Raw genomic sequence first — 72,089 nt, forward strand, 5'->3', positions numbered from 1 at the left:
TGTATTTTTTCATTAATAGGTGCAAAGTATATGATGCAAGAGCTTAAACATGAGCACAACAATTGCCAAGTATCACATTATCCAAGACATTTTACCAATTACTACATGTAGCATTTCCCTATTCCAACCATATAACAATTAATGAAGTAGTTTCAACTTTCGCCATGAAAATTAAAAGCTAAGAACACATGTGTTTATACAAACCAGCGGAGCGTGTCTCTCTCCCACACAAGCATTTATTCAAACAAAAACAAAAACAAAAACATACAGACGCTCCAAGTAAAGTACATATGATGTGACCGAATAAAAATATAGTTTCAAGAGAAGGAACCTGATAATTTGTCGATGAAGAAGGGGATGCCTTGGGCATCCCCAAGCTTAGATGCTTGAGTCTTCTTGAAATATGCAGGGATGAACCACCGGGGCATCCCCAAGCTTAGACTTATCACTCTTCTTGATCGTAGTATATCATCCTCCTCTCTTGACCCTTGAAAACTTCCTCCACACCAAACTCGAAACAAACTCATTAGAGGGTTAGTGCATAATCAAAAATTCGCATGTTCAGAGGTGAAACAATCATTCTTAACACTTCTGGACATTGCACAAAGCTACTGGAAGTCAATGGAACAAAGAAATCCATCCCACATAGCAAAAGAAACAATGCGAAATAAAAGGCAGAATCTGTCAAAACAGAACAGTCCGTAAAGACGAATTTTATTGAGGCACCAGACTTGCTCAAATAAAAATGCTCAAATTGAATGAAAGTTGCGTACATATCTGAGGATCACTCACGTAAATTGGCATAATTTTCTGAGTTACCTACAGAGAATTTTGCCCAGATTCGTGACAACAAAGAAATCTGTTTCTGCGCAGTAATCCAAATCTAGTATGAACCTTACTATCAACGACTTTACTTGGCACAACTATGCAACAAAACTAAGATAAGGAGAGATTGCTACAGTAGTAACAACTTCCAAGACACAAATATAAAACAAAATTACTGTAGCAAAATAAACACATGGGTTATCTCCCAAGAAGTTCTTTCTTTATAGCCATTAAGATGGGCTCAGCAGTTTTAATGATGCTCACATAAGAACGAGAGTTGAAGCAAAAGAGAGCATCAAGAAGCAAATTAGAAACACCTTTAAGTCTAACATGCTTCCTATGCATAGGAATCTTGTAAATAAACAAGTTCATGAAGAGCAAAGTAACAAGCATAGGAAGATAGAACAAGTGTAGCTTCAAAAATTTCGGCACATAGAGAGGTGTTTTAGTAACATGAAAATTTCTACAACCATATTTTCCTCTCTCATAATAACTTTCAGTAGCAACATGAACAAACTCAACAATATAACTATCACATAAAGCATTCTTATCATGAGTCTCATGCATAAAATTATTACTCTCCACATAAGCATAGTCAATTTTATTAGTAATAGTGGGAGCAAATTTAACAAAGTAGCTATCATTATTATTCTCATCATCAAATATAGGAGGCACATTGTAATCATAATCAAATTTACTCTCCATAGTAGGTGGCACCAAAAGGCTACTATCATTATAATCATCATAAATAGGAGGCAAAGTATCATCAAAGAAAATTTTCTCCTCAATGCTTGGTGGACTAAAAAGATAATGCTCATCAAAACCAGCTTCCCCAAGCTTAGAATTTTCCATAGCATTAGCAACAATAGTGTTCAAAGCATTCATATTAATAACATTCCCATTAGCATGCATATAAAGTTCCATGGGTTTTTTTAATTCTCTCTTCAAACACATCATGTCCTAATTCAAGATAAAGTTCATAAAGATCTCTCATATTTTTGTTGTTTTCCATTATGCCTAACTAGTGTAAACAAGAAACAAAAAGTTGCAATGGCAGGATCTAAAGGAAATAGCTTCGAGCACAAACACAATGGCGCCAGAAAAGTACTTTACCTGGGACCGAAGTATGAGTGCCTTTTACCTTTCCTCCCCGGCAACGGCGCCAGAAAAGTGGCTAGTTGCCGGGGTCCAGTGTGTGTGTGCCGTTCACCTTTCCTCCCTGGCAACGGCGCCAGAAAAGTGCTTGATGTCTACGGGAGCTTCTATTCTTGTAGACAGTGTTGGGCCTCCAAGAGCAGAGGTTTGTAGAACAGCAGCAAGTTTCCCTTAAGTGGATCACCCAAGGTTTATCGATCTCAGGGAGGAAGAGGTCAAAGATATCCCTCTCATGCAACCCTGCAACCACAAAGCAAGAAGTCTCTTGTGTCCCCAACACACCTAATAGGTGCACTAGTTCGGCGAAGAGATAGTGAAATACAGGTGGTATAAATAAGTAGTAGCAACGGCACCAGAAAAGTGCTTTGCCCAGGACAGTAAACAAGCAGTAGTAACGCAGTAGTAGTAACGCAGTAAAACAGTAAACAAGCAGCGATAGCAGTATTTAGGAACAAGGCCTAGGGATTAGACTTTCACTAGTGGACACTCTCAACTTTGATCACATAACAGAATAGATAAATGCATACTCTACACCCTCTTGTTGGATGATGAACACCACTAACCGTGTAGGATTACACGAACCCTCAATGCCAGAGTTAACAAGCTCCACAATATTCAATGTTCATATTTAAATAACCTTAGAGTGCACGACAGATCAACACAACTAAACCAAGTACTAACGTAGCATGCACACTGTCACCTTCACGCTACGAAAGGAGGCATAGATCACATCAATACTATCATAGCAATAGTTAACTTCATAATCTACAAGAGATCACAATCATAGCCTACGCCAAGTACTAACACGGATGCACACACTGTCACCATTACACCGTGCAGGAGGAATAAACTACTTTAATAACATCACTAGAGTAGCACATAGATAAATTGTGATACAAAACACATTGCAATCATAAAGAGATATAAATAAGCACTTCACTATGCCATTCATAACAGTGAATAAGTATTCTGTGAAATATAGCCTAAGAGACCCACACGGTTGATACGTCCAAAACGTATCTACTTTCCCGAACACTTTTGCTATTGTTTTGCCTCTAATTTGTGTATTTTGGATGCAACTAACACGGACTAACGCTGTTTTCAGCAGAACTGTTCTGGTGTCTCGTTTTTGTGCAGAAATCCAACTTTCGGGAAAATCCTCGGAATTTATGCAGAAGGCCCTATTTTCCCAGAAAACTGACGGAGCCAGAAGGACAACTCAGGTGGAGGCCCGAGGGCCCCACACCATAGGGCGGCGCGGCCCAGGGGGGGCCCGCGCGGCCATGTGGTGTGGCCCCCTCGGCCAGCCTCCGACGCCCTCCTTCGGACTATTTATCGGCCTCGACCTAAAAACGCACGGAGAGAAGTCGAAGTCGCCAGAAACCCTCCAGAACGCCGCCACATCGCGAAACTCCGTCGCGGGAGCCAGAAGTCTCCGTTCTGGCACTCCGCCGGGACGGGGAATTGGAGGAGATCATCGCCATCATCACCGCCAACGCCTCTACATCAACCAGCCATGTTTCCCCCATCCATGTGTGAGTAATTCCCCCGCTGTAGGCCGAAGGGGATGGTAGGGATTGGATGAGATTGGTCATGTAATAGCATAAGATTGTTAGGGCATAGTGCCTAGTGTCCATAATTGGTACTTTGATGATATTGTTGCAACTTGTTATGCTTAATGCTTGTCACTAGGGCCCGAGTGCCATGATCTCAGATCTGAACATGTTATTGTTTCATCATGATATTCATTGTTTATTGATCTTACCTGCAAGTTGTATACACATGTCGCTGTCCGGAACCGATGGCCCCGAAGTGACAGAAATCGGGACAACCAGAGGGAATAGTAGCGATGTGAGGATCACATGTGTTCACGGAGTGTTAATGCTTTGCTCCGGTACTCTATTAAAAGGAGTACCTTAATATCCAGTAGTTTCCCTCGAGGCCCGGCTGCCACCGGCTGGTAGGACAAAAGATGTTGTGCAAGTTTCTCATTGCGAGCACGCACGACTATATATGGAACACATGCCTATTGATTGCTTTGTACTAGGACACCATTTTATTATTATCTGCAAATGCAATGCTATGATTGTTACATGAGTTTCTCTCATCCATGCAACGCCCGTTCATCCGTCCCCGTGCCTACAGTATTTTAATCCTGCTATTTACTAAAATCACTACTGCTGTCTTTGTTACTCTGCTGCTGTTATTTCACTACTGCTACTGCTATAAAGCATTACCTCTTGATAAACTCTTGCGAGCAAGTCTGTTTCCAGGTGCAGCTGAATTGACAACTCCGCTGTTAAGGCTTCCAAGTGTTCTTTGTCTCCCCTTGTGTCGAATCAATAAATTGGGTTTTACTTCCCTCGAAGACTATTGCGATCCCCTATACTTGTGGGTCATCAAGACTATTTTCTGGCGCCGTTGCCGGGGAGCATAGCTTTATTTGGAAGTTCACTTGGATTAATATTGTTCGCTGCAAATTCTCCATCATGGGTAAACCTCGCGATACTAAGATCGCCATATTACCATCCACTACAAGAAAAGGTACAATTCTGAGTACCTCCGCTACACTTGATTCACCATCTGTGATTGATAAACTTGTTTCACCGCCACATGCTTCACATGCGGGTACTTCTGCTGAATCTGAAAACTCTCATAATATTGATAATATTTCTGATGTGCTTGATGATAGTGGTTCATTGGGATCTTTTCTAGATGCTACAATTGCTAGGTCTAGACAAATTGAAAATACTGAAACTCCTAATGCTACTACACCTGTTAATTCACCTGAACTTGATTATTTTAGTGATGATCCTGATGAAGATTATGTGGAGCTTAATGATGATTTTATTGAAAAATGCAATGCTACTACTGATGCAAGAAAAATTAAAAAGTTGCTTGCAGAACATGCTGTTAGATATAAACTGTCTCCTGATCCTAAGTTTGCCACATCTCCTATAAACATTAAGGATAAAGATTATGATTTTTCTCTTGATCTATCTCATATAGCTATTGTTGAGAAAACACCCTTTTGTGGTACTGAAAAAGAAAGTGCTGTTGAACACATGACTGAGTTATCTACTCTAAGTAGCTTGTTTTCTGATGATGTCAAGATGCGTACTTACTTTGTTGCTAAAATCTTTCCATTCTCATTAAAGGATGACGCTAAAACTTGGTATAATAGTTTGCCACCTAATTCTATTAAAAGTCCAAAAGAATTGCTTGATGTTTTCTTCCGTAAATACTTTCCTGCTAGTGCTCAACATATAGCTTTGCAGAGAATTTATAATTTCAACCAGGAAGATGGAGAGAAATTGCCTGAGGCTTGGGCGAGATTTTGCTCTCTTATTAGAGCTCGGCCTGATCATGATTTGGAAAAGCATGATTTACTTGATATATTTTATAGCGGACTAACCATTGAGTCTAGGGCATACCTGGATAGTTGTGCTGGTTGTGTTTTCAGGAAAGAACTCAGTGACGATTTGAAGAATTATTGGCTAAAATAGGCCGGAATCATGATGATTGGACTACGCCTGAACCAACTCCAACGCCAATATTGAAGAAGAGGGGTTTAATTAAATTGAATGATGAAGATATGAGGGAAGCCAAGAAGTCTCTCAAGGAGAAAGGTATTAAATCTGAAGATGTGAAGAATCTTCCTCCCATAGAAGATATATGTGAGATAATTCCCCCTTCATCCATGATTGAGGTAAACTCCCTTCAACGCTTTACTAGGGAAGATATTCCGTATTCGAAACCTCCTGCACAATGCTTAGATGAGTTTGATAATTATATTGTTAAGCAAGAAAATTTTAATATGAGAGTAGAGAATCATTTAATGGAAAATTCTCGAGCTATTAGTGAATTGCATGATATTGTGGAGAGAACCTCCAATGATGTTAAGATGCTTGTTAAACATTTTCATATGATTCAAACTCAAATTGATCAACTCACTAAAGTGCAAAATGACTTGTTGGGGAATAATTCTAAAAAGAAACATGCTTATGAAGTAATAACTAGAGGTGGTGTCTCTACCCAGGATCCTCTATATCCTGAAGGGCATCCCAAAAGAATTGAACAAGATTCTCAACACATTGAACCTAGTGCTCATTCTAAGAAGAAAAAGAAGAAGAAGCATAAAAATGTTGTAGAATCCTCTGAACCTGCTAATGATCCTAATAGTATTTCTATTTCTGATGCTGAAACTGAAAGTGGTAATGAACATGATAAAGATAATGATAAGAATGATACTCCTGATAAAGAAGAGGTTGAAGAAGAACCTGAAAAGCATGCTAAAAATAAAAAGTACACTAAAGAAGATTTTATTGCTGAGAAACATGGTAATGAAAGAGAACCTTGGGTTCAAAAGCAAATGCCTTTTCCTGCTAAGAAATTAAAATCAAAGGAAGAAGAACACTATAATAAATTTTGCGATTGGATGAAACCTTTATTCTTGCAAATCCCTTTGACTGATGCTATTAAATTGCCTCCTTATTCAAAGTATATGAAAGATATTGTTACTAACAAAAGGAAAATCCCCAATGAGGAAATTTCCACTATGCTTGCTAATTACTCTTTCAATGGCAAAGTTCCAAAGAAGTTGGGCGACCCAGGTATACCTACTATTCCTTGTTCTATTAAGAATAATTATGTTAAAACTGCTTTATGTGACTTGGGAGCCGGTGTTAGTGTTATGCCTTTTTCTCTTTATAAGAGACTTTACTTAGATAAATTGATACCTACTGATATATCTTTGCAAATGGCTGATAAATCTACTGCTATTCCTGTTGGTATATGTGAGGATGTTCCTGTTCAAGTTACTACTAACTGCTTAATATTAACTGATTTTGTTGTGTTGGAAATGCCTGAAGATGATAATATGTCTATTATTCTTGGGAGACCTTTTCTTAACACCGCAGGGGCTGTTATTGATTGCAATAAAGGAAAGGTTACTTTCAATGTTGATGATAGGGAGCATACCGTCTATTTCCCCAAGAAGATTGATAAAGTATGTGGAGTCAATACTATTTTTAATGTGAGAACTATCAAAGTGGGAACTATTGATTGTCCTATATATGAGCCTAAAGAAGAATATCAAACTCTCGTGATTGGATCCATATCAATACAATTCAAGGTAACATGATTGATTTGAGGTTTATTTCTTCTTATGCTATGTAAAATTTATTTGGTGGCAAGACCTGATCAACCTTGTTAACAAATACTTTTTATATGCATAGAGGAGGTAAACAACATCTCTTTCTTCCTCCACTTGCTCTAGTTGTTGTAGCACTTTTAATTTGCAAAGTTCCTTAGTTAATTGGAGATTTCAAAATTTTCCTGGCCAGTAATAATAAACTAAATACCCAGAAATGTGCATTTTTCAAAGTTTTCAAAAATTCACAAAAATTATACCGTTGGTCCTATTTTTCGACGAGGCACCTGGGAGCACCAGAGGATGACCTGTGGGGCACCAGAGGGTGCCACACCACAGGCCGGCGCGGCCAAGGAGGTGGGCGCGCCACCCTATGGTGTGGGCCCCTCCTTGCCCCACTTTGCCATCTCTTTCTCCTAGCACCTTCTCTCTCCCGAAAAAACTCGTACCAGGTTCCTCTCACTCGCGTTTTTGCTCAAGAGCTCCAGATTTTTCGATCTCTTTGCTCAGCCCAGATTTCTGTCTGAAATTTGGCACATTTGCTCTTCGGTATGTGACTCCTCCGCCTATCCAAGTAGAATTTTATTTGGTTGAGTATATCTTGAATATTTTGCTGCTGTAGGTAACATATTTAGTGAGCTTGCATGCTTGTTCTAAGTGGTAGAAACTAGTTTTGATGCATGATTAGTACTCTAGCAAGTTCCTATGGTAGTTTCCCTCAATTATATGTCACCAAATCAAATTTTTATATTGTTTGTTGAAAATTTCAGAGAAGAGATGAAGAAGTTCAACTTTGGAGAGTTGTTCAAGAAAGGAACAACCAGCACCGGGAGGCCTTCTAGGACCGCCACCCGGCTTAGGCGATCGTACAACGAGGATATCATCGCGCCTAGCTTCGCGCCCGAAGAGGACAACGGGGCTCCTAATGCTTCGTCTTTTCCATGCTATGATTTTCTGAGGAATGCAGGGATATTGGAGGATTTCTTCACCCTTGTCAACAGGGCGGGCTTAACCACCTATGTGGGAGATGAAAGGGAGCAATACTACATGCTCACCAAAATCTTCGTCGAGAGCTTCAAGTTCCACAACAAGCAATATGAGCCGACAGTTGCATTCAAGATCTATGGTAATCCTGTTACTATGGGATTGGAAGATTTTTGTCGTGCATTGGATATTGCCCCTGTAGGTACAGCAAGTAGGATTGATGACAACCCCCGGGACTTGTTGGAACTCTATCGAGGGATTACCGATGATGATTGTCGCACCATTCAGCATGGCAAGATAAGGAACATTCAACTCCCCGCCATTAAGTATTTTGCATATTACATTGCTACTAGCATTCTTGGTAGGGAGAACACTAGCAATATTTCTAGTTACCATCTTGCTTTCTTGAATATTGCACTTACTGGTCGGACATCTTATCACCTTGGTTCTCTTATTGCTCGCCGCCTGTCTAATAAAGGGCCTATTTTTGGAGGAACTATTGCACTGCGTGTTTTAACTTATCTAAGGCTTCCTCTTGATCCTAATGATGTGCCATTGGCCCCTAGGAAACTTGATATAGCTGCTATGAAGAGTCATCATTTTGTTACCGCTGATTCTACTGTAGATAATATGGTCTATAGAATGTTGTTTTCTGACGGGGATGAGAAGGAAATCCCTCTTCCCCAACCAGGTTTGTTCAGTATTGACAGGCAATCATGGTCGTGCACTAAGGAGGAGGTGGATGAACATATGAAGATACAAGACTTGCACCAGCAGCATGACTCCGAGGACGCCGAGGCCTCCCATGACTACACCGTCATGTATCCGGGTGCTTCTTCTAGCACATACCCGGAATACGATCCATCTTCGTCATACTACGGAGATATTACCTCATGGGATCGATGGGATTGAACTCCACTTAGGCCAAAAGCCTAAGCTTGGGGGGAGGTATACCGGCATCACTCATTCTTTGCATATTATGGTTGCTGGATACTTGTACATATTTGTTTTGTTCGTTTGAGTGGTTTTCTAATGAGAGGAAGATGATATTTGGGGAAGTGCTGCCTGAAAACAGATTCTGGACTGTCACTAGAAAAATTCGTGCGCACAGCCAGAGCATTATTTTGAGCTGCCAATTTTTGTGCAGGTTCCCCAGGTTGTTATCTAACTTTCATTAGTTGAACACTTTTCGAGCTGAGCAACGTAAGATTTTTGTAAAAATCGATTTCTGTACTGCTGTCAGGTTTTGGCAGATTTCTGCTATCTGGCTTTTCTGTGTTTCTTTTAGTTTGCTATTTCTTGTTCTTGCTTTGTTTCTTTCCCAAAACATGAAAAGATCAAAAATATTACTGTTGTTTCTCTTCACCATTTGTTTGCTTTGGTTTCTTGCGTTTGTTTCGCTTTATTTGCTGTTGCTAGTTTGCTATAAGAAAACCCAAAAAGATTTTGCTTTGTTTGTTTGTTTCCTCTTGTTCTTGTTCTCAAATTCGAAAACACCAAAAATATTTGCTGTTCTTCTTTGATTTTGTAAAGTTCTTTATGAGTTCAATGGTCTTCGGTGGCTGGAGCGTGGTTTTCATTTCATATTATCCAAGCTACACAAGTGAAAAGGCAATAATGACAATCTACGACAATTGGATTGTGGTGAGAGGCTGGTATGAACTCTATTTGTTTTCATTTTTGTACATATACTCATCCATGTGAGCATGCTTAGTTGGTTCATGTGAAGTATATGTTATTTGAGAAAGTCTAGTAGTTTATGATCTCTCATGTTAAGCTCCAATTTATTAATATGAGTAGCATGTCATGGATGTTTGTTGCATTGTTTTATTCATAAGTAAGTATGGCATTGTGGTATCCTCCTCTGAATAATTCATTTATATCGACTTGGCACATGCTCACGCATGCATATGACTGAACAAAAAGTCAATTAAGCCTCGATGATCTATATTGCTTCAGAGTTCTTGTATCACTTTTATGCCTCCGTTAATTTATTTTGCCGCAAGCATGATTATGACGATTCTTGCTCTCTTGATTTGTCGCTCCCTAGTCTATTGCTAGCCTTCACTTGTACTGAGCGGGAACGCTGCTCGTGCTTCCAAACACATGAAAACCAAGTTATTCCAGAGTGTCCACCATAAATACCTATGCATGGCATTTCAAACCATTCCAAGTAAATTCTCATGCGCTACCTTTAAAACCTTCAAAATGCTTCTCAATTTGTGTTTATGTTTCATAGCTCATGAGGAAGTATGTGGTGTTTAGCTTTCAACCTTGTCATTTACTTGTGACGGAATCTCATATGGACTAGTGGCACATCCGCTTATCCAATAATTTTGCAAAAAGAGCTGGCAATGGGATTCCCAGTCCCGAATTAATTAACTTAAATAGACACTCCTCCATGGTTTGTGATTGTTGGACGGCACCCGAAGGATTCGGTTAGCCATGGCTTGTGTAAGCAAAGGTTGGGGGGAGTGTCATCATCATAATAAAAATAAAATAAAAAGGCACTCCTTCATGGTATGTGATTGTTGGCAGGCACCCGAAGGATTCGGTTAGCCATGGTTTGTGAAAGAAAGGTTGGAAGGAGTGCCAAATAAATATGCAATAATTCATGGGAGCCGCTCTTGAAAGTCCGGTTGGCGAGGTAGTTAGTGTACCCATTACCATTCGTTGACAACAACAAACACCTCTCAAAATGATTTTACTCCTGATTTCAAAAATGAAAAGCTCTAGCGCATGTTAATCCCTGCTTCCCTCTGCGAAGGGTCAATCTTTTACTTTTATGTTGTGTCTCCATTATTTCTTTGAGCACTATCTTGAGAGCACAACTGTCATTCTTAGTATAATATGCTTGTCTCAAAATATGATTGATTGTGGTATAACTTTGATGCTTTTATCTTTGACAATCACTACTTCTAGTCTTTCTATGAACTCCAGAGGTGCCCGGGCATTTATGTTTTGCCAATCAAATACAAGCAAGCGAGATACCACTTTATCATACTCTCTTATGAACATTGCAATCCTGCTTACATACATGATTCATGATGCTTATTATTAATTGTTGGTACCTCTCCATGATTGACATAGCTGTTAGATGATCTTATTTGCATGTATCTCATTATGAACTGCTTAAGTATTAGCCATAGCATGAGAATATATACATCATATGAGTAAATGCGTTCGTGAAAGTTCTTTTATCGCTCAGTTGTTAACTGAATTGCTTGAGGACAAGCAATAAGCTAAGCTTGGGGGGAGTTGATACGTCCAAAACGTATCTACTTTCCCGAACACTTTTGCTATTGTTTTGCCTCTAATTTGTGTATTTTGGATGCAACTAACACGGACTAACGCTGTTTTCAGCAGAACTGTTCTGGTGTCTCGTTTTTGTGCAGAAATCCAACTTTCGGGAAAATCCTCGGAATTTATGCAGAAGGCCCTATTTTCCCAGAAAACTGACGGAGCCAGAAGGACAACTCAGGTGGAGGCCCGAGGGCCCCACACCATAGGGCGGCGCGGCCCAGGGGGGCCCGCGCGGCCATGTGGTGTGGCCCCCTCGGCCGGCCTCCGACGCCCTCCTTCGGACTATTTATCGGCCTCGACCTAAAAACGCACGGAGAGAAGTCGAAGTCGCCAGAAACCCTCCAGAACGCCGCCACATCGCGAAACTCCGTCGCGGGAGCCAGAAGTCTCCGTTCTGGCACTCCGCCGGGACGGGGAATTGGAGGAGATCATCGCCATCATCACCGCCAACGCCTCTACATCAACCAGCCATGTTTCCCCCATCCATGTGTGAGTAATTCCCCCGCTGTAGGCCGAAGGGGATGGTAGGGATTGGATGAGATTGGTCATGTAATAGCATAAGATTGTTAGGGCATAGTGCCTAGTGTCCGTAATTGGTACTTTGATGATATTGTTGCAACTTGTTATGCTTAATGCTTGTCACTAGGGCTCGAGTGCCATGATCTCAGATCTGAACATGTTATTGTTTCATCATGATATTCATTGTTTATTGATCTTACCTGCAAGTTGTATACACATGTCGCTGTCCGGAACCGATGGCCCCGAAGTGACAGAAATCGGGACAACCGGAGGGAATGGTAGCGATGTGAGGATCACATGTGTTCACAGAGTGTTAATGCTTTGCTCCGGTACTCTATTAAAAGGAGTACCTTAATATCCAGTAGTTTCCCTCGAGGCCCGGCTGCCACCGGCTGGTAGGACAAAAGATGTTGTGCAAGTTTCTCATTGCGAGCACGCACGACTATATATGGAACACATGCCTATTGATTGCTTTGTACTAGGACACCGTTTTATTATTATCTGCAAATGCCCTGCTATGATTGTTACATGAGTTTCTCTCATCCATGCAACGCCCGTTCATCCGTCCCCATGCCTACAGTATTTTAATCCTGCTGTTTACTAAAATCACTACTGCTGTCTTTGTTACTCTGCTGCTGTTATTTCACTACTGCTACTGCTATAAAACTGTTACTACTGATAAACTCTTGCGAGCAAGTCTGTTTTCAGGTGCAGCTGAATTGACAACTCCGCTGTTAAGGCTTCCAAGTGTTCTTTGTCTCCCCTTGTGTCGAATCAATAAATTGGGTTTTACTTCCCTCGAAGACTGTTGCGATCCCCTATACTTGTGGGTCATCAACGGTGCACACACTGTCACCTTTACACACGTGGGACAAGGAGTCTCCGGAGATCACATAAGTAAAATTCACTTGACTAGCATAACGACATCTAGATTACAAGCATCATCATATGAATCTCAATCATGTAAGGCAGCTCATGAGATTATTGTATTGAAGTACATAGGAGAGAGATGAACCACATAGCTACCGGTACAGCCCCGAGCCTCGATGGAGAACTACTCCCTCCTCATGGGAGACAGCAGCGTTGATGGAGATGGCGGTGGTGTCGATGGAGGAGCCTTCCGGGGGCACTTCCCCGTCCCGGCGGCGTGCCGGAACAGAGACTCCTGTCCCCCAGATCTTGGCTTCGCGATGGCGGCGGCTCTGGATGGTTTCTCGTACCGTGGCTTTTTTCGTATCGAGGTTTTAGGTCGAGGGGGCTTAAATAGGCGAAGAGGCGGCGTCAGAAGGTCAACGAGGCGACGACACCATAAGGCGGCGCGGCCAGGGCCTGGGCCGCGCCGGCCTATCATCTGGGGCCCCTGTGGCCCCCCTCTGGCGGCTCTCGGGTGTTCTGGATGCTTCCGGGGATTCTAAGATCTTCGGCGTTGATTTCGTCCGATTCCGAGAATATTTCCTTACTAGGATTTCTGAAACCAAAAACAGCAGAAAACAGCAACTGGCCCTTCGGCATCTCGTCAATAGGTTAGTTCCGGAATATGCATAAATATGACATAAAGTATGCATAAAACATGTAGATATCATCAATAATGTGGCATGGAACATAAGAAATTATCGATACGTCGGAGACGTATCAGATATCATACTTCAAACCATTGAGGTAACGCTGCATTGTCATCTCAAGAGACTCACGGACACGGCCACGCTGCATAAGCATCTCCATCTCCATGTAGTATTCATCCACAGTCTTCACACCTTGTCTCAATAGAGTCAGCTTATCATATATATTCCGCAAGTAATTTATAGGCACAAAGCGAGAAGTCATCGCTTCCTTCATGGCACTCTTCGCGGTTACGAACAAAAGCATCCCACCAACGCAAAGCATAGCCATCAAACTCGGAAGAAGCAAGCTTGATCTTCTGATCTTCAGTATAATGTGGATGTAAGCTCCACAACTTCTCAATCTTGAGTTCCCAAGTGAGGTATTCTTCAACATCAGCTCCTCCTTCAAACTTGGGTATAGAAAACTTGGGCTTACCCAAACCATCTTCCTCATCTTGTCCACGACCATTGCGGCCAAGTGGAACCAAACCGCGAGGACGATTACCACGTGGCGCATCACGAGCATTGTGTGCGTCATCTTGAAGCTCAGGATCATCGTCATCTTCTTGATGTTGTTGCGCGGTCAAATTCTCAACAGCTAAGCGCAAATCAGCAAGATTGCGTTGTACATCCGTCATTTGATCTTGCATTGTAGTGACGGTCACATGAGTAGCATCCAGCTTTTGAGAAATCTCATCAATCTTCCCATTAAGCACCTCGTCCTGAGCGCGGAATTCACGTCGCATCTCATTACGAAGAGCCTCATACTCCCTCCATGTGATGATATCTGCAGCACTCTTGTTTTCCTGGTTAACAATTCTATGATCACTAGCAGACATCGTTAGTAGATTAGTGCACTAAATCAAAAATATATGGTGGTACTCTCACAACTCACTCAAAACTGATAAGAAAAGGAAATCTTACCGTTCCAAAGTAAATTAGTGTTGCTTACCACTTGTAGTAACAACTAGTGCACGGGTGTAGCGGAGCAAATATCAAGGGTATAAGAACAAATCACACGACAAAGCATGGTATATGTGGGGCTGTAGGTAGGCTACCTATTTGCACCAATAACAAGCTCTAGCGCTGACCGTATACAACCAATGATACTCACACAAGGCGATATAATTGGGCAATGCAACTATATGTGGGAAAGGTTGCAATGCACACGAGAGACGCTAGCACAGCTCAACGAGACAGGCACAAGATTGCTCAACTACGGGTGCAGGAAAGGAAACTTAGGCCTTCACTTGAATCAACTAGCACTTCACTTTTATTTTTGGATTTTCTATTTGTATAACACACGCAGCGATGTAGCTCTTTTTGCTTCTTTTCAATTTTCTCGTTTTGTTTTTTTTTTTTTTGATTTTCTGATACAACTCCTTGATAACACGACCAACAGAAATATGCAAAGCACCGAAAACCTAACGAGCAGCCTGTCGAGCGGTAAAACTAGTCTCTTCTGGGGGAAGTTCCTAGTCACTTTATATCAAAAGGCTGTGTCTATGGTTTGGAACAAGCACACTGTACGCTATGTGGACTCGGAGTAACAAAAACTGACACTAGACGACAAAGAGGATAGAGTAAACTCAAACCCTAAAAGACTAGATGGAAAGAAAAGATACGGAAAAACAACTACGAAAAGCAACTAAAACTTGAAATTAGTGCAATCTAAGGCTATGGCAAACCCTAACCCTAACTTTTTATGGCTTTTTCTGGATAGGAAAACACTCACAACTCAACTATGGGGTGGATTGTGGATGGCTTACCGAGGAAAACTGGAAATCTGATACCAAGATGATAAGGGGTGTCCCGATCTTCTCAGTAAGCAACGGTGGTGATGATGATCACGGGGTGATAGCAGCGGAGAAACACGACGATGTAATGGAAGATAACTTGTATGACGCAACGAGATCTCTCGATTGGTCCCTGTCGCCAATGCAACAGCTCTCAACCCTGCAAGATATTCGCAACTCCACACACTTGCGCACGTAGCCGCCGACCACGAAGCGGTAAGTTGCAACCGTCTAATTCCCAATGGAACAGCAGATCACACAAGACTTTTTCAGGATCTACACAATATCAAGCAATATGGTGTAGGGATTCAATAGTTTTGCTAGAGCAAACAACTAGGAACTAGGGTTTATCTTAAACGTGGTCTAAAGCAGCTAGGGGGGCGTCCTGGGCACTTATATAGGCGTCCGGGACGACTCCTGGTCGAAAAGATACAAAAATAACCGACCCAGAATAGATCTGGTCGAGACAGACTCGGACGAATCCGGTCTGGAATCCGGTCAACCGGGCCAGGGACCGGATCGGCCGGTCTGGCGTCCGGTCAACCGGGCGGCAACCAGAAAGTTGCGAGGTTTTCCGGTTTTGATCCGGTACGATCATCGCATCCGGTTGGCGCCCGGTCAACCGGGCCGAGGGCTGGCCGGTGCGGAGGCCGGTCTAGTCTAACCGGGTGCTGGACCGGCCTGGACGTCTTCTTCTCCTCTCGCGCATGCCTCCCGCTCCTCCCTCGCGCGTCCATGAGATATCTTCATGTCCAGCTCCATGTCCAGCTTCACGTCCATCTTGACGTCCGTCTTCATGTCTAGCTGCTCCTCTCCTCCTCGTGCGATGCTCGTCTCCTCTTGATACCTGATGATACATAAGTAATATGACTTAGGCAGTATAAAGTTCTCATCAATCAAAGTACCGTTTAGAAACAAGTTCACCTGTTGTTTAAGTAGCTTCGCACGAGCCCTTGTAATTGGTCCAATCCGAACTTCATTGGACTTGAGCTTCACAGCAGGTTCATCTTCATTTATCAGTGACGGAGGTAATGGTGTAGTAGGGATGTCCTCATCAATCGAGGAGCTCCTCTCTAGCCGATCACCGTCGATTCTTCGCCGTCGTCCCTCCGCTCGAATTGCCGCAGGTGCCGCCGCTGTCGCGAGAGCGAGAGGGATGCACACACGCCTCGCTCGGGATGGATTCCACGGGTCAAGATTCGTGTTTCTAAAAAACGGTCAGACGGAGGGGTTATATATGGACAAAACCGGGCGGATTAGAAAATCGACGTGATTTAACCAAACACATTTTCGGCGCGAGCCGCTATTTAACCTCGAAGGGCATTACCGGTGTATCCACACGATACTGGGCGGGTTGGGGTAACCGAACGAGGCCCGATGCATGTTTTAAGGGCCCGTTTTTTACAATGAAAGATGTTCGAAAGTAGACTACACGCAGGGTGTTTCTACATCCGGGTGCATATGCACCCTTAATTTGAAATTTATATTAAACATATTTACAAATGTCAAAAAACATACATATAAAAATGCATTGTGTATATCTTGACATGTTACATGCTTACAAAGTTGTTTCAGCAAAAATCGATATGTTTTGTGCCCTACGCAAAAAAGAAAAAATTTTGGTGATAAAATAGTCTATTTTACGAGGCATTATTTGTCTTTTTTACGCAGGGTACAAAAATTATCGGTTTTATGAAAACTGTGCACACATAGAACATGTCTCTCTATATGCTAATTTTTTTCCTAATTTTTTTTTATGTTTTTGAAATATGGTTTGTACATACCGGGTGTAATGCGCATGGCTTGGCTCTTGTTCTACAGCAACATAGATGTTCAAATATCTATGTTTTCAAACATAGATGAAATATAAGACGTCAGGGGGAATTTCCGACCAGGTGAAAAGTGCTAGAAAGACGTCTCTACCCTTGATTCGAAATTACAATCAGATCGCTATCTCTTCCTCGCCGAGGTCCTCCTCCCACCCGCATCTCGACGACGGTCCTTCGCCTGGGAGCCGCTTCTCCTCCACCCTAGCGACCATGAGGTGCTCCACCTCCGGCCTTCACCTCAGCCCAGCGACTCCACCTCTGGCCTCCAGCTACTTCTCCTCCGCCCAGCGAGTCCCGGGTCCGATCGATCCGGGAAGCCGGCCACCGTCCCCTTAGCCAGAAGCTCATCGCCCCTCGTCCAGGGCTTCGCCAGGCAGCAAGGCCAGCCAGGGATCGGAGCACGCACTGCCTCCTCCCGCGCCTCCTCCTCCACCGACGATTTGGTTGAGTTGCCCAGCTCACGTGGCCCAGCTCGCCGGCAGCTCTAGCTCAAACAGCTGCACTCCCCGGAAGCCGGCCACACCTCCAAAACCACACGCGCTCAGCACAACACCTTCTTCCTCGCTCGGCAGAACAATAGATCACCATGGTTCTTCCAGATCTCAGCTTCTCTCCACCTGAAGAGGAAGGAAACATCCCTGAAGAGGAAGGCAATATATCAGATCAAAATCACATTATTGTCAAATTCAGTATCTACTGAGTTTGCTCAACATATCATGCATGTTTTGCTATAGCAATGTGACAACTACTGTATTTACTCCACATTAAATTCCTAGCTTAATATCCACAGAAATCAAAATATGTAAGGGAGAATTTTTGTAGCATCTGCAAATATTATTATAACACTAAGATTTTTTATTAATTCATTTTACCAGAATTTTTCGGGAGAATCATATGCTTTGTCGGATGACTTTACTACTGTAATTGGGATCCAGTGGAGTCTTCACTACATCAACTTGTAGTACAACAAGCAGTCGAGTAAGATAGCACTGGGATTTGAACTTACTCGAGGAAAGCACTTCTGGTCTTCTTCTCCTCGACATCAGTGATGATGCTCTTCAGCTTGTTAGTCCATGTGCCAAGAAATTTTATGAGGGTCGACATGTGGTACCTCCCATCATGGGGCTGGAGGACATACTGAACCGGTGCCACTGCAAGAACGACAGCTCGCGCGCTTGAACAAAGATGAAGCTGAGAGCACTGTACCGGAGACCTGCACAAACCAACAGACACCTGTGCCCTGTGAAAAACTGACAACAAAAGACAAAGCCCAAAGTAGATAACATGTTTGTGAAATAATAGAGTTAACAATAGAAAGTTAATGAACAAAGCCCAGCGTTTGACATACTTCTCAGAAAAGGAGTATAACTTGCACAGTAAGGATATTGCTGTGATGGTTGCATAACCAGTAGGGGGCTTGATGAATACTGTAGACGATAGATCTGCAAAAGATAAATGTCAAACTACCTTTTACATGTGAGAAACTGAGAGACAACTTCACATAGCAGTAGAGCGTGGATTGCAGCAATGCAAGTAGCAGAAGTAGGCGATGGCCGACGCGAACAGAAATTAACCGTAGAATTTTTCTTCATAATTCAACCACAGAAATTATGCAATGACTAAGTTTAACAAATGGAACATCATTATCCCAGAAGGTGTGCCTTGACATACCTAAGATGGAGTACTTGAGTTAATGGATGCTTATATACCCTTCAGTACATGAGTTGGAGCAAATAATAGCATCTTGGTTGAGTGGTTCGGACGACAAACAAACAACCTGTACAGGGCAAACAATTCAAGGATTATGTGCCTGTTAAATCCTCTTTACATACGGATGTAACATCAACAACTTCTTTGAGGCAAACTAAGTTCAGCTAACGTTCAGCTAACTACCAGGTCTCAGCTAAATAGCAAACTAAGAAGCTTTGGTACAACAGCAAGCGTTCTTGTAGTAACAGAGTTCAGCTAACTACCAGGTCTCAGCTAAATAGCAGTACAAAGAGGGCCAAAAGGACCCGAGCAGATGATGGTAAGATGGATAGCTTGCTAAGGATCACCTGTAGTATTGAAGGCAAGTTATTGTTGAATAAATTACCTTGTTTGGTGGGACAAGTTCAATTGGAAATGCATGTGCTTCTTACTTCTGTCTTGTGGTAAGCACGCTCCTAGGTTCTGAAACAGCAGCCAGACAAAAATGAGTTCCATGAGATAGATGGCATGTTGAGGATATGCATAATTCCTCAAACCTTAATTTATCACTGAGTAGCAAAGTACTCCGAAGACAGGCAGAGATGTAGCAACAAGCAGCAGTTTACATGAAGAGCATATAGGCTTAGAAATACAGGAAAGGCAGGAAGGAAATACAGGCTGACCTGTAGTGCTCCGAGAACTCGTCCGACACATCCACTCCTCCGTCTGCTCAAGAAAGAATGCATCTGAATCAAAACAAATATTCGGTTTAAGCAATGATGCAACACACTTGAAAAAATATACAGTACTCTGGATGACTAGGAGTCAACAGGAAACAGTTAACTGTGTACTTTGTGATGTGTGAAACAGAAAAATACATGTGGGAGTAAAATGCTCATGGGAGTAAAATGGAACAAAATGTCAAGAAAGATCATTTTTGCGGGATGTTCGCATGTAATGTTCGCTAACTTCTACACCATGTTTGCGACTTTTTCTCATGGGAGCATGCTCATTCAGAATCAGATACGCGATCTTTGGTTGTCTTTACAACTCTGAAATCCATTAGTCCATTACCTCTTCATCTACCATTAATGTGTAATGCTGCAATAACTGACACCTCACATCACTAACTAGCATCGCTGTGTCCTACCCTTGAACACACTCTAGCACACTCTGTAGCAAAATTGGTTTCAATTTTTGGAACGGCCAAAAGGTGCCAAAATAAATTGACATCTTGCAATTACTGATGCTACCAAAATAAGGAATAGAAACAGAGGCCCTGCCACCGCAACCATGGCATCCAAGAGGAACTGCATGTAGGTTTCTCTGGCACCGGTGCAGAGAAGTGACCGTGTAGAATGTCACATTGCCCAATCGCCGTCATCATCCGAGCGATGGTAGAATGGAATTGAGGAGACGGACAGACCGGCGCGTGAGACGTGGTAGCGGAGGAGGACCTCGTGGAGCTTGACCTGGCAGAGGGCGGAAGGGGGATCCCGCGGACGGCGGCTCTAGCGACCTGCCTCTAGCTGTCGCCAGTGGCACCCACCTCTCGCCCTCCTCCGCCATCTCTCTGTGAGAAGGGGGATGAAGAGTGTGTTAGGAACTGGGGCGGGGATCTGCAAGGTTCTACAGGGGAGAGTGGTTTGGCGACTCACGCGGGCGAGGTGGACGTCGGAGATGAGGGCAAGGAGCTGCAGTTGCAACAGCGCCGCCTTCATCGCGCAGGGACGGAGCTACTCCCGCGGCTGGCTATGGCGCCCGCACAGCAGCCAGCTCTCCCGTAGCCGGCGATAGCACCCGCCGGATCTCTCCTTCCCTCCTCGTCTCGCAAGAGGGGATAGACGCGGGTCAGCACGAGTTGCACGGCGGTCACCCGCTTCGCCTCCACCCTTGGCAAACAGGGAGCGAGAGGAGTGAGGAGGAAGACGGAAAGGGAGCAGCCACCGATCCTCTTCGCGGTTACGAACATCCCACCAACGCAAAGCATAGCCATCAAACTCGGAAGAAGCAAGCTTGATCTTCCGATCTTCAGTATAATGTGGATGTAAGCTCCACAACTTCTCAATCTTGAGTTCCCAAGTGAGGTATTCTTCAACATCAGCTCCTCCTTCAAACTTGGGTATAGAAAACTTGGGCTTACCCAAACCATCTTCCTCATCTTGTCCACGACCATTGCGGCCAAGTGGAACCAAACCGCGAGGACGATTACCACGTGGCGCATCACGAGCATTGTGTGCGTCATCTTGAAGCTCAGGATCATCATCATCTTCTTGATGTTGTTGCGCGGTCAAATTCTCAACAGCTAAGCGCAAATCAGCAAGATTGCGTTGTACATCCGTCATTTGATCTTGCATTGTAGTGACGGTCACATGAGTAGCATCCAGCTTTTGAGAAATCTCATCAATCTTCCCATTAAGCACCTCGTCCTGAGCGCGGAATTCACGTCGCATCTCATTACGAAGAGGCTCATACTCCCTCCATGTGATGATATCTGCAGCACTCTTGTTTTCCTGGTTAACAATTCTATGATCACTAGCAGACATCGTTAGTAGATTAGTGCACTAAATCAAAAATATATGGTGGTACTCTCACAACTCACTCAAAACTGATAAGAAAAGGAAATCTTACCGTTCCAAAGTAAATTAGTGTTGCTTACCACTTGTAGTAACAACTAGTGCACGGGTGTAGCGGAGCAAATATCAAGGGTATAAGAACAAATCACACGACAAAGCATGGTATATGTGGGGCTGTAGGTAGGCTACCTATTTGCACCAATAACAAGCTCTAGCGCTGACCGTATACAACCAATGATACTCACACAAGGCGATATAATGGGGCAATGCAACTATATGTGGGAAAGGTTGCAATGCACACGAGAGACGCTAGCACAGCTCAACGAGACAGGCACAAGATTGCTCAACTACGGGTGCAGGAAAGGAAACTTAGGCCTTCACTTGAATCAACTAGCACTTCACTTTTATTTTTGGATTTTCTATTTGTATAACACACGCAGCGATGTAGCTCTTTTTGCTTCTTTTCAATTTTCTCGTTTTGTTTTTTTTTTTTTTTTTTGATTTTCTGATACAACTCCTTGATAACACGACCAACAGAAATATGCAAAGCACCGAAAACCTAACGAGCAGCCTGTCGAGCGGTAAAACTAGTCTCTTCTGGGGGAAGTTCCTAGTCACTTTATATCAAAAGGTTGTGTCTATGGTTTGGAACAAGCACACTGTACGCTATGTGGACTCGGAGTAACAAAAACTGACACTAGACGACAAAGAGGATAGAGTAAACTCAAACCCTAAAAGACTAGATGGAAAGAAAAGATACGGAAAAACAACTACGAAAAGCAACTAAAACTTGAAATTAGTGCAATCTAAGGCTATGGCAAACCCTAACCCTAACTTTTTATGGCTTTTTCTGGATAGGAAAACACTCACAACTCAACTATGGGGTGGATTGTGGATGGCTTACCGAGGAAAACTGGAAATCTGATATCAAGATGATAAGGGGTGTCCCGATCTTCTCAGTAAGCAACGGTGGTGATGATGATCACGGGGTGATAGCAGCGGAGAAACACGACGATGTAATGGAAGATAACTTGTATGACGCAACGAGATCTCTCGATTGGTCCCTGTCGCCAATGCAAATGTACTCTCTCAACCCTGCAAGATATTCGCAACTCCACACACTTGCGCACGTAGCCGCCGACCACGAAGCGGTAAGTTGCAACCGTCTAATTCCCAATGGAACAGCAGATCACACAAGACTTTTTCAGGATCTACACAATATCAAGCAATATGGTGTAGGGATTCAATAGTTTTGCTAGAGCAAACAACTAGGAACTAGGGTTTATCTTAAACGTGGTCTAAAGCAGCTAGGGGGGCGTCCTGGGCACTTATATAGGTGTCCGGGACGACTCCTGGTCGAAAAGATACAAAAATAACCGACCCAGAATAGATCTGGTCGAGACAGACTCGGACGAATCCGGTCTGGAATCCGGTCAACCGGGCCAGGGACCGGGTCGGCCGGTCTGGCGTCCGGTCAACCGGGCGGCAACCAGAAAGTTACGAGGTTTTCCGGTTTTGATCCGGTACGATCATCGCATCCGGTTGGCGCCCGGTCAACCGGGCCAGGGACCGGGCTGGCCGGTCTGGAGGCCGGTCTAACCGGGTGCTGGACCGGCCTGGACGTCTTCTTCTCCTCTCGCGCATGCCTCCCGCTCCTCCCTCGCGCGTCCATGAGATATCTTCATGTCCAGCTCCATGTCCAGCTTCACGTCCATCTTGACGTCCGTCTTCATGTCTAGCTGCTCCTCTCCTCCTCGTGCGATGCTCGTCTCCTCTTGATACCTGATGATACATAAGTAATATGACTTAGGCAGTATAAAGTTCTCATCAATCAAAGTACCGTTTAGAAACAAGTTCACCTGTTGTTTAAGTAGCTTCGCACGAGCCCTTGTAATTGGTCCAATCCGAACTTCATTGGACTTGAGCTTCACAGCAGGTTCATCTTCATTTATCAGTGACGGAGGTAATGGTGTAGTAGGGATGTCCTCATCAGTCGAGGAGCTCCTCTCTAGCCGATCACCGTCGATTCTTCGCCGTCGTCCCTCCGCTCGAATTGCCGCAGGTGCCGCCGCTGTCGCGAGAGCGAGAGGGATGCACACACGCCTCGCTCGGGATGGATTCCACGGGTCAAGAGTCGTGTTTCTAAAAAACGGTCAGACCGAGGGGTTATATATGGACAAAACCGGGCGGATTAGAAAATCGACGTGATTTAACCAAACACATTTTCGGCGTGAGCCGCTATTTAACCTCGAAGGGCATTACCGGTGTATCCACACAATACTGGGCGGGTTGGGGTAACCGAACGAGGCCCGATGCATGTTTTAAGGGCCCGTTTTTTACAATGAAAGATGTTCGAAAGTAGACTACACGCAGGGTGTTTCTACATCCGGGGGTGCATATGCACCCTTAATTTGAAATTTATATTAAACATATTTACAAATGTCAAAAAACATACATATAAAAATGCATTGTGTATATCTTGACATGTTACATGCTTACAAAGTTGTTTCAGCAAAAATCGATATGTTTTGTGCCCTACGCAAAAAAGAAAAAATTTTGGTGATAAAATAGTCTATTTTACGAGGCATTATTTGTCTTTTTTACGCAGGGTACAAAAATTATCGGTTTTATGAAAACTGTGCACACATAGAACATGTCTCTCTATATGCTAATTTTTTTCCTAATTTTTTTTTATGTTTTTGAAATATGGTTTGTACATACCGGGTGTAATGCGCATGGCTTGGCTCTTGTTCTACAGCAACATAGATGTTCAAATATCTATGTTTTCAAACATAGATGAAATATAAGACGTCAGGGGGAATTTCCGACCAGGTGAAAAGTGCTAGAAAGACGTCTCTACCCTTGATTCGAAATTACAATCAGATCGCTATCTCTTCCTCGCCGAGGTCCTCCTCCCACCCGCATCTCGACGACGGTCCTTCGCCTGGGAGCCGCTTCTCCTCCACCCTAGCGACCATGAGGTGCTCCACCTCCGGCCTTCACCTCAGCCCAGCGACTCCACCTCTGGCCTCCAGCTACTTCTCCTCCGCCCAGCGAGTCCCGGGTCCGATCGATCCGGGAAGCCGGCCACCGTCCCCTTAGCCAGAAGCTCATCGCCCCTCGTCCAGGGCTTCGCCAGGCAGCAAGGCCAGCCAGGGATCGGAGCACGCACTGCCTCCTCCCGCGCCTCCTCCTCCACCGACGATTTGGTTGAGTTGCCCAGCTCACGTGGCCCAGCTCGCCGGCAGCTCTAGCTCACACAGCTGCACTCCCCGGAAGCCGGCCACACCTCCAAAACCACAGGCGCTCAGCACAACACCTTCTTCCTCGCTCGGCAGAACAACAGATCACCATGGTTCTTCCAGATCTCAGCTTCTCTCCACCTGAAGAGGAAGGAAACATCCCTGAAGAGGAAGGCAATATATCAGATCAAAATCACATTATTGTCAAATTCAGTATCTACTGAGTTTGCTCAACATATCATGCATGTTTTGCTATAGCAATGTGACAACTACTGTATTTACTCCACATTAAATTCCTAGCTTAATATCCACAGAAATCAAAATATGTAAGGGAGAATTTTTGTAGCATCTGCAAATATTATTATAACACTAAGATTTTTTATTAATTCATTTTACCAGAATTTTTCGGGAGAATCATATGCTTTGTCGGATGACTTTACTACTGTAATTGGGATCCAGTGGAGTCTTCACTACATCAACTTGTAGTACAACAAGCAGTCGAGTAAGATAGCACTGGGATTTGAACTTACTCGAGGAAAGCACTTCTGGTCTTCTTCTCCTCGACATCAGTGATGATGCTCTTCAGCTTGTTAGTCCATGTGCCAAGAAATTTTATGAGGGTCGACATGTGGTACCTCCCATCATGGGGCTGGAGGACATACTGAACCGGTGCCACTGCAAGAACGACAGCTCGCGCGCTTGAACAAAGATGAAGCTGAGAGCACTGTACCGGAGACCTGCACAAACCAACAGACACCTGTGCCCTGTGAAAAACTGACAACAAAAGACAAAGCCCAAAGTAGATAACATGTTTGTGAAATAATAGAGTTAACAATAGAAAGTTAATGAACAAAGCCCAGCGTTTGACATACTTCTCAGAAAAGGAGTATAACTTGCACAGTAAGGATATTGCTGTGATGGTTGCATAACCAGTAGGGGGCTTGATGAATACTGTAGACGATAGATCTGCAAAAGATAAATGTCAAACTACCTTTTACATGTGAGAAACTGAGAGACAACTTCACATAGCAGTAGAGCGTGGATTGCAGCAATGCAAGTAGCAGAAGTAGGCGATGGCCGACGCGAACAGAAATTAACCGTAGAATTTTTCTTCATAATTCAACCACAGAAATTATGCAATGACTAAGTTTAACAAATGGAACATCATTATCCCAGAAGGTGTGCCTTGACATACCTAAGATGGAGTACTTGAGTTAATGGATGCTTATATACCCTTCAGTACATGAGTTGGAGCAAATAATAGCATCTTGGTTGAGTGGTTCGGACGACAAACAAACAACCTGTACAGGGCAAACAATTCAAGGATTATGTGCCTGTTAAATCCTCTTTACATACGGATGTAACATCAACAACTTCTTTGAGGCAAACTAAGTTCAGCTAACGTTCAGCTAACTACCAGGTCTCAGCTAAATAGCAAACTAAGAAGCTTTGGTACAACAGCAAGCGTTCTTGTAGTAACAGAGTTCAGCTAACTACCAGGTCTCAGCTAAATAGCAGTACAAAGAGGGCCAAAAGGACCCGAGCAGATGATGGTAAGATGGATAGCTTGCTAAGGATCACCTGTAGTATTGAAGGCAAGTTATTGTTGAATAAATTACCTTGTTTGGTGGGACAAGTTCAATTGGAAATGCATGTGCTTCTTACTTCTGTCTTGTGGTAAGCACGCTCCTAGGTTCTGAAACAGCAGCCAGACAAAAATGAGTTCCATGAGATAGATGGCATGTTGAGGATATGCATAATTCCTCAAACCTTAATTTATCACTGAGTAGCAAAGTACTCCGAAGACAGGCAGAGATGTAGCAACAAGCAGCAGTTTACATGAAGAGCATATAGGCTTAGAAATACAGGAAAGGCAGGAAGGAAATACAGGCTGACCTGTAGTGCTCCGAGAACTTGTCCGACACATCCACTCCTCCGTCTGCTCAAGAAAGAATGCATCTGAATCAAAACAAATATTCGGTTTAAGCAATGATGCAACACACTTGAAAAAATATACAGTACTCTGGATGACTAGGAGTCAACAGGAAACAGTTAACTGTGTACTTTGTGATGTGTGAAACAGAAAAATACATGTGGGAGTAAAATGCTCATGGGAGTAAAATGGAACAAAATGTCAAGAAAGATCATTTTTGCGGGATGTTCGCATGTAATGTTCGCTAACTTCTACACCATGTTTGCGACTTTTTCTCATGGGAGCATGCTCATTCAGAATCAGATACGCGATCTTTGGTTGTCTTTACAACTCTGAAATCCATTAGTCCATTACCTCTTCATCTACCATTAATGTGTAATGCTGCAATAACTGACACCTCACATCACTAACTAGCATCGCTGTGTCCTACCCTTGAACACACTCTAGCACACTCTGTAGCAAAATTGGTTTCAATTTTTGGAACGGCCAAAAGGTGCCAAAATAAATTGACATCTTGCAATTACTGATGCTACCAAAATAAGGAATAGAAACAGAGGCCCTGCCACCGCAACCATGGCATCCAAGAGGAACTGCATGTAGGTTTCTCTGGCACCGGTGCAGAGAAGTGACCGTGTAGAATGTCACATTGCCCAATCGCCGTCATCATCCGAGCGATGGTAGAATGGAATTGAGGAGACGGACAGACCGGCGCGTGAGACGTGGTAGCGGAGGAGGACCTCGTGGAGCTTGACCTGGCAGAGGGCGGAAGGGGGATCCCGCGGACGGCGGCTCTAGCGACCTGCCTCTAGCTGTCGCCAGTGGCACCCACCTCTCGCCCTCCTCCGCCATCTCTCTGTGAGAAGGGGGATGAAGAGTGTGTTAGGAACTGGGGCGGGGATCTGCAAGGTTCTACAGGGGAGAGTGGTTTGGCGACTCACGCGGGCGAGGTGGACGTCGGAGATGAGGGCAAGGAGCTGCAGTTGCAACAGCGCCGCCTTCATCGCGCAGGGACGGAGCTACTCCCGCGGCTGGCTATGGCGCCCGCACAGCAGCCAGCTCTCCCGTAGCCGGCGATAGCACCCGCCGGATCTCTCCTTCCCTCCTCGTCTCGCAAGAGGGGATAGACGCGGGTCAGCACGAGTTGCACGGCGGTCACCCGCTTCGCCTCCACCCTTGGCAAACAGGGAGCGAGAGGAGTGAGGAGGAAGACGGAAAGGGAGCAGCCACCGATGCGGGGGTAAAATGGGAAACCCGGAATTTTCTGTAACGCAACGGAATTTGAACTAAGATTCTTTTTTTTGAGTAAAAAACGGAGGGAGTACTTATCTACTGAAAATTTTGCTGCCATTCGTATTGGAGCTAGCATTTCATATTATCGCCTAAGAAAACACAAAGAGATATCCATTCCAGATCTGACACTAGATTAATTCAACGCGACGAGAAAACCCAAAATATAGACATGACTACTTCACTGGTTGCTACGTTCGTCAGTATTGACAGTGCGAATACTCTAGCTGAGCAAGTGAATGCACACCCGACATCTCCAAATTTCTGAATTTCAGTATCATGAAACGTAGTGGCATCCACTGTACAGGTACCAATGCATCATTATGGCAATTTATCCTAGCACACATGGTAACAACAACACATACAACAGATAGTAAAAGTGAAAGTTCCCTGATTGTACTGGTATCAATCATTCTGAAGACTGTAACACAACTATTTTGGTCAGAAGAACCTATAACCAATGTCAGCGTGCAAGATAGTAACCATTCTACCCTGACAAAACAATGAAACTTGGTTTCTGCAGTTCTACAGCATGGAAAACTCGATTTCCGCATGACCGAAAACATCGGTCCTAGCTAACTCACACAACCACTGAAACTAGTATATATTGGAGTTCACTCAACGTACAAGGGGTCCACAAGAGAAAAAGGAATCATCAGCCCTTATAAATCCCCACAGGCTATAAAATCTGGGATGAAGTTCGATGGTTTCGAAGAGGCCCGTCTGCTTCTGCCCCTGCAACTGCCTTCACATCTGGGTATATGGACCGATCCTTCGCTGCAGCCATAGATGGAAAGCAAGACGCAGTTAGGCTCGCCCTGCTACAATACCAAGTAACACTGAAAAACCCCTATAAAAAGCAGGAAGTAGACAAGAATACAGAACAATTTGAAAAGATGAAGCTGCCACCCTCACCGACAGCAGAAGACTATCTGGAACATGTTTCATTGCATACATATATATACATAGTACAAGTTTTGAAGTAGCTTCGGACCATCTACTGCTTTCTGAATACATCAATAGTTTCAGGTCATCCACAATATTCTCCAGACCACTAAACCTCAAGTAACTCTCAAACAAATGTAGGCATAAAGTCTAAAATATCACAGTGCCAATCTGAAACTAAGACAACAAAATTAAGCTACTAAATGATACTACTAGGCATATATAATCCCTACAGTTTGTTCAGAGTAGTCCAGAGAAGTATCACATCCAGTTACTTCTGCTTATCTATAAGATTCCTCAATGAAATGTAGTAGTGCATTTTACACTACCTTTTTGTTCTTTTATGTAATTTTAAAAAAATCACTCGGATTAAGCAGGGTAGTAAAAATTTGTAAAATAGCAGGCAGTAGAGAAGATTGCAGAACAGTATAGAAGACTTAAGCTCATTCCCTGATCCGGTAGGAGGTTACCTGGAACAAGTTGCATTGCATATGTACATACTACATGTTTTGAACTAGTTTCAGACCATATACTGATTTCTTCACTAGTTTCCGGTTATCCGCAACATTCTTCAGAATGTTAAACCCCAATTCTCAAATAAATGTAGGCATGCAGTCTCAAATATCACAGTGCCAACCTTTAACTAAGCCAAAAAAATGAAATAACAAATGATACTACTATGCATATAATCTCTACAGTTTCTGTATAGCATTCTTCAAAGAAACATACTTGTGTTTTTTTTCATTGTTTTTTAGGGCAAAAGACAACATTATCAACAATTTAAAAATTCAGAACTGCAAAAGGCATTAGCAGCCAGAGACCACATAGATTACAAGTACAGAAACAAGGCAGGCATCTATGAAGAAACATACCTTAATTATATGCTGGAATCCATTAATCCTTGTTTATACATAGATTCTTGAAACTCATAGAATAGTGTCGGAAAGGTATATGATATGATCCCAGCCATCTGGTCATAGTCAAAATTCTTTTTGCCATGTTTATTGAGGGAATGTTTCATCAGATGTTGGGTACAGTTTCTGCCAAATTCAACCAACTTCTTTGCCCCACCTTCTCCCTCATAATCATCGCGTCGGTGCGCAAATATCTTGTATAAATACTCATTATCAAGAACCTTCGGTCGCCAATCATCGTTGGTGTCAGTGTTTCCACACCGGACACCTTTGCGGATTGCTTCTAGCGTGGCTCTCAGTTCTGCCTCCTTTGCCGCAAGTTCCTTGTACTCTTCAGTTCCTGTTTTGTATTCTATTTCCAACGACTTCATTCTTTCCAGTATAACCGTTCTGTGACTCTTGACTTGCTCACGAAGTCCAAACAAAAATATGACGTGATGAAGCTTATCATTTGACGACATCAAAGTCATATGATTCTTAACCAAGTACTCTCTTGAGTAGGGCACATCCCTGAGCAGGGATAGCCAATGCTTTAGTTCTGATGGCAGAGCATATCCGTCAAGCATTCTCTCAACACAATCAGCAATGGCCTCACAGTCTTTTTCACCGCGCTCTGTCCTGAATTTTACAAAGTCTTCATCATCAATTTTTCTGAACTTGATCTGCTTACTTCCCGGAACCCACACAAGGTTCTTTAAAGAGAACTCCCCTTTCAATGAAACTTTTTTGTGCTTCATGGTGAAAATGAGATTCTTCAGTCCATTCATGATTTGAATTCCTTTTTTGGTGAATTCCTGATACTTGTGCTTGGCCACTACCTTCTGGCCAGGAACGTCCAATTTGGACATAATCTTAGATCTTTCCATCTCAACAAGTGGCTGAGCTTCACTCTTCTCACCCTTTTGTAGGGTGAGGTGGAAATATTTACCTACAGAGAAGTATCACATCCAGTTACTTCTGCTTATCTATTAGATTCCTAAATGAAATGTAGTACAGTGCATTTCACATTACTTTTTTTATTTTATTACGCAATTTTAAATAATTCACTCAGACTAAGCAGGGTAGTAAAAATCAGTAAAATAGCAGGCAGTAGAGAAGATTGGAAAACTTAAGCTCACTCCCTGATCAACGGTACAAGGTATTTGGAACAAGTTGCATTGTATATGTACATTCTACATGTTTTGTACTAGTTTCAAACCATATACTGCTTTCTTAATTCACCTCACTAGTTACCGGTTATCCGCAGCATTCTTCAGAATATTAAACCCCAACTCTCAAAAAAATGTAGGCATGCAGTCTGAAATATCACAGTGCCAATCTTAAACTAAGCCAACAAAATCAAGATAATAGATGATATTACTATGTCTATTCTCTCTACAGTTTCTTCGTTTACTTCTGGATGCCTATAGCATTCTTCAAAGAAACATACTAGTGCATTCTGCATTGTTTTATACTATTGCGCACAACTAAAAACTTCACTCGGATAAACAGACACGAACAAGCAGAAAAGGGACAAAATTAAAATATTTACCTTCAGAGTTTCTTCTCTTTTTCCTAACAGACCTTCTTTCGTCAGAGGATGTTGAAGATGATGAGGATCCTTTACATGATGAAGATGAGAGATCTGACACAGAAGTCCTGGGAGTACAGGAGTGATGATTGGACTTGTATGGTCTCTTTTGTGTTGACGATTGACTGCTGGAGCTAGGTCTTCCCTTGCTGTTAATTAAGTGTACATAGTAGCCTGATCAGTATAAAATTCTCTACTTTCCAATAATATTTGGGAGGCTCCAAATAAAAAATTAACAGCAAAGATAAGTAAATAGAGCAGCACAGAACAATTTAATTGCTCAAGGACTTACTGGCCGCCTCGCAAGCGAAGTGCCAGTTGAAGGGTGGATTCCTTCTGGATATTATAGTCCGCTAAGGTGCGGCCATCCTCAAGCTGCTTGCCCCAAAATATCAGACGCTGGAAGTCCGGGGGGGTACCCTCCTTGTCCTGGATCTTCGACTTCAGAATTTCAATGGAATCGGAAATTTTCACCATGATGGTGATGGTTTTGCCAGTGAGGGTCTTGACAAAGATCTGTATTTCAGTCAAGATGAGGCGCTCCTGGTTCAGGGGGATGCCCTCGTCAGCTGCTTCCCCTGCAACTGCTTTCACATCTGGGTATATGAACCGATCCACCGCTGCAGCCATAGATGCAAAGCAAGACGCAGTTAGGCACGCCCTGTTACAATACCAAGTAACAACACTGCAGCCATGGCAGGGTAGTAAAAAACCTATAAAAAGATGGTAGTAGACAAGAATACAGAACAATATAGAAAGCTGAAGCTCCCACCCTCATCGAGAGTAGAAGACTATCTGGAACATGTTACATTGCACACACACACACACACACACACACACACACACACATATATATATACATATTACAAGTTTTCAAGTAGCTTCAGACCATCTACTACTTTCTGAATACATCAATAGTTTCAGGTGATCCACAATATTCTCTGGACCATTAAACCTCAAGTAACTCTCAAACAAATGTAGGCATAAAGTCTGAAATATCACAGTGCCAATCTTAAACTAAGCCAACAAAATGAAGCTGCTAGGTGATACTATACTAGGCATATATATTCTTTACAGTTTCTTCAGAGTAGTCCAGAGCAGTATCACATCCAGTTACTTCTGCTTATCTGTTAGATTCCTAAATGAAATGTAGTACAGTGTTTCACATTACCTTTTTGTTCTTTTATGCAATTTTAAATAATTTACTCAGACTAAGCAGGGTATTAAAAAAATGGGCAAAATAGCAGGCACAAGAGAAGATTGGAAAACTTAAGTTCACTCCGTGATCAACGGTACGAGGTTATGTGGAACAAGTGGCATTGCATATGTACATACTTCATGTTTTGAACTAGTTTCAGACCATATACTGCTTTCTGAATGCACATCACTAGTTTCCGCTTATCCGGAACATTCTTCAGAATATTAAACCCCAACTCTCAAAGAAATGTAGGCATGAAGTCTGAAATATCACAGTGCCAATCTTATACTAAGCCAACAAAATCAAGATAACAAATGTTGGTTGTCTCTATAGTATTCTTCAAAGAAACATACTAGTGCATTCTGCATTGTTTTATACTATTACGCACAATTAAAAACTTCATTTGGACTAGACAGACACGAACAAGCAGAAAAGGGGCAAAAGACACCATTAGCAACAAGTTGAAAATTCAGAACTGCAAAGAGGCATTAGCAGCCGGAGACCACACAGAATTTAGAAGTGCAGAAAGAACATCAGCTTAGCAAACTAACCTGTTAGGGTGTACCAGAAAAGAAGGGCGTCCAGCGGCTCCTGGCTGCGAGGCAGGTTGATGGGCAGAGGGCTCAGCTGCTCATGTGATGCGGGGTGGCCTTCGGTCACCTCCACACCAAGACCAACAAGTCCCCCAAGTGGACCGATGACACGAGCCCGAGTCAAGGCTCTCCATGATGAGGTGAACTCGCTCCTCACCACCCTTGATCTTGGTACCCTTTTGGATGGATTGCTACCTCATGCCGACGTGTTATGTGTCATTAGGTACAAGGAGCATCAAGAGCACGAAGAGGAGGACACACCATGGTCAAGAGGAGGAGAGGAGCAGCTGGACGCGAAGATGGACCTGGAGCTGGACCGGAAGTCGCCCGAAGAGCGCAAGGAAGAGAAGATGGACGGCCGGTCCAGAACCCGGTCAGACCGGCCTGACCGGATCACCCGGTCCACAGCCCGGTCTGACCGGCCTCCTGACCGGGCCGCCCGGTCAGAAACCGGGATTTGCGCTCGTGACATCCGGGCGCCATCCAGGGAACTTGGAGCCTCGTCCGGTCGCCGCCGCCACACGGGCCCGATGCGAAACCGGCCAGCCCGGTCACAGGCCCGGTCTGACCGGCCCCCTGACCGGCCTGCACAACTTAAGTCACTTATTTCGGCCCGAACCGTTTCACTTGTACCTTTTCGGCCCATGACGCCTTGTAAGACTATAAATACCCCCAGGACGCCCCTTTAGCTCTTTAGACTTGTTTTGAACTCAAACCTACCTTTGAGCTTAGTCTCCCTTGGGTATCATCCCTCTGTAATCAAGGCACCTTAGTTGTTGACTTTGAACTTGTTGAGTGAGATTCTAGTACAAGCTACTCTCTCTCCCTCACCAAGTTCTTCCTCTCCAACTCCAATCTCTCCCCGGGGAATTCTACCGCGTGTCTCTTCCTCGGAGATTCTATTGGCGTGGTCCATCGAGCCACGGAGGTAAGCATCGGGTGTATCGGGTTGTGTGTGTGCGTGAGTCTCGGAGTTCCTCGTGTTCGTCGCGTTCTTCGTGTTCCTCGCGTTTTCCCATCTTCCCCCTTGGTTTCGAAGTCAATCCGCGAGATCGGGCCACACACGGGGTCTTAGACCTCATCATATGGTATCAGCAGCTCTTGGTTACCGCGGATTTGACCTTCCACCCACTCGATTTCGTTCCTAGAAAATTTTCCAAAAAAATCCCCAAAAATAGCCCCAAATTGCCTCTTGACCGATCTGTGATTTGGTTGCGTTTTGAGTGGTTTTGGTCCGTGGATCTGGTGTTGTTGTGCTTGATCTACTATTTCCCCAACTTTTAGCCTCCAATTCCATCGTTTCCCTTCGTTTTGGTCGATTTGGCTTGGTTTTCGTGAAGAACAGGAGAGAGAAACCTTCATCCCGCGAAATCCGGTTGAGCAGCCGGTCGGCAAGACTCTGAGACCGGCGGGCCGATCCGAGAATCCGGTCAACCGGCCTTACAACCGGCCAGGCCGGTCAGAGCCGGTCCAACCGGGCCCAGGAGCCGGGCGCGACAACGCCCTCCTTCGACCTCGTCTTCCGGCGATCTCTACCACCACCACCACCACCACCACCACCATCGCAGGTATAACTTGCAGCTTTCACCTTGTAACCCCTCTTCCTTTTGCGATCTATCCCATCGAGCATTGCTTGTCTAGTGTTGCGAGACATTGCACGTGGCCCCGCATTGTGAGGTGTGTGTGTCGCGTTGAGTAAGGCACCCAAGCAAACACTCGTGTGGCAAGATAGCAAAAGCGAGGCTAACACTAACATAGTGTGTGAAAAAGCCCCAAAAACACAAAAAGAGTGCGAGTAGCACCATACATCCATACATCCATACATCCATACGCCCATACATACAAAAGTGTCCACGTGCCACCAAAGATACAAACGAGTGCAAGTGCCACCATATACAAAAGAGAAAAAGCTTTTAAGCAAAGAGAGATAGGAGAAGAGAGGCCGTGTGAATCTTGTTGTCTCTTCCTTTGCAACCAAAGCTTTGGCTCTCCTTGTGTTAGTGTGACACCGAGCACTTATACATACACTTTTCCGCTCACTTTTGGTTGCACTAACCCCGCTTATCTCGTGTGTGTGTTCCACAACTTTTTCCGTGTTTATAGTGATCTTCACATTGACATTTGGATTTTTGGACTTTACCCACTTTTAACAACATACTCGATCTTGGATTTGTCTTTTGGCTTTCCACAACACTCGCCTAACACCATATTTGCTAGCTTTTGCGTGTGGTTTTGCGTGTGTTCCCGATACACTTGATCTTGCTTTCGGTTTGGTGGATTGCCTCAATACTATCTTACCTTGGTAAGAGTGCGAGGTAGTCTCCTTCCACTAACATACACAACATAGTTCTTGTCTTTCCATCATGGATAGGAACGGAGATACCACAAGGGATGAAGAGATCCTCCGCAACACCGAGAGGTTGGCTACTCAACACAACCTATGGACGCAACGACAAGAGTTCAAGGAGCAACTCTCCCTCTTCGAGACGCGCATCGACGAGCAATACGATGAGGTGGCTCACAACTTCTCCACCGTGAACCAAGACTTGGCCCTTCTTCGCGAAGCTACGGACAACTTGAATGGCCAAATGGCGGCCAATGACGCCAACATGGAGCGGCGCATGGATAGCCTCGAGCGCGCCATCACCAACTTGGGTCGTCATCGTCGACACCGCTCTACTTCCTCTTCATCAAGCTCGTCACAAGACTATTACTCTCATGGTGGCCTTTCGTCCCCAAGCTCTTCCTCAAGGCATGAAGACCATCATCGACATCATCGCCCACATGCTCGTCATGAAGACTCCCGCTCCAACTCTAGGCGTGGAGAAATACATCGCCATGCTCGTCCACATGAGCGTCCTCCACAAGACCAAGTCCTTCACCAAAATCGTCACCAAGCGGATCGCCATGCCCACCATGGGCGTGATGGCCATCCCCAAGACCAAGATCCTCAAGATCCACCTCGGCGAGATCTCCGTCGCCACCCTCGCCATGATCAACGTGGACGAGGAGAACTACACCATGATCAAGATGAGAGACCCAACATTGAGCTTCGTCCTCAACCGCGACAAGATCTTCAACCACATCCTCACCGTGAACCAAGTGAAGCAAGCGTTCATCTTCAACGCCAACCCAATGCTATGGTTGGTCGTAGAAGACCTCCTATTCCACCTCTAGCCGCAAGAGATGACGGCGCCCCTCCTCGTAGAAGAAACTTGGAGGATGAAGAGAACATGTATGGCAAACTCAAGTTCAACATGCCCAAGTTCAAAGGTGAAGACGACGCCGAAGCCTACCTCTCATGGGCACTCAAGGTGGACAAGATCTTCCGCATCCACAACTACTCCGGTGCCAAGAAAGTGGCTATGGCATCACTCGAGTTTGAAGACTACGCCAACACTTGGTGGGAGCAAGTCCTCACTCTTCGAGAAGAGAAGGGTGAACCTCCTATTGACACTTGGGAAGATATGAAGAAGGAGATGCATGCTCGCTTTGTCCCCGCACACTACATGACCAACCTCTTCAACAAGCTCCAAAAGTTGAAGCAAGGCACCAAGACCGTTGAGGAGTTCTACAAGGAGATGGAGCTCACTATGATGCGAGCCAACATCCAAGAGTCCGAGGAACAAACAATTGCTCGTTTCTTCAATGGCCTTACTTATCCTATCAAGAGGATTGTCGAGTTCCAACCCTACTCCAACATGGTTGAGTTAGTCCACCAAGCATCGAAGGCCGAGCGCCAAGTGATTGAGGACATCAAGTACTCCAAGGCCAAGTCCTATTTCTCCTCCAAGCTCGCTACATCGACTCCTACTACTACATCAACTCCTTATGCTACAAGTGCCAAGGCCGACGCATCCTCTACACCTTCCAAGAAACCGACTATCCAAAGTCGCTTGAAGCAAACGGTCTCCTCCACCGCCTCCTCTAAGGCATCCACGGGACCCTCTAGTGTCACTTGCTTCAAGTGTGGCACCCAAGGTCACAAATCGTTTGAGTGCAAGAACACCAAGGTTATGATCACTATGGAGAATGGTGACATCGAGACTCTTGATGAGGATGAATATGAAGCCCTTGTGCAAGCCGCCGTGGAAAGTGAAGAAGCTTATGAGCAAGAAAGTGGAGAAGATCCTCTCTTATGTGAGCATGACCCAAGTCCCTCACTTGTGGTCACAAGGGTGCTAACCACACAACCTCATGCTACGGAAGAACAACGGTGCAACATCTTCCAAACCCGTGCCGGAATTGGTGGCAAGTCGATCAAGGTCATCATAGATGGTGGAAGTTGCCATAACCTTGCAAGCACCGAGTTGTGTGAGAAGCTCCACCTCACTCTCCGCAAGCATCCTCACCCTTACCATATCCAATGGTTGAGTGACAAGGGCAACGTCAAGATACAACATACCGTCACCGTCAACTTCAAGATCGGCCCTTATGAGGACACCATCGAGTGTGACGTGGTACCCATGACGGTGTGCCACATGTTGCTTGGCCGCCCTTGGCAATATGACAAGAAGGCTATACATGATGGACTCTCCAACACATACACCTTCAAGGTCAACGACAAGAAGTTCGAGTTGCGCCCGATGACTCCTAGCCAAATCATCGCGGATAATGCGAAGGCTTTAGCGAGGGCACAACTCCGCACCCACCATAGTGAGATGAGAGGAGAGGGAGCGACCCACCACAAAGATAGTGAGCGCCACAAGCCATATATGAGTGAGTCCAAGAGTGTCCTTCTAGCCACCAAGAGTGAGTGGAGAGAGCTCCAAGAGAACCCATCCACCATATTGCACTATGTGCTCATATGCAAGGGACCCTCGTCGGAGACTAACGACTTAACCAACATTCCTCCGTCTTTGTTATCTCTTTTGCAGGAATTTCAAGACGTCTTCCCCGACGAGCTCCCTCATGGACTATCACCACTCCGCGGCATAGAACACCGCATCGACCTCATACCCGGCGCTCCGCTCCCAAACCGTGCCGCCTACCGCACCAATCCCGAAGAGACCAAGGAGATCAACCGCCAAATTCAAGATCTCCTCGCCAAAGGGTATGTCCGTGAAAGCCTTAGCCCTTGTGCGGTTCCCGTGATCCTTGTGCCTAAACCGGATGAGACGCAACGGATGTGTATGGATTGTCGCCCCATCAATGCCATTACCGTCCGTTACCGCCATCCCATTCCGCGTTTAGATGACATGCTAGATGAACTTAGTGGTGCCACGATTTTCTCTAAAGTCGATTTGCGTAGTGGTTACCATCAAATCCGCATGGCTATTGGTGATGAATGGAAAACGGCATTCAAGACCAAACTTGGTCTCTATGAATGGCTCGTTATGCCTTTTGGTCTTTCCAATGCACCATCTACTTTCATGCGCCTCATGAATCACATCTTGCGTCCTCTCATTGGCAAGAGCGTGGTTGTCTACTTCGATGATATTCTTATTTATAGCAAAAACCTCGAGGACCATGTGCAACATGTGAGAGAAGTCTTATGCATCTTGCGCCATGAAAAGCTTTATGCTAACCTCCCCAAATGCACATTTGCTCAAAACAAATTGGTGTTTCTTGGTTTTGTGGTTTCCGCTAATGGGATTGAAGTTGATTCTTCCAAGGTGGAGGCCATCCATAATTGGCCTACCCTACAAATGTTGGCCAAGTCCGAAGCTTCCATGGACTTGCCGGGTTTTACCGCCGCTTTGTGAAAGACTTTAGCACCATCGCTTGCCCTTTGAATGAGCTTACCAAGAAGAATGTTCCGTTTGTTTGGGGCAAGGCCCAACAAAATGCTTTTGATGAGTTGAAGAAACGCCTTACCGAAGCTCCCCTTCTTGTTCTTCCAAATTTTGCAAAAACTTTTGAGATTGAGTGTGATGCAAGTGGGCTTGGTATTGGTGGTGTTCTTATGCAAGAGGGCAAACCCGTGGCATACTATAGTGAGAAGTTAGATGGCGCACGCCTCAACTATCCTATATATGACAAGGAGCTCTACGCTTTGGTTCGTGTTCTTGAAGTTTGGCAACACTATCTTTGGCCAAAAGAGTTTATCATTCATTCCGACCATGAGTCCTTGAAATATTTGAAAAGCCAACACAACTTGAACAAACGACATGCAAAATGGGTCGAGTTCATTGAGTCCTTCCCATATGTGATCAAATACAAGAAGGGCAAGGATGCTCTTTCCCGCAAAAACAACCTTTTGCTAACTCGTTTGGATTTTCATGTTTTGGGACTTGAAGAGATCAAAGAACTCTATCCTTCCGATTCTTTCTTTGCTCCAATTTTTGAGAAGTGCTCCGTTGAGCGAGGAGTGGATGACTTCTATTTGCATGATGGCTATTTGTTTAAAGCTAACAAGATTTGCATTCCCGAGTCTTCGCTTCGAAAATTGCTTTTGCAAGAGTCTCATGGAGGAGGTCTTATGGGTCACTTTGGTCGAGAGAAGACATATGCCATGCTCTCAACCCACTACTATTGGCCAAGAATGTACCGCGACGTCGAACGCCTTTGCCGCCGGTGCACCACATGCTTACAAGCTAAGTCTACCTCCAATCCCTATGGTCTTTATACCCCATTGCCTATTCCATATGCACCATGGACCGATATTAGCATGGATTTTGTTCTAGGATTGCCTCGCACTAAGCATGGTCATGATTCTATATTCGTGGTAGTGGATAGATTCTCTAAGATGGCTCATTTCATACCTTGCCATAAGAGCGACGATGCTTCACACATTGCTTCATTGTTTTTCAGGGAAATCGTTCGCCTACATGGAGTACCGCAAAGCATTGTGTCGGATCGAGACGTCAAGTTCATGAGTTATCTTTGGAAGACGCTCATGGCAAAGTTTGGAGTGAAGCTCTTATTTTCATCATCCTCGCACCCGCAAACGGACGGCCAAACGGAAGTGGTCAATCGAAGCCTCTCCACCCTCCTATGCATCCTCGTGAAGAAGAACTTGAAGTCACGGGAGGAATGCATTCCACACGCGGAGTTCGCCTACAACCGCGCCAAGCACTCGACTACATCAAGGAGTCCCTTCATGGTCGTCTATGGGTTTGAGCCGCTCACGGCACTCGACATACTACCACTTCCCCTTCATGAGCGGACGAACATGGACTTCGCCAAGCGCGCCGCCGACGTGAAGAAACTACATGAAGAGACAAGGGCAACCATACAAGAACATGTGCTTCGTCAAGCTACCCGCCTCAACGCCAAGAAGAAGGAAAGGATATTTCAAGAAGGAGATCTCGTTTGGATCCACCTCCGGAAGGAACGGTTCCCTCGTGAGCGCAACTCCAAGCTCAAGCCAAGAGGAGATGGCCCCTTCAAGGTCCTCAAACGCATCAACAACAACGCTTACGTCATCGACATCCCCACCTCCAAGTACTTGGTGAGCAACACCTTCAACGTTGCGGACTTGTCGCCATATCATGAAGATGAAGAGGAACAAGAGTCGAGGACGACTCTTTCCCAAGGGGGGGGAGATGATGCGGGGTGGCCTTCGGTCACCTCCACACCAAGACCAACAAGTCCCCCAAGTGGACCGATGACACGAGCCCGAGTCAAGGCTCTCCATGATGAGGTGAACTCGCTCCTCACCACCCTTGATCTTGGTACCCCTTTGGATGGATTGCTACCTCATGCCGACGTGTTATGTGTCATTAGGTACAAGGAGCATCAAGAGCACGAAGAGGAGGACACACCATGGTCAAGAGGAGGAGAGGAGCAGCTGGACGCGAAGATGGACTGGAGCCGGACCGGAAGTCGCCCGAAGAGCGCAAGGAAGAGAAGATGGACGGCCAGGTCCGTAACCCAGTCGGGCCGCCCGACCGGATCACCGGTCCACGGCCGTCGACCGGCCTCTGACCGGCCGCCTGGCTGGGAAACCGGATTTGCGCTCGTGACATCCGGCGCCATCCAGGGAACTTGGAGCCTCGTCCGGTCGCCGCCGGTCACAGCCGATGCGAAACCGCCAGCCCGGCCACAGGCCGGTCTGACTGCCTCGACCGGCTGCACAACTTAAGTCACTTATTTCGGCCCGAACCGTTTCACTTGTACCTTTTCGGCCCATGACGCCTTGTAAGACTATAAATACCCCCAGGACGCCCCTTTAGCTCTTTAGACTTGTTTTGAACTCAAACCTACCTTTGAGCTTAGTCTCCCTTGGGTATCATCCCTCTGTAATCAAGGCACCTTAGTTGTTGACTTTGAACTTGTTGAGTGAGATTCTAGTACAAGCTACTCTCTCTCCCTCACCAAGTTCTTCCTCTCCAACTCCAATCTCTCCCCGGGGAATTCTACCGCGTGTCTCTTCCTCGGAGATTCTATTGGCGTGGTCCATCGAGCCACGGAGGTAAGCATCGGGTGTATCGGGTTGTGTGTGTGCGTGAGTCTCGGAGTTCCTCGTGTTCGTCGCGTTCTTCGTGTTCCTCGCGTTTTCCCATCTTCCCCCTTGGTTTCGAAGTCAATCCGCGAGATCGGGCCACACACGGGGTCTTAGACCTCATCATCATGCCTACCGGCGCGGCTGCCCATGCCTACCGACCTCGCAGTGTACAGTGTTGAGGCCCAGTTGTCTTGGGTGAAGAGGCGTGATTCCTCAGCGCGTATCCACCGGATGTGCCGCTCCGAGAACCACAACAACTGCAAAGTCAAGCAATACACTATTGTCAACTGGGAATCGAATTCAGTAGGTTTTACTGCAAGGATGATACTAGTGTGACTGATTGATTCTTCAACACGAGCAATCTCAGGAATTCATTCAGCAGAAGAATTGCGCCAGAGAGAACTCAGACTCAAGAATCACATGCTCCAGAAAGAACTCAGACTCAAGGCAGGGGAGGACGAACTCACATCACGCAGTGTCGGGATTTCCGGCCTGCCTGCCCTGGGGACGGCCTCCACCACCAACTGGATGGCCTTGTCGAGGCCGCGACAAGCGGAGGCGGAGGCGGAGACGGAGACTCTGGGGTGGCACGGCAGGAGGCACCTCGGGTTGGCGCGGAGGTACCGCCCGGACGTGTCGCAAAGCCAGAAGACGCCCAGTCGGCTCGTCGCGACGGCCCGCCACAGGACGGCCATGATCTCCGGCTCATCGAAGTCGCCGCACGCGGTGGCGTCGGGGGCCCCGAGGTAGCGGCCGTAGGCGCCGCGGAAGAGGATGCACATAGTGGCCGTGGTGGGGCAGAAGCGCGACGCGCGGCGGGGGTCGAGGCAGACGGACCGCCCGTCCTCGGCGGCGCGCACGAAGTCCACACCCGCGAAAAGCTTCAACTTCGTGGCCTGCTGCTGCATTTGGAACTCGAGGCTTCGCCGGAGGACGGTGGCTCGGTTCTTCTCTCGGCTTCTTGGTTTCTTGGCGTTGTGAGGAAGGAGGACGATGAAGAGTTTGTTGCAACGGTTTCCTTTAGCCGTTTAGGCGCCAAGGGGAGGCTTTGAGGGAGCGCAGGCCTGTCTCTGTCTGTCGCGGACTTGTGGGGCCACACCACCTTCCTATCATCCACAGTCATCCAACTCACTGACGCGTGGGCCACCCAGTGTCTACAGTTGTCAACGTGCCGCCAGGAAATTGCACAAAGAGGCATGATGCTGACTTGTGGGGCCGCTGTTGAATCGTCGTCGAGCCTGCATCTGCATGCATGCGTGTTGTCAACTTTTTTCTCATCACCCGCAAGCCCTCAGCACAAATGCAAATGCGTCTAGTTCTCAACTAAATTTCTCATCACCCGCAAGCAGCAAACCAACGAATTTCTCCGGTTCCTTCTCCTCGCCACCTTCCTCTCCCTCCTCGCCGCTGCCAGAGGTCGACCACTACTGCCTGCCCAAATGATCCTGCTGTTCAACACATTAAACATCAGCAACTTCATCCAGCTTATACAAATTCACAGTGATCACAACTCTTTCAGATAACAACAGCGACGGCGCACTCACCGCCTCAAGATGGGCGCCATACATGGCTCTGCCATATGGATCGAGCTGCACCCCACCTGCGGGTTCAGCGAAATCTCATCCTCCAACTGAAAGATGTACCAGGGGTCGGCCTCCACCTTCACCTTCAGTCGTAGCTCCCCCCCTGCCGACGTCCGTCCAGCAATGGTGAACCAGCACGGGCTTCCCCTTGCGCCACTCCTGCCTAACCTCTATCCTGACTGCCCCAACCAGCCGCCGCTACATTCCAGAACAATGCCCAGTGCCTGCCGCAAACGGTTCCAAGGCACGGAAGCAGACCAGCGTAGACAGTGCCTTGAGGTGAGACTCGTCGAGCGACAAGACTGCCACGTTTGCGTGAGAGTCAAGGTTGAACTCCGGAGAACTGATCAGAGGCACCGGAGCTGTCTGAACAGGGAGGCCTAGCTCGGACCCAGATCTCACAGTGGCACGCCTGTCCAGGGAGTTTCAGGCCAAGCTGTCCGACTTCAGAAATGTCTGGGGATCCAAGGTATGCGTCACTGGAAACCAACTGGGGCTCCTTCCATGGCTTGTGCTGAAAAGTATGAGCATATATATGTTGTCAAACTTAAATACTATCATAATACGACTGTATAGTATGTATGGAATGAAATGAAATGAAATCTGCAGCCCATTCAGTTAGATTAGCAATACGCGTGCAACTGATTTTACAATTTTGTATTGCTAAGGATAATGCTACTAGACATGCCATTGCATACTCCAAATTGCATGAAGCAACTTAAGGCCATGTGCAACGCAGGTGATTAGGCTGGGTGCTTAAGAGAAAAAACTGGGTTTCTTTTGCAGCGAGAAAAAACTGGCTCGACCACTACTGCCTGCCCAAATGACCCTGCCAGAACATTTGGGTGCTTGCAGAAGGCAAGCAATGTCTGGTTTGGCTTCGATGCCTCATTGAGTCATCGGTGCTAAAGAAAATAACTGCTCTTGAGGCAAACACTTGAAATTGGAAATTTAGTTTCATAATATACAACTAATCTGGCAGCAAACTTTATAAACTGAATATTTATGGTAATACTGCCCAACTTGTTTACACAAATATGCATTCCAAAACACCTAATTCTGCTACACAGTTCAGTTAGTTTCAAACTATTCAATTGTCTCTTTGTAAGAAGCTTCAGAATAAAGCCTGACTATTGGGTTAAATGAATCTTCAACACTTATCCGAATTTCAAAGCATTTATTGATTCATCACTCGTAAAGTATAACTTTATTTACTAGAACCTGAATTTATGCTATCAAGTGCAGACAGGTTTTTCAAGCTAAATTATAGCTATAGTTCTCTGACCAATAATGGTTATGTACATTTATGGCTAATCTTTACAAATAGCAATCTCCAATTCAGCTTCCAGGAATTTCACGTTTATGGTAGTTAGTACTGCCCACCTTAGTTGGACAAATATGCAAGCCAAGCATTCATATACAGAACAAATACTCGAACAGCAAGATGTGCAGGTGAACATGTTCAGCCACCAATCGAACGTACAAACATTAATACTTTGAGCAGACTTACTTTGTTACTGACCACAACTAGGATATGCCAGCAATGGCACAACCAGTTGCACTTGATTTCAAGATATTCTTTATAGAAAAACCGTATGTGCTTATTATTTCCTCTGCTACCAAGCACATCTGTAGCAAGATAATAATCGGTTCATCACCTCCTTGGAAGCCTGCGAAATTCATATGGCCTACAGATCAAGATCAAAGGAAGCAGAAATCTAGTACTATAGTATTTAAGGAAAAATGTAGTAGGACCTCGTCTCGGAGACGAAGAGGCGGAAGACAGAGGGCTAAGGCAACGGCGTGGAGGATGGCGGCGAGTCGATGTGTCCGAACTTGGTGTACCGGGACGGTAAGGGGGCGGTGGAGGCCGGGAAGCCGCAGAAGCGGCGCGCGCTCGAGCTAGCGCGGTCGTAGAGCGGGGATAGGGGACTGCTCGGGCCTGGCCGCCGTGAGGAAGACGGCGTCCGGTGTCTGATGGCGGCGGGTCGCGCGCTGACAGCCGCAACCTGCTCCATGCCTTCCGCAACACTGCCGCCGCCATATTGGCCGGCCATCCGCCGACGACGACACGGTCTGAAACTCTGGCTACTGTAGCTGGGGAATGGACGGCATTTTTTTTCCCTACGGATTGGAAGGACAAGTGCTTGAGTTGGGCTGGGTGCTAAAAGGCAGGCCCAGCACATAAGCATTGTCAGGCCCAGCACATAAGCATTGCTTGGCCCAGACAAGGCAGCGCTCGAAGTATTGTCTTTTTTTCGAGAGCACGTTTATCTTTATAGAAGAAGAAGCACAATTAATTACAAGAGCAGCATACTGTTGCGAACCACAGTGCTCAAACTCACGCACACTAACCCCCTCCGCCTAAGGCCTAGAGGTGGAACTCCTCTCTGATCTGCTCTAGCATTTGATCAGGGTTCTTCTGCTCCTGCTCATGCATGTTGCCAAAAGCCCTTGCATTCTTTTGTTTCTAAAGCGTCCATGTCGTATATGTTACGTACACAGGAGCTCCAATGACGTGATATTTCCCTCGCCTGCTCTCTACGGGAGATGAAGAAGCTCCCTGTTGTTGGAGCGAACGATTGTTTTGGAGAACGATGCGTACCCTTCTAGGGCATCGGTTCCGTGTTATATATCAGGGAAAAACCCCCTGAGGGTAAGATACAAGGACGTATAGAGTACGGGTGGAGTACTACTCCATACCGTATGTATACAAGAAAACAAACTCTAACACTCCCTCTTAATCTAAAGCTTGGAAAGATTTAGATTACGTTTAAACCCATCTAGCTTCTTAGAACACAAAGTCTTGGTGAAACCATCGGCAATCTAATCCTTGCTGGAGATAAACCTGATATCAAGTTGTTTGCGAGCAACTCGTTCCCGAAAAAAATAGAAGTCTATCTCAATATGTTTTGTTCTAGCATGAAAAACAGGATTAGCTGAGAGAAAAGTAGCACCAAGATTATCACACCAGAGATGGGGCTTTGCTCGAAGAGTAACACCCAGTTCCCTGACAAGAGCCTCAACCCAAATCAACTCAGCTGTAGCATTTGCTAGGGCTTTATATTCAGCTTCAGTACCGGAACGAGAAATTGTAGGTTGTTTTCTAGCACTCCAGGATATGAGGTTAGGACCAAAGAAGATAGTAAAACCTCCACTGGAACGTCTATCATCCATATCTCCAGCCCAGTCAGCATCAGAATAAGCACTAAGAAGAGTGGTAGGAGACTGACAAAAAGTAAGTCCAACTGTACGTGTACCATGAATATACCTCAATATCCTCTTTACTGTTGTCCAATGAGATGTAGTAGGAGCATGAACATACTGACACACCTTACTCACATAAAAACACAAGTCCGGTCGTGTTAATGTCAAGTATTGTAGTGCTCCCACAACACTTCTGTAATGAGTGATGTCCTCAGTACCAAGAGGTACACCGTCATGCAAAGACAAAGTATCAGTTGTGGACAGAGGTGTTGGACAACTCGTGCAAACATCCATACCAACACGCTTGAGAAGATCTGAAGCATATTTTTCTTGATTCAGAATTAAGCCATTTTGCTGCTTATGTGCCTCAAGCCCGAGAAAGTAATGAAGATCTCCAAGATCTTTGAGAGCAAACTCATGATTTAAATTCTTGAGAAGAGCAGCAATTGCAGAATCAGAAGAACTTGTCACAATAATGTCATCAACATAAATAAGCAAAATTATCTGAACACCTGAATGGTTAAAGAGAAACAGAGATGTATCTTCCTTGGAGGGTATAAAACCAAGAGTATAGAGCTTAGTACTGAGGCGTGAATACCATACTCTTTGTGCATGTTTCAATCCATAAAGAGCTTTGTCAAGTTTGCAAATATAATTTGGATTAGCGGAAGACTCAAAACCAGGTGGCTGTCTCATGTAAACCTCCTCTTCCAGAACACCATGTAGAAACGCATTCTTGACATCTAGCTGCCTTAAACTCCAACGATTTGAAACCGATATAGAGAGAACAAGTTGGATTGTAGCAATTTTAACAACAGGACTAAAAGTATCTTAATAATCTATGCCATACCTCTGTTTGAAACCTTTTGCAACAAGCCGAGCCTTATACCTATCAATTGTACCATCAGCATTTTTCTTGATACGATAGACCCATTTGCAATCAATAATATTCTTGTTGAAACTTGGTGGAATAAGGTGCCATGTGTGATTTGTCATGAGAGCATCATATTCTTCTTGCATGGCATGTTTCCATTTTGTATCAGCCAAAGCTTCTTTTAAATTTTCAGGCTCTCCTGTAGATGTTAATAATGCCCACCGAATTGTACCATCTGTGCGAGTTTTCGATTGTCATATACCTTTTTGTAGACGAGTGCGCGTTTCAGCAGCAGGACGGGCTGCAGCATTTGTTGGTGCAGAGGATCCGGCTTCAGCAGAAGATCCTCCTGCCACCGAATCTCCTGCCACCGAATCTCCCCTGCCACCGAAGCTTCCCCACCACCAGACTGGACAGAGCAGCGTCGGAGAGCGCGCGGTCGTGTGGCGGGGACCGCGGGCTGTCGCGTGGTGGCGAGGACGGAGACCGAGGCGGAGTGGTGTCCGGGCCACTCACGGGCGGAGACGTGGCGGATCGTCCTTGGCGCGGGCTGGTGCATGCGGAACGCGACGCAGAGGCGGGGCCTGGCGTGGACGTGGCATCGTCGGAGAGGTGCGGGGACGCACGCCTAGGTGACGGCGCGTCAGGGCCGTCCGGCACGGAATCCAGAGGTGATTCTGGGGCAGAATCAGCCTTAGATTCTTGGAAATTTTGGCCTGTAGCTGTATTTTCTTCAGCATGGATATTTGATGTGTCTTGAGGAGAATTTTGCTGCAGAACTTCAAAGGAACTTGGCGACTCCTCGGTAACAGTGACCTGTATAGGATCAACAACAGGAACAATTGGAAAATATTGATCATTAGTATGCATACCCCTATTTGTGTGTACCGAGGAGGATGGTTCAGGAGGAAGTAAAAGGAGTTATTCTTCGCGAAGACGACAACCAGCATTTGGATAAAGTTCAGCAAAAGGAAAAACATTTTCATCAGAAACAACATCTCTGGATACATAGACACGGCCAGTAGCAACATCTAGACACTTGAACCCTTTGTGAATTGGACTGTAACCAAGAAACACACATCTTTTAGACCGAAAAGAAAGTTTATGTTTGTTGTAGGGGCGTAAGTTGGGCCAACAAGCACAACCGAAAACACGAAGAGAGTCATAGTTTGGTGTGGTGTGAAGGAGTTTTTCCGTAGGGGTTGCAAAGTCAAGAACCTTGGAGGGAATAAGATTGATCAGAAAAGTGGCTGTGAGAAAAGCATCATCCCAATATTTCAATGGCATAGAGGCATTAGCAAGTAGGGCTAGGCCAACCTCGACAATGTGACGATGTTTGCGTTCAGCAGACGCATTTTGTTGATGAGCATGCGGGCATGAGACATGATGTGTAATGCCCACTTTTTGAAAGAAACCATGGAGCTTTTCATGCTCACCACCCCAATCAGTTTGCATAGTGATAATCTTTGTATTAAACTTGCGCTCAACATATTGCTGGAAATTTAGAAACACTTGATACACATTAGAGCGCTTTTTCAGGAGATATATCCAAGTAAATTTACTAAAATCATCGATGAAGCTTACATAATATGCATGTTTGCCTAAAGACATAGGAGCAGGACCCCAAACATCAGAAAACACTTGTTCCAAGGGAACAGTGGAAACACTAGTAGAAACATGATAGGGTAAGTGATGACTCTTAGCCTGCTGGCATGGGTCACATATGTAAGAACTTACTTCTGGAGTATATGGGAGATTGTTTTTCCTAATAACTTGCTGAACAATAAAAGAAGAAGGGTGCCCTAGACAACGATGCCATGTGGATGAAGAAGGCTTGACGGTGGCCAATGCATGCTTGGAGGATTTCGTGAACACAGGAACAAGTGGGTAGAGATCATCACAACACGGCCCTCTAAAGAAGATTTGCTGCGTTGCCTTGTCCTTAATCAAGAAAAAGAAAGGATGAATTTCAATAAAGGCATTATTGTCTAAGGTAAGTTTGTGAGCGGAAATTAAATCCATGGATGAAATAGGAACATGCAAAATATTGCGAAGATGAAGAGGATTATGTGGGGTGTGCAAAACTGAATGACCAATATTAGCAATTTCCATACCTTGTCCACTAGCATTGTGGATTTGATCGTGACCTTGGTAGGATTCATGAACTTGGAGCTTGTTTAATTGACCAGGAACATGATTTGTGGCCCCTGTATCAAGGACCCAATTTGTATTGACACCATAGGCACCCTTGTGCTCATGAGGCGCATCATCATCATCATTGTCATCACCATAGCGCCACCAACATTCGGTAGCAGGATGGCCTTCCTTCTTGCAGATTTGACAGAGGACCCCCAGCTGCCACGGGCTGGCTACCCTGTCCTGGCGACCACGGCCCTTGCCACGGCCTCCTTTTGGCGGCGATCCTGTCGAGACTGACCGTAGGGGGTTGGCGGAGGAGGAGGTGGGCGCGGCTACTGGTTAGGGTAGTGTGGGTGTGGTTGTGGTGGTGGGTAATAGGGAGGAGCATAGGGATGGTGTATGTAGGGCTGAGGTGGAGGTTGAGTGTTGGGTACAGGGGCATAGGCTTGTGGTGGAGGATGATATGGCTGCGGTGGTGATGGTGTGGCATGGTAAGATGGTGGTGTAGGAAGGATGGGAGGCTTAGGTGGTGTATGGTGAGAGAAGGTGGGACGGCGTGGAGCAGCGTTGATGGAGGATGTGAAAGTGCCGGTGTTTTGACCTGTAGCAACAAGCATAGTTTCACGAGAATCATAGGATAAAAGATGAGAACACATATCACCAAGTGTAGTAGAGGGATTTGCATTAATGGAGGCAACCAGAGGGGTGTAGGAGCCATCAAGACCATTGAGGATGTAGTCCTTGAGCTCGTCATCATCAACTTTCTTTCCCGCGACAGCAAGTTCAACGGCAAAACCCTTCATCTTGGTGAGAAATTGAGAAGCAGTCATATCAAGCTTCTTAGTATTTGTCAACACCCGGATTTTTAAGTCCAGATGCCTATTATGTCGTACATCGCAATCCCAGGAATAATGTTTTTGCGAGACATAATAGTAAGTAGCATAGAGTCATCATTTATTACAACACATATTGTCTTACAACCATAGATCACATGATCCAATATTACACGAATATATTGTTCAACATCACAAATAGTAGCGGAAGCGAAGTAGTAGTGGACGATCTATTCCACAGGCAACGCTTGACGTTAGAAGACGATCCTAGTTATCGTAGACGTCCTGTTGTCCGTCATCCCGATCATCGGTGCTCTCCTTCATAGTCTGGCATTTGAATAGCCAGGGCAAAGCCATGAGTACTTTTAAAGTACTCGCAAAACTAACTCTAAGATAACATACTCATTAAGTGTAAGAGGGTGCTAAGCTCTAGGTTTATTTGCATAAAGCCAAGTTTTAGTTTCATAAATCTTTGGTAAAACCTAAATCATGTGCTAGACTAACTCAAGTGGGAACATTAGTGTCATTCCCACAACTCATTATGGATCACCATAATGTCACCTTTCAAACCACCATTCATTTCTAGAACCAAAACATTTTAATGATAACGGAGATAGTATGGCCTTTCCAATCGTCCGTAACCGTGGACACGGCTATTCGAATAGGTTTAACACTCTGCAGAGGTTGTACTCTTGTGCCACAACTTTTGATTACATCCGTCGAGGGTAACCTCGAATCATCGTAACACAGTACGCGGATCATCAATCGAAACCTTTCACTTATATATGCTAGTATGAGCACCTCTCCCCATGAGCTTGGCCTCCCGGTGAAAACCGCAGTCAACCCGGGAACTGCACAGGGCTTGGGCCGTACATTCACCTCATTTCAACATCAATCCACAAGTAACGGAGGCAGCCGCAGCGTAACCCCTATGATGTTTGTTCAGAGGGAACCCATACTAAAATACACAAGTTTCTAGTTAAGCCCTACCCATAATCAGGTATTGTGGGGGTACTTGTATAATTGGAAGGGTATCGCATTCAAACTCAATCATCTATTTTGTCAAAAATCACCATCTTCTCTTGGTCATATTCACCTTCAAAAATCTTTCACTTCAGTTCTTTTCACAAATGTTCCCATCTAGAGTAGTCAATTTTAGTTCTTAGCAATAGCAACTAGTCATGAGGGGGTGCTATCTAGCTTTATTTGCTTAGGCTAACTTTGATGCTCTTGTTCTATTCTAGACAAGAAAATCATAAATCAAAAGTACTTTGAAAATAAATAAGCAAAAGCAAAAGTAGGTAAAAACATGGGATAGGTAATACATAAAAGTAAAGTGTGATGGTGCCTTTGCTCTTGTAGAGCTAAGCACTTGTGTTTAGCAAGGGTTAGCTTGCCTTGAGCTGGGTAGTTATCGAAGTTCTCTTCTTCTTCCTGAGAGTAGCCCTCCTCCTCTTGGTATTCCTCGTTACTAGCGTCTATATATGAATACGAGGTATAAATACTAAACCAAGCTCACATACTAAACTAGAAACACTCAAAGAGTTCACACACTAGTCCTAGTATCAATCAAACATGGCATGGTGGGTTATTTGATTTGTCTTTAGTAGAGAGAAAATAATTTCCTCTCATTATTCCTATTTCTGATATTTGGTAATTAAGTCTTTAAAAGAATTTCATTTCTTTGCATTACCTAATATTAAGATTTAATCTCTCCATATAATAATAGGGTATGAAATATAGGTTGACCCCAAAGTCAACATTTCATATCTATTATATGTGAGTTCATTTTAATTGAAGTGCTATACTTCACATAGTTTTAAAACTTAACATTTAAATGAATTAAAATCTCTAAGTAATAATTCTCAAGGGTTCATTAGCCTAAGTCATTCCCCCTGGTTATTAGTACTTAGGATCAAAATTTAAATGAGAGGTAATTCTCATATTGGGGTTGAGTTTGAATTCCACTTTAAAATGCTATAGAAATGACTACATAGCCATTTTATTTGATCTAGTCCATGATCATACAAACAACAGGGCTATGTTATTGCATAATCAATTAGAGGACATCATTTGTGATTTATTAGAATTGGAATTACTTCAAAATCTATTTTGGTTGAATTTTAAATATAGTTTGAATGTGCAAAAGTCACTGTCTTGTCTTTTTTGTCAAATTAAATCTACAACGAAAATGGAGATGGGGCCAGTGGCATTGGATAGATAATTTCATGGGCTTTCCAACGGTATAAAGTTTGCTAGATTTGGTTTGGTAGAATTCAAATTATTCAAATTTTACTAAACATTCGGCAGAGCAAAATTTGGATAAAGAATAAACTGGATTTGAATTGGTGGGCTAGGCGGGAAAAGTTATTGGGCCGAAACGAAATTCGGCAGCACTTCGCAGCCCAACACGCGGCTGGCGCGCTCGGGCCGCGCTGACAGGGTGGGGGCCACCTGTCGGCGCCTCTTTACACGGCGAAACGGTACGCGAAAGAATGGCCGTAGGATTAGAACAGAGATCTACGGCTGGGGAGCGTCGTCGTCCCCGGCGGGATTCCGACGAGGGCACGGCGGCAGTAGGGGGTCGGGGAACCTACCAGGCCGATGCAGGACTCAGGCAGTATGCGCGGTGAAGGTGTAGTCGATGGGGAAGAGGTTGGGAGCAGCGGCGGCGCTTGGGGTGGCGCCAATCGTCGACGGTGAGCTGCGTCCCCCGGCGGCTCCGATCTTGAAATTGCTCCTCCTCCGGCGGCAATCGAACGAACTAAGGTGGTGAGGAAGATCAGTGGTGAGAGGGGAGTCGAGTGGTGTGAGAGGAGCTTGCTGGGAGGGCCTCTATTTATAGCGGCGAGGGGTGCCGCGGGGTGCTGCAAGGGCGCGGCCATGGCGTGGCGTTTCCAGCGAGTGAAAGGGCAAGCGAAGGACGGGAGCGTGTAGGCCTTGTCCTGGCGATGCTCGAGGAGTAGCTGGCGCAGCAAAAGGGGGATGGGATTGCTCGGGCGCGTGCAATGTCTATCACTGGGCGCGCGGCATCATTTCGTCTCGGGCGACGGTGCAGGGCAGGCACGGGCGTTCGTCTAGCTTGTAGAGGGTGCAGAGGCGATGCTCGAGGCGGTGCTAGGGATGCAGGGCAAGGACGGTGGCGTGCAAGTGGACGACGTCCTTGCGCGTCCAGGGCGTGATCACCACGCCGGCTGGCACGTCCTGGCAAGGTTTGGACACGGGCGTTCTGGGCAGTGCCGTGCAGTGGCGATCGATCCAGTGGTACGGGCGTGATCCTGGTGCTCCAGAGATGCTCAAGGACAAGAGGAAAGGTTGAGAGGGAGGCCAGAGAGAGGGATGCCCAAAGGTGGCCGGGGTACATGGCACGGCATAGTTTTAGGGTTTTTCTTCTTCCTCCTCTCACTTTAATCGACCAGGGCAGGTACTAGGGTGAAGCAGGGGTGGTAAGAGAGTGTGATGATCAAGAATTAAAGGGGTTTAGGGAAGAAACCAGTGTGTAAAAGGGTGTGTCTCAAATTGGAAAAGCTGCCTGCAAGGTGTTCGATCATATGGCCGCATGAACTTTTCTTTTGAATTTTGAAATTCTTTTTGGTGAATCTCATTTATATAAATATTGTGATGTATTGGTGGTGGTGGCACTCAATTTGGAATTGATTTGCAACTTTTCAAAATTTGGGGTGATCTTCTTTTCTCTCCCGGGTTCCCTCTTTGCCCTCTTATTCTGGTCAACCTAGTCAACTTTAGGGAGGGTGGTCAACATCAAAGTTACTCACCTTGACATGGTCTTGGATGACCTGGCTTTAGTTGACCTTGCTTAGTTTAAGATTTGAGAAATACAGAGGGGTAAAGTAGTGAAGAAAATAATTTTGGGTTAAGTGACCATTATCACATGTATGATGAAATCTTGATTTCTTTTGATTTGATTCTTGATCCAAGGATGCAAAAGTGTTAGTTTATCACATTGAAGCATTTTAGAAGCAATGGGGCAAGCAATCTTGGCCTTGGTTGAGGATTTGTTATTTTACATAAAGGGTATGTGAGTGAGAAATGGGTTTTTCCCATTTTCTCTAATTCTTCTCAATTTAGGGTTTAGTGATCTTGGTTAGTGTTCATATAACAATATTTAATCATACTAACACTCATCATGGCAATTGCACAAAAGAATATCACTCAAATGCATATATCTATATGTGGCACTATATGCATAGAAAAAGTTTTTGTTAATTGCAAATTTTGGGTTCGGGGAATTTCTCTTTCTTGTTTATTATTGTTGAAACTTGGGATGTTACAAACCCTTCCCCCTTACAAAAGATCTCGTCCCGAGATCTGAGAAAACTAGGTACTAAAGAGATCTGGGTACTCAGTCCTCATAAAGTCTTCTCTCTCCCAAGTGGCTTCTTCTTCGGTGTGATTACTCCATTGGATCTTCAGAAACTTGATACTTCTGCACGGTGGTTGAAAGCTTCTTCCAGGATGCGAATAGGTACTTCGCGGTAGGTCAGATCTGAGTTGATATCCACAGCTTGATGGTCGATGTTCTTGAAAACCTCGGTCTTCTCAGGTACTTCTAAACACTTCCGGAGTAGCGAGATGTGAAACACATTGTGTACCGCTGACATTTCTTCCGGTAACTCCAGCTGATAGGATACTTCTCCTCGGCGACTCAGGACCTTGAAGGGTCCGACATATCGGGGTGCGAGCTTTCCCTTAAGCTGGAATCTCTGCATTCCCTTAAGAGGGGACACTTTGAGATATACGAAATCTCCGATCTCGAAGGTCATCTCTCGGCGTCTCTTGTCGGCGTAGCTCTTTTGTCTTGATTGGGCTGTCTTGAGGTACTCACGAATCTTGTGAACCTTCTCTTCGGCTTCTCGGAGAATGTCTGGTCCAAAGATTTGACTCTCTCCTACTTCCGACCAATTCAGAGGGGTACGGCACTTCCTTCCATACAGTGCTTCGAAGGGGGCCATCTGCAAGCTGGCTTCGTAGCTGTTGTTGTACGAGAATTCTGCGTACGGCAAGCAGTCTTCCCACTTAGATCCATACTCTAGCACACATGCTCTCAACATATCTTCTAATATTTGGTTGACTCTTTCAGTCTGTCCATCTGTCTGCGGGTGATAGGCTGTGCTGAAATTCAGACGAGTTCCGAGTCCTTCATGTACTTTCTGCGTAATCGGGAGGTGAATTGGGATCCTCTGTCGGATACTATCGACTTCGGTGTTCCGTGCAGGCTGACTATCCTTGAGATATATAGCTCTGCGAGTCTCGGTCCTTGATAGGTGGTCTTGACGGGGATGAAGTGGGCGACTTTGGTCAGTCTGTCGACCACTACCCAGATGGAATCATTTCCTTTACTAGATTTGGGCAGTCCGGTGATGAAGTCCATTCCTACGGAATCCCACTTCCATTCGGGAATCTGTAGGGGTTGCAACAGTCCTGCGGGGCGTTGGTGTTCTGCTTTGACTCTTTGACAGATGTCACACTTGGCGATGTAGCTTCCAATTTCTCTCTTCATTCCATGCCACCAGAATTGTTCCTTCAAATCCTGGTACATCTTGGTTCCTCCGGGGTGAATGGAGTATAGGGTGTCGTGAGCTTCTTTTAGGATAACTTGCTTCAATTTCGAGTCCGACGCACGCAAAGGCGCTTGTTATACCATAGCACTCCTTCTTCATCTACGGTGAATCCTGGTGCTTTTCCGGCGGCTATTTGGTTCTTGATTCCGTCAATGCTAGCATTTCCTTCGAGCTTCTTTGATCCGACTAATCGGGGTGGGTTGGAGTTCAATGCTGGCAAGGTATCCTTCGCTAACAGTTCAAGTCTAAACTGTTCAAACTCTTCAAACAGGCTAGGTTGCTCAATTGCTAACATGGAGTTCAACCGACACGGCAGTCTACTCAGAGCATCTGCTACCACGTTGGCCTTGCCGGTGATAGTGGATTTCCATGTCGTAATCCTTGATTAACTCAATCAAACTGCGCTGTCTCATATTCAGCTCCTTCTGCGTGAAGATATACTTCAGGCTCTTGTGATCCGAATAAACCTCGCATCGATTACCCATGAGGTAATGACGCCAAACTTTCAGTGCTAACACCACCGCTGCTAGCTCTAAGTCATGGGTTGGGTAGTTCTGTTCATGCGGCTTCAGCTGTCTTGATAGGTAGGATATCACTTTGCCTTCTTGCATCAGCACACATCCAAGACCAATCTTGGAGGCGTCACAGTACACATCAAAGGGCTTGGTAATGTCCGGCATAACCAGTATTGGGGCTGTTGTCAATCTTAACTTGAGCTGTTGAAAGCTCGCTTCACACTTGTCGGTCCATTCGAACTTCCGGTCCTTCTTCAACAATTGGGTCATCGGTCTTGCTATACTCGAGAATCCTTCAACGAATCGGCGGTAGTATCCCGCCAATCCGAGAAAAGCACGGACTTCGGTCTGAGTGGTTGGGGCTTTCCATTCTTCAACAGTCTTGATTTTTGCGGGGTCAACGGCAATTCCTCCGGCTGACAAGATGTGACCCAAGAATCCTACTTCTTTCAACCAGAACTCACACTTGCTGAACTTGGCATACAACTGATGTTCCCGAAGGGTATCTAGGACCACTTCCAAATGTTGCTCATGTTCTTCCTCGGACTTGGAGTATATGAGGATGTCGTCGATGAAGACAACCACAAACTTGTCCAGGAAGTTCATAAAGATCTTATTCATGAGATTCATGAAGTAAGCGGGGGCATTGGTCAATCCAAATGACATGACATTGTACTCATACAATCCATATCTGGTGGTAAAGGCAGTTTGGGGATATCGGTGGCACGAATCTTCAACTGATGGTATCCTGTCCGCAGATCAATCTTTGAGAATACTCGGGCTCCGGTCAGCTGGTCAAACAGATCTTCTATCTTGGGCAATGGATACTTGTTCTTAATGGTGACATCGTTAAGCTTACGATAGTCCGTAACCAAAAGAGTGGCACCATCCTTTTTATCCACAACTGGCGACCTCCAGGGTGACGCACTTGGTTGAATCAGACCTTTGAATAGCATATCATCCAGCTGCTTCTTCAGTTCCACTAACTCTGCCGGGTTCATGCTGTAGGCTCTCTGGGCTATGGGTCCAGTTCCGGGGATTAACTCGATGATAAACTCGATATCCCGATCTGGGGGCATACCGGGTAGATCATCCGGGAACACATCAGGATATCGACAAACGACCCTGATCTGATCCAAGGTGGGTTTGACTAGGCTTTGGTTACAGGTAAATTTTCGGGGCATCTTTTCAGATAGGTGTTCGACTACTATACCGGTGCTACTAGTCATGGTGATGGCCTTCTTGGCACAATCAATCAGTCCATGATGTTTCGACATCCAGTCCATTCCCAGGACTACTTCCAAACCTTTGGCTCCCAGAACAATCAAATTTGCATAGAGTTCTATTTCATGTATTCTGATTGGCACATCTTTGCAAATTTTTCTAGCTTTAGTTGTTGATCCAGGAATTTGAACTATCATGACATGCTTCAAACTGATGGGTTGAATCTTACTAGTGCATGCAAAATCTTCGGTAATGAATGAATGCGATGCTCCAGAATCAAACAGCACTCTTGCGGGTATTGAGTTAACAGAGAACATACCCAGCACAACGTCTGGGGCTTCCTGAGCTTCTTCTGCATTCATGTGGTAGAGGCGGCCGTTGCGGTTGTTCGGGTTGTTGGGGGCGAACTTCTTGTTGGTGGTGACACGACGCTGCTGCTGCGCAGGGCCTGAGGTGTTGGCGGCAGTCTTGGCGAGCTTCTTGGGGCACTCATAGGAAAAGTGCCCAGCTACTCCGCACTCGTAGCAGTTGTAGGTGGACTTGTCCTTGGGGGTGATGGGAACAGCGTTGCTCCCAGTCCTTGGAGCGATGTTGGAGTTATTGTTGGGGGCGCGAGGTGGGGCGCGGTTGAAGTTGCTGTTGTTGTTGTTGTAGTTGTGGTGTCCTCCCCGACTGGGGTTTCCTCCACTCCGGTTCGATAACTCGGACGTGGATTCTCGCATCGGGGGCTTGTTGTTTCTTGGGGCGAACCCTCCACCCGAGTTGGGGCGATACTTGTGGTTGTTGCCGGGCCCACTCGGTTCATCATACGGCGCTTGCGGTTCTCATTGGCTTGGTGTATCTTCCTCCATCTGAATGGCGGAGTCAACGAGTGCTTCTAAGTCAGCAAAGGGGATGTTGATCAGCACGATCCGCATCTCATCATGCGGTCCATTCAGAAACCTCTCCTTCCTCTTCTCGACGGTGTCCGTCTCATCCGGGCGTACCTTGACAAAGTGAGGAACTTGTCGCGGTATTCTACCACGGTCATTCTTCCTTGCTTCAGCCTCTGAACTCATCCCTCATCTTCTTAATCAAACCCGGGGGCACATGATACTTGCTAAACTTGAGTTTGAAGTCCTCCCAAGTCATCGGGTTCCCCGCATGTAAGGCGCGGGTACTTGTCCACCAGTGCACGTGCAGGTGTCCAAATGTGTAGTGGGTGGCGAACAACACCTTCTCGTTGTCCTCCACTCCGGCAACCTCGAGATTGTTCTCCATAGTCCGGAGCCAATCATCGCATCGAGGGTTCCTCGGTCTTGTTGAACACAGGTGGGTTAGTGTTCGGAAGTTTTTCAGCTTTGACCCTAGGTGGTCGTGGTTTCCGTGGCCTTGATTGCCCCGAGCAAGTTGTTGAAGTGCAGCTAGGTTGGCTTGCCGTTCAGCTCTCTCAACTTCTCTATCAGCCAACATCTGTTGCAACATCTCGCATCATTGCCTCCCGAGTCATGTTGCGAGTTGGGGGTGCCATCTCGAATGTTGATAGGGATCATGAGATAAGAGGGAAATGTCTATGGCTCATTTTGGGGTAAAATACAACTTAAACTTGATTCATAAAATAATAATATTACACACACACAAACATAGTCATGGAGGTAGCACATATTACAAGCCAATTGTTCAGGAGGGTTTTAAGAACCCTTTCAACAATCTACGATACATGGGGCGGGTACAAAGGACCAATACATAACACGGGGCGCAAGTGCTCTGACGGGACTACTCGCCATCGACGTTGATAGGGTAGACATTGTCTACCCCGGCATCGAGGTGCTCGTGGCCATCCTCGTAAGGGTGGAACTCCAGGTCGTCGTCTTCCTCCTCCTCGTAGTCGTCGTCGTTGCCGACGTAGGAGTAGCCGTCCCCCCGGGATGTCCTCCCCTTCACCTTCGCCTTCCGGCTCCCGGATCTGCTCAGCTTGGGCAGCGATGGTCGCCTTCAGAGTGGCGATCCTGGTCTTCGTGCGGTTGATGGCGTGATCCTTCTTCTCGGTTGGCACGGCGGAGTGCCCTGCGTTCTCCGGCGATGACCTTGATGGTCTCCGCCTGCTGCGCCAACTGGATGTGAGTGTGGTTGGCGTATTCGCGGGAGTTGTCGAGGTCGATGCGGGTCTCGCTCAGCATGAAGTCAAGATGATCAACATGGTGGCGAAGCTGCGGGTGTGACGGCAGGTTCATTGGCACTCCGAGTGAGTTGTGCCTTGCATAGTGCACAAAGCGACTGTCGGTGAAGTCCATGAAGTTTTGCCCGCACGTACGTGCGAGTCCTTCCGAAGTCCCCTTGCGAGACCATCCGCCCGCTTGTTCTCCCCGAAGGAGAACTGGATCCTTGCGCTCATTGGGAGCGTGAACCTTCCACGAAGGTCCACCATGATCACCCATCGAAGTTGACCACCGGGTTGGTCATTCAGCATTCCGCCAAAGACTTCCGGTGGTGGGCGCCCGAGGAACTCGGAGAGGGAGAAGAGGTCCCTCTCGAAGATGATCTCTCCACCGTTCCCCAACTGATAGAACTCAGTCTGGAGAAAGGGCTGCGCGTCCACGACGTGATCCATCTGTAGAGAGATGAGAGGATTAAGTTAGCTAGGTGCAAGTGTTCCAAATTTTTAATTCTCTTAGAAGAAGGGCATGAATTTAAAGTTTGTAAAAGACTCTTCAAGGTAAGGGGGTGAATAAGATTTTCATAACTAGTCAACTCATGAAATTCGAAACTAAGTTTTTGAGCGTTCATTCTAACTAGGGTCTCCTAAGGTCAAACAATGGCTCTGATACCAACTTGTCAACACCCGGATTTTTAAGTCCAGATGCCTATTATGTCGTACATCGCAATCCCAGGAATAATGTTTTTGCGAGACATAATAGTAAGTAGCATAGAGTCATCATTTATTACAACACATATTGTCTTACAACCATAGATCACATGATCCAATATTACACGAATATATTGTTCAACATCACAAATAGTAGCGGAAGCGAAGTAGTAGTGGACGATCTATTCCACAGGCAACGCTTGACGTTAGAAGACGATCCTAGTTATCGTAGACGTCCTGTTGTCCGTCATCCTGATACTGGTGCTCTCCTTCATAGTCTGGCATTTGAATAGCCAGGGCAAAGCCATGAGTACTTTTAAAGTACTCGCAAAACTAACTCTAAGATAACATACTCATTAAGTGTAAGAGGGTGCTAAGCTCTAGGTTTATTTGCATAAAGCCAAGTTTTAGTTTCATAAATCTTTGGTAAAACCTAAATCATGTGCTAGACTAACTCAAGTGGGAACATTAGTGTCATTCCCACAACTCATTATGGATCACCATAATGTCACCTTTCAAACCACCATTCATTTCTAGAACCAAAACATTTTAATGATAACGGAGATAGTATGGCCTTTCCAATCGTCCGTAACCGTGGACACGGCTATTCGAATAGGTTTAACACTCTGCAGAGGTTGTACTCTTGTGCCACAACTTTTGATTACATCCGTCGAGGGTAACCTCGAATCATCGTAACACAGTACGCGGATCATCAATCGAAACCTTTCACTTATATATGCTAGTATGAGCACCTCTCCCCATGAGCTTGGCCTCCCGGTGAAAACCGCAGTCAACCCGGAATCGCACAGTGGCTTGGGCCGTACATTCACCTCATTTCAACATCAATCCACAAGTAACGGAGGCAGCCGCAGCGTAACCCCTATGATGTTTGTTCAGAGGGAACCCATACTAAAATACACAAGTTTCTAGTTAAGCCCTACCCATAATCAGGTATTGTGGGGGTACTTGTATAATTGGAAGGGTATCGCATTCAAACTCAATCATCTATTTTGTCAAAAATCACCATCTTCTCTTGGTCATATTCACCTTCAAAAATCTTTCACTTCAGTTCTTTTCACAAATGTTCCCATCTAGAGTAGTCAATTTTAGTTCTTAGCAATAGCAACTAGTCATGAGGGGGTGTGATACGTCTCCGACGTATCGATAATTTCTTATGTTCCATGCCACATTATTGATGTTATCTACATGTTTTATGCACACTTTATGTCATATTCGTGCATTTTCTGGAACTAACCTATTAACAAGATGCCGAAGTGCCGATTCTTTTTTCTGCTGTTTTTGGTTTCAGAATTCCTAGTAAGGAAATATTCTTAATTGGACGAAATCAAAGCCTGGGCCTATTTTTCCACGGAGCTTCCAAGACCGAAGAACACACGAAGTGGGGCCACGAGGTGGCGACACCACGTGGCGGCGCCGGCCAGGGGGGCCCGCCCCGCCCCATGGTGTGGCCCCCTGCCCGGCCCCCGACTCTGCCCTTCCGCCTACAAATAGCCTCCGTGACGAAAACCCCGCATCGAGAACCACGATACGGAAAACCTTCCAGAGACGCCGCCGCCGCCGATCCCATCTCGGGGGATCCAGGAGATCGCCTCCGGCACCCTGCCGGAGAGGGGAATCATCTCCCGGAGGACTCTACGCCGCCATGGTCGCCTCCGGTGTGATGTGTGAGTAGTCTACCCCTGGACTATGGGTCCATAGCAGTAGCTAGATGGTTGTCTTCTCCCCATTGTGCTATCATTGTCGGATCTTGTGAGCTGCCTAACATGATCAAGATCATCTATCTGTAATCCTATATGTTGCGTTTGTTGGGATCCGATGAATAGAGAATACTTGTTATGTTGATTATCAAAGTTATGCTTATGTGTTGTTTATGATCTTGCATGCTCTCCGTTACTAGTAGATGCTCTGGCCAAGTAGATGCTTGTAACTCCAAGAGGGAGTACTTATGCTCGATAGTGGGTTCATGCCTGCATTGACACCTGGGACAGTGACAGAAAGTTCTAAGGTTGTGTTGTGCTGTTGCCACTAGGGATAAAACATTGATGCTATGTCTAAGGATGTAGTTGTTGATTACATTACGCACCATACTTAATGCAATTGTCTGTTGCTTGCAACTTAATACTGGAAGGGGTTCGGATGATAACCTGAAGGTGGACTTTTTAGGCATAGATGCAGTTGGATGGCGGTCTATGTACTTTGTCGTAATGCCCAATTAAATCTCACTATACTCATCATGATATGTATGTGCATTGTCATGCTCTCTTTATTTGTCAATTGCCCAACTGTAATTTGTTCACCCAACATGCTGTTCGTCTTATGGGAGAGACACCTCTAGTGAACTGTGGACCCCGGTCCAATTCTCTTTACTGAAATACAATCTACTGCAATACTTGTTCTACTGTTTTCTGCAAACAATCATCTTCCACACAATACGGTTAACTCTTTGTTACAGCAAGCCGGTGAGATTGACAACCTCACTGTTTCGTTGGGGCAAAGTACTTTGGTTGTGTTGTGCAGGTTCCACGTTGGCGCCGGAATCCCTGGTGTTGCGCCGCACTACATCTCGCCGCCATCAACCTTCAACGTGCTTCTTGGCTCCTCCTGGTTCGATAAACCTTGGTTTCTTTCTGAGGGAAAACTTGCTGCTGTGCGCATCATACCTTCCTCTTGGGGTTGCCCAACGAACGTGTGAAATACACGCCATCAAGCTCTTTTTCTGGCGCCGTTGCCGGGGAGATCAAGACACGCTGCAAGGGGAGTCTCCACTTCTCAATCTCTTTACTTTGTTTTTGTCTTGCTTAGTTTTATTTACTACTTTGTTTGCTGCACTAAATCAAAATACAAAAAAAATTAGTTGCTAGTTTTACTTTCTTTGCTATCTTGTTTGCTATATCAAAAACACACAAAAAAAAAATTAGTTACTTGTTTTACTTTACTTAATATCATGCATGTTTTTATTTCACTAGTTAAGCATAATGGAAAACAACAAAAATATGAGAGATCTTTATGAACTTTATCTTGAATTAGGACATGATGTGTTTGAAGAGAGAATTAAAAAACCCATGGAACTTTATATGCATGCTAATGGGAATGTTATTACTATGAATGCTTTGAACACCATTGTTGCTAATGCTATGGAAAATTCTAAGCTTGGGGAAGCTGGCTTTGATGAGCATGATCTTTTTAGTCCCCCAAGCATTGAGGAGAAAATTTTCTTTTATGATTACAATATGCCTCCTATATATGATGATAGCCACTTTGTTGAATTTGCTCCCACTACAACTAATAAAATGGATTATGCTTATGTGGAGAGTAATAATTTTATGCATGAGACTCATGATAAGAATGCTTTATGTGATAGTTATATTGTTGAGTTTGCTCATGATGCTACTGAAAGTTATTATGAGAGAGGAAAATATGGTTGTAGAAATTTTCATGTTACTAAAACACCTCTCTATGTGCTGAAATTTTTGAAGCTACACTTGTTTTATCTTTCTACGCTTGTTGCATTATGCTTCTTGAACTTGTTTATTTACAAGATTCCTCTTCATAGGAAGCATGTTAGACTTAAATGTGTTTTGAATTTGCCTCTTGAAGCTCTCTTTTGCTTCAAATACTATTTCTTGCGAGTGCATCATCAAAACTGCTGAGCCCATCTTAATGGCTATAAGAAAGAACTTCTTGGGAGATAACCCATGTGTTATTTTACTACAGTACTTTGTTTTTATTTTGTGCCTTGGAAGTTTTTTACTACTGTAGCAACCTCTCCTTATCTTAGTTTTGTGTTTTGTTGTGCCAAGTTAAGCCGTTGATAGAAAAGTAAGTACTAGATTTGGATTACTGCACAGTTCCAGATTTCTTTGCTGTCACGAATCTGGGTCCACCTCCCTGTAGGTAGCTCAGAAAATTAAGCCAATTTACGTGCATGATCCTCAGATATGTATGCAACTTTCATTCAATTTGAGAATTTTCATTTGAGCAAGTCTGGTGCCATTTTAAAATTCGTCAATACGAACTGTTCTGTTTTGACAGATTCTGCCTTTTATTTCGCATTGCCTCTTTCGCTATGTTGGATGAATTTCTTTGATCCACTAATGTCCAGTAGCATTATGCAATGTCCAGAAGTGTTAAGAATGATTGTGTCACCTCTGAATATGTCAATTTATATTGTGCACTAACCCTCTAATGAGTTGTTTCGAGTTTGGTGTGGAGGAAGTTTTCAAGGATCAAGAGAGGAGTATGATGCAACATGATCAAGGAGAGTGAAAGCTCTAAGCTTGGGGATGCACCCGGTGGTTCACCCCTGCATATATCAAGAAGACTCAAGCGTCTAAGCTTGGGGATGCCCAAGGCATCCCCTTCTTCATCGACAACATTATCAGGTTCCTCCCCTGAAACTATATTTTTATTCCATCACATCTTATGTGCTTTTTCTTGGAGCGTCGGTTTGTTTTTGTTTTTGTTTTGTTTGAATAAAATGGATCCTAGCATTCACTTTATGGGAGAGAGACACGCTCCGCTGTAGCATATGGACAAGTATGTCCTTGGTTTCTACTCATAGTATTCATGGCGAAGTTTCTCCTTCGTTAAATTGTTATATGGTTGGAATTGGAAAATGATACATGTAGTAATTGCTATAAATGTTTTGGGTAATGTGATACTTGGCAATTGTTGTGCTCATGATTAAGCTCTTGCATCATATGCTTTGCACCCATTAATGAAGAAATACATAGAGCATGCTAAAATTTGGTTTGCATATTTGGTTTCTCTAAGGTCTAGATAATTTCTAGTATTGAGTTTGAACAACAAGGAAGACGGTGTAGAGTCTTATAATGTTTTCAATATGTCTTTTATGTGAGTTTTGCTGCACCGGTTCATCCTTGTGTTTGTTTCAAATAAGCCTTGCTAGCCTAAACCTTGTATCGAGAGGGAATACTTCTCATGCATCCAAAATACTTGAGCCAACCACTATGCCATTTGTGTCCACCATACCTACCTATGCTACATGGTATTTTCCGCCATTCCAAAGTAAATTGCTTGAGTGCTACCTTTAAAATTCCATCATTCACCTTTGCAATATATAGCTCATGGGACAAATAGCTTAAAAACTATTGTGGTATTGAATATGTAATTATGCACTTTATCTCTTATTAAGTTGCTTGTTGTGCGATAACCATGTTTACTGGGGACGCCATCAACTCATTGTTGAATTTCATGTGAGTTGCTATGCATGTTCGTCTTGTCTGAAGTAAGGGCGATCTACTCGAGTTGAATGGTTTGAGCATGCATATTGTGAGAGAAGAACATTGGGCCGCTAACTAAAGCCATGTTCCATGGTGGAAGTTTCAGTTTTGGACAAACATCCTCAAATCTCTAATGAGAAAAGAATTAATTGTTGTTGAATGCTTAAAGCATTAAAAGAGGAGTCCATTATCTCGTTGTCTATGTTGTCCCGGTATGGATGTCTAAGTTGAGAATAATCAAAAGCGAGAAATCCAAATGCGAGCTTTCTCCTTAGACCTTTGTACAGGCGGCATAGAGGTACCCCTTTGTGATACTTGGTTAAAGCATATGTATTGCGGTGATAATCCAGGTAGTCCAAGCTAATTAGGACAAGGTGCGGGCACTATTAGTACACTATGCATGAGGCTTGCAACTTATAAGATATAATTTACATGATGCATATGCTTTATTACTACCGTTGACAAAATTGTTTCATGTTTTCAAAATCAAAGCTCTAGCACAAATATAGCAATCGATGCTTTTCCTCTATGAGGACCATTCTTTTACTTTCAATGTTGAGTCAGTTCACCTATTTCTCTCCACCTCAAGAAGCAAACACTTGTGTGAACTGTGCATTGATTCCTACATACTTGCTTATTGCACTTATTATATTACTCTATGTTGACAATATCCATGAGATATACATGTTACAAGTTGAAAGCAACCGCTGAAACTTAATCTTCTTTTGTGTTGCTTCAATACCTTTACTTTGAATTATTGCTTTATGAGTTAACTCTTATGCAAGACTTATTGATGCTTGTCTTGAAGTGCTATTCATGAAAAGTCTTTGCTATATGATTCACTTGTTTACTCATGTCATACACATTGTTTTGATCGCTGCATTCACTACATATGCTTTACAAATAGTATGATCAAGATTATGATGGCATGTCACTCCGTAAATTATCTCGTGTTATCGTTTTACCCGCTCGGGACGAGCGTAACTAAGCTTGGGGATGCTGATACGTCTCCGACGTATCGATAATTTCTTATGTTCCATGCCACATTATTGATGTTATCTACATGTTTTATGCACACTTTATGTCATATTCGTGCATTTTCTGGAACTAACCTATTAACAAGATGCCGAAGTGCCGATTCTTTGTTTTTCGCTGTTTTTGGTTTCAGAAATCCTAGTAAGGAAATATTCTCGGAATTGACGAAATCAAAGCCCAGGGGCCTATTTTTCCACGGAGCTTCCAAGACCGAAGAACACACGAAGTGGGGCCACGAGGTGGCGACACCACGTGGCGGCGCGGCCCACGGGGGCCCGCGCCGCCCGAAGGGGTGGCCCCCTCGTCCCGGCCCCCGACTCGCCCTTCCGCCTACAAATAGCCTCCGTGACGAAAACCCCAAGCACCGAGAACCACGATACGGAAAACCTTCCGCAGACGCCGCCGCCGCCGATCCCATCTCGGGGGATCCAGGAGATCGCTCCGCACCCTGCCGGAGAGGGGAATCATCTCCGGAGGACTCTACGCCGCCATGGTCGCCTCCGGTGTGATGTGTGAGTAGTCTACCCCTGGACTATGGGTCCATAGCAGTAGCTAGATGGTTGTCTTCTCCCCATTGTGCTATCATTGTCGGATCTTGTGAGCTGCCTAACATGATCAAGATCATCTATCTGTAATCCTATATGTTGCGTTTGTTGGGATCCGATGAATAGAGAATACTTGTTATGTTGATTATCAAAGTTATGCTTATGTGTTGTTTATGATCTTGCATGCTCTCCGTTACTAGTAGATGCTCTGGCCAAGTAGATGCTTGTAACTCCAAGAGGGAGTACTTATGCTCGATAGTGGGTTCATGCCTGCATTGACACCTGGGACAGTGACAGAAAGTTCTAAGGTTGTGTTGTGCTGTTGCCACTAGGGATAAAACATTGATGCTATGTCTAAGGATGTAGTTGTTGATTACATTACGCACCATACTTAATGCAATTGTCTGTTGCTTGCAACTTAATACTGGAGGGGGTTCGGATGATAACCTGAAGGTGGACTTTTTAGGCATAGATGCAGTTGGATGGCGGTCTATGTACTTTGTCGTAATGCCCAATTAAATCTCACTATACTCATCATGATATGTATGTGCATTGTCATGCTCTCTTTATTTGTCAATTGCCCAACTGTAATTTGTTCACCCAACATGCTGTTCGTCTTATGGGAGAGACACCTCTAGTGAACTGTGGACCCCGGTCCAATTCTCTTTACTGAAATACAATCTACTGCAATACTTGTTCTATCGTTTTCTCGCAAACAATCATCTTCCACACAATACGGTTAACTCTTTGTTACAGCAAGCCGGTGAGATTGACAACCTCACTGTTTCGTTGGGGCAAAGTACTTTGGTTGTGTTGTGCAGGTTCCACGTTGGCGCCGGAATCCCTGGTGTTGCGCCGCACTACATCTCGCCGCCATCAACCTTCAACGTGCTTCTTGATTCCTCCTGGTTCGATAAACCTTGGTTTCTTTCTGAGGGAAAACTTGCTGCTGTGCGCATCATACCTTCCTCTTGGGGTTGCCCAACGAACGTGTGAAATACACGCCATCAGGGTGCTATCTAGCTTTATTTGCTTAGGCTAACTTTGATGCTCTTGTTCTATTCTAGACAAGAAAATCATAAATCAAAAGTACTTTGAAAATAAATAAGCAAAAGCAAAAGTAGGTAAAAACATGGGATAGGTAATACATAAAAGTAAAGTGTGATGGTGCCTTTGCTCTTGTAGAGCTAAGCACTTGTGTTTAGCAAGGGTTAGCTTGCCTTGAGCTGGGTAGTTATCGAAGTTCTCTTCTTCTTCCTGAGAGTAGCCCTCCTCCTCTTGGTATTCCTCGTTACTAGCGTCTATATACGAATACGAGGTATAAATACTAAACCAAGCTCACATACTAAACTAGAAACACTCAAAGAGTTCACACACTAGTCCTAGTATCAATCAAACATGGCATGGTGGGTTATTTGATTTGTCTTTAGTAGAGAGAAAATAATTTCCTCTCATTATTCCTATTTCTGATATTTGGTAATTAAGTCTTTAAAAGAATTTCATTTCTTTGCATTACCTAATATTAAGATTTAATCTCTCCATATAATAATAGGGTATGAAATATAGGTTGACCCCAAAGTCAACATTTCATATCTATTATATGTGAGTTCATTTTAATTGAAGTGCTATACTTCACATAGTTTTAAAACTTAACATTTAAATGAATTAAAATCTCTAAGTAATAATTCTCAAGGGTTCATTAGCCTAAGTCATTCCCCCTGGTTATTAGTACTTAGGATCAAAATTTAAATGAGAGGTAATTCTCATATTGGGGTTGAGTTTGAATTCCACTTTAAAATGCTATAGAAATGACTACATAGCCATTTTATTTGATCTAGTCCATGATCATACAAACAACAGGGCTATGTTATTGCATAATCAATTAGAGGACATCATTTGTGATTTATTAGAATTGGAATTACTTCAAAATCTATTTTGGTTGAATTTTAAATATAGTTTGAATGTGCAAAAGTCCATGTCTTGTCTTTTTTGTCAAATTAAATCTACAACGAAAATGGAGATGGGGCCAGTGGCATTGGATAGATAATTTCATGGGCTTTCCAACGGTATAAAGTTTGCTAGATTTGGTTTGGTAGAATTCAAATTATTCAAATTTTACTAAACATTCAGCAGAGCAAAATTTGGATAAAGAATAAACTGGATTTGAATTGGTGGGCTAGGCGGGAAAAGTTATTGGGCCAAAACGAAATTCGGCAGCACTTCGCAGCCCAACACGCGGCTGGCGCGCTCGGGCCGCGCTGACAGGGTGGGGGCCACCTGTCGGCGCCTCTTTACACGGCGAAACGGTACGCGAAAGAATGGCCGTAGGATTAGAACAGAGATCTACGGCTGGGAGCGTCGTCGCCCCGGCGGGATTCTCGACGAGGGCACGGCGGCGTAGGGGGTCGGGGAACCTACCAGGCCGATGCAGGACTCGTGCAAGATGCGCGGTGAAGGTGTAGTCGATGGGGAAGAGGTTGGGAGCAGCGGCGGCGCTTGGGGTGGCGCCAATCGTCGACGGTGAGCTGCGTCCCCCGGCGGCTCCGATCTTGAAATTGCTCCTCCTCCGGCGGCAATCGAACGAACTAAGGTGGTGAGGAAGATCAGTGGTGAGAGGGGAGTCGAGTGGTGTGAGAGGAGCTTGCTGGGAGGGCCTCTATTTATAGCGGCGAGGGGTGCCGCGGGGTGCTGCAAGGGCGCGGCCATGGCGTGGCGTTTCCAGCGAGTGAAAGGGCAAGCGAAGGACGGGAGCGTGTAGGCCTTGTCCTGGCGATGCTCGAGGAGTAGCTGGCGCAGCAAAAGGGGATGGGATTGCTCGGGCGCGTGCAATGTCTATCACTGGGCGCGCGGCATCATTTCGTCTCGGGCGACGGCGACGGTGCAGGTGGTGCACGGGCGTTCGTCTAGCTTGTAGAGGGTGCAGAGGCGATGCTCGAGGCGGTGCTAGGGATGCAGGGCGAGGACGGTGGCGTGCAAGTGGACGACGTCCTTGCGCGTCCAGGGCGTGATCACCACGCCGGCTGGCACGTCCTGGCAAGGTTTGGACACGGGCGTTCGGGCAAGGCCGTGCGGTGGCGATCGATCCAGTGGTACGGGCGTGATCCTGGTGCTCCAGAGATGCTCAAGGACAAGAGGAAAGGTTGAGAGGGAGGCCAGAGAGAGGGATGCCCAAAGGTGGCCGGGGTACATGGCACGGCATAGTTTTAGGGTTTTTCTTCTTCCTCCTCTCACTTTAATCGACCAGGGCAGGTACTAGGGTGAAGCAGGGGTGGTAAGAGAGTGTGATGATCAAGAATTAAAGGGGTTTAGGGAAGAAACCAGTGTGTAAAAGGGTGTGTCTCAAATTGGAAAAGCTGCCTGCAAGGTGTTCGATCATATGGCCGCATGAACTTTTCTTTTGAATTTTGAAATTCTTTTTGGTGAATCTCATTTATATAAATATTGTGATGTATTGGTGGTGGTGGCACTCAATTTGGAATTGATTTGCAACTTTTCAAAATTTGGGGTGATCTTCTTTTCTCTCCCGGGTTCCCTCTTTGCCCTCTTATTCTGGTCAACCTAGTCAACTTTAGGGAGGGTGGTCAACATCAAAGTTACTCACCTTGACATGGTCTTGGATGACCTGGCTTTAGTTGACCTTGCTTAGTTTAAGATTTGAGAAATACAGAGGGGTAAAGTAGTGAAGAAAATAATTTTGGGTTAAGTGACCATTATCACATGTATGATGAAATCTTGATTTCTTTTGATTTGATTCTTGATCCAAGGATGCAAAAGTGTTAGTTTATCACATTGAAGCATTTTAGAAGCAATGGGGCAAGCAATCTTGGCCTTGGTTGAGGATTTGTTATTTTACATAAAGGGTATGTGAGTGAGAAATGGGTTTTTCCCATTTTCTCTAATTCTTCTCAATTTAGGGTTTAGTGATCTTGGTTAGTGTTCATATAACAATATTTAATCATACTAACACTCATCATGGCAATTGCACAAAAGAATATCACTCAAATGCATATATCTATATGTGGCACTATATGCATAGAAAAAGTTTTTGTTAATTGCAAATTTTGGGTTTGGGGAATTTCTCTTTCTTGTTTATTATTGTTGAAACTTGGGATGTTACAGTATTTGTGAGAGATCCACGCATCAATGAAACACGAGACTTGGATTGGGTGGAGAAAAGTTCAAGAATAGCCTTCCAAACCTCGTGGGCGTGAACCAGGCCATACACATGAGAGAGTAGATCATCGCCAAGGGAATTGACGAGGTATCTCTCCACAGCTTGATCCTTGGTGACCCAGGTCTCATACTCGGGGTTGGGGATGGTTATTGTCTTCTTGTCCGCGTCCTCTGCTCCCATGGTTTCGGGCGGAGCTTTGTCGGTATCATCCAGGAAACCGATGACACGGGCGCCACGGAGAGAGGGCAGAATCTGCGTCTGCCAGGAGAGGAAGTTGTCGCGGTTGAGCTTCGTGGCCAGCAGAGCAGCAATGGTGACCGACTGATGTGTAGAAGAGGACATGGCAAACTAGGGTTTGAGAGGAGGGAGGGTTTTGGGGAGAAAAGGCTAGGGGAATTGGGAGGTTTGGTCGTGACCTAGAGGAGGGAGGAGTTTCTGGTTGTTTTGTTGAGGGGAAAGGAGGCCGGCGGCGGTGAAGGAGGTCAGCACCGGTGGCGGCGGCTAGATGGGAAGAGGATAGCTCTCGATACCATGTTGGAGCGAACGATTATTTTGGAGAACGATGCGTACCCTTCTAGGGCATCGGTTCCGTGTTATATATCAGGGAAAAAACCCCTGAGGGTAAGATACAAGGACGTATAGAGTACTGGTGGAGTACTACTCCATACCGTATGTATACAAGAAAACAAACTCTAACACCTGTGACACCCCGATCCAAATGATCCAGATATCTTCCATTCTCACCCCAGGAATAATGTCAATGGGATAA

At 45.1% G+C, this 72,089-nt stretch overlaps 1 protein-coding gene and 4 long non-coding RNA genes across 6 annotated transcripts; all 5 read right to left on the reverse strand.

Annotated features, from left to right (window-relative positions):
- Window positions 1–17,180: 17,180 nt before the first annotated feature.
- LOC139837530 (uncharacterized) lies at window positions 17,181–19,037 on the reverse strand. The gene is made up of 4 exons (XR_011754024.1): window positions 18,836–19,037; window positions 18,513–18,606; window positions 18,171–18,377; window positions 17,181–17,802 (listed from the first exon to the last, which is right to left on the reverse strand). It is a non-coding gene; the product is annotated as an uncharacterized lncRNA (long non-coding RNA).
- Window positions 19,038–24,213: 5,176 nt separating this feature from the next.
- Window positions 24,214–26,065, reverse strand: LOC127341645 (uncharacterized). Its single transcript, XR_011754025.1, has 4 exons — window positions 25,867–26,065; window positions 25,544–25,637; window positions 25,202–25,408; window positions 24,214–24,833 (listed from the first exon to the last, which is right to left on the reverse strand). It is a non-coding gene; the product is annotated as an uncharacterized lncRNA (long non-coding RNA).
- A 233-nt stretch (window positions 26,066–26,298) lies between these two features.
- On the reverse strand, window positions 26,299–27,736 carry LOC139837531 (uncharacterized). The gene is made up of 3 exons (XR_011754026.1): window positions 27,543–27,736; window positions 26,568–27,457; window positions 26,299–26,367 (listed from the first exon to the last, which is right to left on the reverse strand). It is a non-coding gene; the product is annotated as an uncharacterized lncRNA (long non-coding RNA).
- Window positions 27,737–28,256: 520 nt separating this feature from the next.
- Window positions 28,257–33,366, reverse strand: LOC127341644 (uncharacterized). Its single transcript, XM_051367517.2, has 5 exons — window positions 33,070–33,366; window positions 31,613–31,940; window positions 31,282–31,469; window positions 29,709–30,678; window positions 28,257–28,668 (listed from the first exon to the last, which is right to left on the reverse strand). Exons 2-4 carry the CDS (start codon window positions 31,795–31,797, stop codon window positions 29,714–29,716), a joined length of 1,338 nt encoding a protein of 445 aa, XP_051223477.1. The 5' UTR covers window positions 31,798–31,940; window positions 33,070–33,366; the 3' UTR covers window positions 28,257–28,668; window positions 29,709–29,713.
- Window positions 33,367–42,291: 8,925 nt separating this feature from the next.
- On the reverse strand, window positions 42,292–45,179 carry LOC127338229 (uncharacterized). Of its 2 annotated transcripts, none has more exons than XR_011754027.1 (4): window positions 44,839–45,179; window positions 44,594–44,753; window positions 43,045–43,597; window positions 42,292–42,945 (listed from the first exon to the last, which is right to left on the reverse strand). It is a non-coding gene; the product is annotated as an uncharacterized lncRNA (long non-coding RNA). The 2 variants fall into 2 exon arrangements; XR_007874249.2 differs by having other exon boundaries at window positions 42,292–42,948.
- Window positions 45,180–72,089: the final 26,910 nt, after the last annotated feature.

This window comes from Lolium perenne, chromosome 3, assembly GCF_019359855.2.
Source record: "Lolium perenne isolate Kyuss_39 chromosome 3, Kyuss_2.0, whole genome shotgun sequence".
Taxonomy (NCBI): Eukaryota; Viridiplantae; Streptophyta; class Magnoliopsida; order Poales; family Poaceae; genus Lolium; species Lolium perenne.

What these genes read in the sequence shown, in the direction of transcription:
- LOC127341644 (XM_051367517.2), bottom strand. Translation starts at nt 31,797, where the DNA reads ATGGTGAAAATTTCCGATTCCATTGAAATTCTGAAGTCGAAGATCCAG. An exon ending in CTTCGCTTGCGAGGCGGCCA is followed by an intron (nt 31,470 to 31,612) that starts GTAAGTCCTTGA and finishes CTTAATTAACAG; the next exon opens with CAAGGGAAGACCTAGCTCCA. An exon ending in AAAGAGAAGAAACTCTGAAG is followed by an intron (nt 30,679 to 31,281) that starts GTAAATATTTTA and finishes ACTTCTCTGTAG; the next exon opens with GTAAATATTTCCACCTCACC.